Below are 72,089 nucleotides of genomic sequence, written 5' to 3'. Positions count from 1 at the left end.
GTACTCAAAAAAGAGATGTAACATGGTACATGGTGAGCTTGGTGTCTTGAAACTGGTGTCAATCTTCGCATCCAACTACCCAAATGTCAAACTATTCCTTTAAACCTGATTGACCAACCAATAGGTTAACCTCGTGTGGCAGGACATCGTTCAAATATCACCCAACTTAATTTTCTATTCTTGTGGAAATCCCTTACTTTCAAAAATAAGAAAATATCATACTCACATTTCGAGGAACTTCAAATTAATTGTAGCAAAAGACAGCTAGAAGATTTCTTTCTGCTGTGAAAGGTCATGACACTTTTGTCACCTTTGGGTTTTTCTTAATTTAAGTAGAAATATAAGAAACATTGTCTCTTAATACAAGTTTAAAAAAAACTCATATATAAAATATGTAGAGTAGAGCCACCAAAATGTTCAGAGACACTACAGAGGATGCGTCCTCAGCCGCACTTCTTACTGTTGGGTGATGTATCACTGCCCAATCTCTACTTTAATTAATCATCACTTTGAGACCTTTTATTTTCCCATTTCTGGTTAAGTGTGCATATTTCACTCGCCCACTGCGACTGCGGAATAGAAAATCTGCGGGAGCATTAATAAGCCTAATATAGAAACATATTTGAACCCTGCTCCTCCACTAAGTAGATTATAAACATTTATTATAGCATGTTATCATAATATCCTGCACAGCATATTGCAAAACTTCTGTGGGCCAGTTTTTCTCCCGGTGCAGAGGAAGATCATAGTTAATTCAGCAGCGTTATGGTAATGTAGAGGTCCCTATCGGTCCCGGCATCACACATACTAACAAGCTTAGGATAAGCCCAGCCTGGAATGGTATGAGGTTTGAATTTCTGGAACCAGCGCGGTCTCTGCAGCCAAATCTCACTTCAGCAGAAACCAGTGGGGTGATTCCTCTGCTTAAAAAATTAGTGCTAGTGCATATATATTTTTTGCAAGGAAAGGAGGTTTTGTACCTTTGCGAGGAGAAAAATGCACTGCATGTAAAAAAAGAAAAATATTTTAAGGATGGCAAAAATCGTCTTGAGAGGGCTAATCAGCTGGCAACTCTGAAAAGCCTGTAATGTGCATTAAGAGATTTATACACAGCGCAGAGGTAAAGCCTGGCAACATTGTTGACTCATTTAAAAATGCCAACATCTCAACTTTGTGCACTGTTAACAAACGCACACATGTTAAGTTGGTGTACTCTGCACTTCTCCTGTCTCTGTAAATCGCAGTGTATCTGCCATAAGCATGTTATGCCCCAGGGCTCATCAGCACCATGTGATCCCAGGAAGGGCTGCCACTGTGAGACAACATGATAAATCCTGTTTGTGAGACTCTGCGGCTCTCAGCTCTTAGCTCTAATCTAACCATCCTCCACCTCGAGCACAGGAGAAGAGCGTCTGTCGATCTGGGAGAAGGGAGAGGAAGAAAGGAGCCGGGGCCCGGGGCCGTACACATTACTGTACATACAGATTATCACCATCATTTCAGGAAAACAGGGTGTTTTGCAAATGAAAAGTGCAAAGGTAGTATGCTCCTCAGCAGCAGACGGGCAAACAGCAGAAGACTGGAGGTGGCCAGAAATATCTATTTGTATTGAGATGTGATAACATTTGAAATAGAGATTTGTAATGTAATACATGTCATTTGTAATACATGGCATGGTTACTGATCTTTATACTGACAACAAAGCAGAGAATGGATTTTATATAAATGAAAAAGTGACCATGAAGCTGATTTTGTGGTCTTAAAAAAAACATTATTGATGTCAGCCTTTTCCATACCAGTTTGCACAATGCTAACCAAGCCATCCTTAATAAGAGAAAGCTGTCTTTATTTTGCAGTATACTAAAATGATGGCTTCTGGTGTCTTGTACTCTGGAAGGAATGTGTCTTACAACAAACATCCAGTGCTAAAGGGGTGAGAAAGAGCGAGGGAGCAGCAGTTGGAAGTAGTGGATGATTCAGATATAAGAAACTGTGTGTTCAGATGAAGGATTAAAGTCAACAATTTGACGATGTGGACAAATACGGACTACAAGAGAATATTTGTTTGTCATTTGCATGCGTGTTTGAGTAGTAAATCTCACGGCCAGACGCAGGGAAACACTTGAACCTTACCTTGTATAACCCAAAAGTCCCATGTGGCCACTGTAGCGCTGCATTGGTTTGCCTTTGAGCATATTTGAACTATGGGGCGACTGTGGCTGCGAGGGAGTGCGGTCGTCTTTCGACCAGAAGGTTGTGGGTTCGATCCCAGCCCGTGCAGTCAACATGTCGATGTATCCTTGAGCAAGATACTTAACCCTGAGTTGCTCCCGATGGCATGGCCAACGGTGTGTGAATGTGTATGTATGTTAGTGCATGTCCTAACATACACTGCTCAGTATGAATGGGTGAACGACATGTAGTATGTAAAGCGCTTTGAGGGGTCTTAAAGACTGGATAAAGCGCTATATAAGTACAGTCCATTTACCATTTACTATGCTTATAATTGTAATGAGAGCTTTATGTCACCTTTTCTAGAATGAGAAAGCAACAATAACATTTCTTTATATAGCCATATTTTGAAACCAATAAAATAAGCAATTTTACACATTTGGGAGAATATTGCTTAATAGATTCTGTTGATCAACAAATCCTGGCACAGCAGAAATTGAAAACAGGTCATTTAAACCAAATTCAGCATTAAGTGGTGTAGAGAAGGGAGTAAACTGGAGATTGACTTTACACTAAAGTTAATCCTATCCGTGCAAAATAATGATTGCCTTTTTTCTGTACCTATCACAAAGTTTGCATTTTTATCAAAGACAACACACCATTCACTCACCATGTTAAAGTAAAGGAACATCGCACAACCAATAGACAAAGAAGAAGAAGAACTAAAGTTAATATTTTCAGTTTATCTTCATTTTATTCTCCTCTGTTACTGCTTCAGCATCCGTCTGTCTGTCTCTGTCTGTCTGTCTGTCTGCCTGCCTGCCTGTCTGTCTTCTCTTCCTCTCTAAATGATAATTCAGAACATCACAGATTTGGCACTTGTAGCAGGTCTCGGGGAAAAATTAATTAATGCAAACTCCAAGTGCTATCAAAATTATACATTTGGAGCGAGTGCAGATACAGATACAGAGAGAGAGAGAGAGAGAGAGAGAGAGAGAGAGAGAGAGAGAGAGAGAGAGAGAGAGAGAGAGAGAGAGAGAGAGAGAGAGATGTGAGGACGTTCTGGTCTCATTAAGAGAGCAGGCAGAGTGGAATTAGTCTGAATATAATGACAGGCCACACTATCTCATGTAAAAACAGCCCTGTTTTCCTCTCTCATTCATTGGCACTAGTAATTAGTTTTGGCCCTAAAACTGTCACCCTTTACTCTAGAAAAAGGCAGATGCGATTTGAGGTGCAATTTAATCTTGCTTTAATGAAGAACTAATGGACGCATTGCAAATTACTTTTTCCTCCCCTCCCCTTCAACCCTCTGTGTGATTGAACAGGGCTTGGGAAAAAAATCTATTTCCTGCTTTTGAAAAGATCAAGAGTATCTTTGATAATGGCGAGAGCGTCACCGGCAGCTTCATTGCATCGAGCCAACAAGCTCTTTTACCCGAATCACAATTCAGTGGAGAGGAGGCCACAATTAGTGACAAAGCAGAGAAAGCGCTGCGGGGCCGGGGCGAGCAGAAAGCCTCTCGGTGCTCCAGGCTCCTTGTTAGGAGCAGGCCCTGGAGGTGTCACATAGGAACAATGAAGCCTGATAAATTACCCCCTGAAAAAAAAAACTGAAAAGATGTACTACTAATTTTCAATTACACCTATAATGCATTCCCAATTGGAGAGAGAAATTGGACATGTGTGGAGGAGAAGCTAACAACCATAGGCTCAAAACAGCTCTCTGTTTGTCTAAGAGCCTATGATATCTAGAGTGTATTAGCAATAAATTACATGGTGTTTAATGTAACAGCTCGCTGCTGATTTAACAGAGAACAAGAAGGAATATTGATGCCAAATAATGTCTCCTTATTACATTAGATGTTTTTTGTTAGAGGATAATCACAGCCAACAATACCAAATTGCATTCTCATTTAATTTAGCCTAGTCCCAAAAAGAAATATGTTTATTTTGAAAAAGAACATTTGTGTTTTCTTTTTTTCAGGAGAGAGAGAGAAAAGAGGAGAGAGTTTGAAGTGTGTGTGTGGGAGCTGCCTGTCTGCAGCTCTCTAAACCACTTAAGAGACACTGTGTTTCAAACTGGCATCGCTAACGGATGATGTTGTAGAGAATATATCAAGGCCAAATAATAGTCCTTGAAACAGGTGAAAGGGGATGTGAGAACTGAGGAGGGTCAGACACGTGGAACATGTGTATCTGTCTTCCTGTGTGTGAATGCATTTGACTACAGCAGGAGCAAGGCAGAAAGCCTAATGGGAGTGGGCTTAACTCTTGCACACAACCTCGCTACATATCTGATTACTGGGACCAGTAATTTTCTTTCCTTAAATAAGGAAGAAATTGGATAGGATGAATGAAATGTGGCTGTCATATTGCAATGATGGTGCAGCAGGGAGATTATGTGTTTCACATAATCGTTCATCATTTCCCAACCAGTGTTCGGGCTTAGCATAATGGAATTGGTAAACTGGTTTAAATCAGGACGTGAGAACAGACTATCAGGCAGACTGGGTCTGTGGTAATGTCTTCAGACCAAGCAAGAATATTTTCAACACTGCTGCACACACACACTGAAATACCAAACACTACAGGGAGAGGCTGTCTGCATCTCTGTCTCTAAACATTGTCAGAATACATCTAAACATGCCTTAAAACACACTTGTTCTTCCGTGATTATTTTACCTTATTTCACCTTTTCTCTGCCTGGGATTTAAGCTTTTTTCATGCATGGACTTACATTTTGAAGAAGAGTGTGTCTCATCCTTAAATGATGAAGATAGATGATCAGACAAGCCAAAAAACATTTTAAATGTTGTTACATATCAACAATCTCCTTTCAGATATTAATAAAATACATCTAATCGATTCAAATAATAATATAATAATAATAAACCTTTCATGCACAAAGCAGCCCAAAGTGCTGATGATTAAACAATAAAGTACAATACAATGGGATTAATATTCATATTACAATATTTGTTATACATAATGGATACTTTTATATAGCCATTCGTCTGTCTTAGTTCAATCATTTTTTTACTTAAGCATTTTCCTCTGCACTGCATTTGAATGTGCCCAGAGTCTGATTTCACGGACTAAGTAATACGTTGTCGATGTCAACTCACTGTTTCTTACATGTGTGACCACTGTATGTCGATAATGCTTCTTTATAAGGTATGACACATGTTTTGTGTATACTTATATTGTATACAATTAAAGTTTTTCCTCTATACTATTAACAAAAAGTCTGAAATTAAACGTATCTATCATACCTGTTGAATGTATCTGGAAATGACTATGATTCCTTAGAAAGGGACACTCAATGGTATTTTACTATATTAATAATTAGTATTTTAATTGACATTACCGGAAAGAGTTTAGATGAAAAATAAGTATTTTATTTCAGTTGATCATAACAAAAAAGAAAATACTTTTTTATGGAAGCTGATGCTGAATAAAAAAATGTCCTGCAATAATCTGTGTACTTGTGATATGCTTCTTCACGAATTGTTATTATTTTATTTTTTGTATCCATTTCAAAACTTTTCCTAGGTTGATTCATTTTAAGTCATGCCAAGTGATGCCAAGTGAAGTCATGCCAAGTGATGCCAAGTGAAGTCATGCCAAGTGATCATCTTGATGTTATGTGATCATCTTGATGTTATGTCCACGCAGAAGTCAGAAGTCAGAAGCCTTTCAGAATTGGAAGTTACTTAAAATGTATAACACAATTTGACAGTTTACATTTATGAGCCCAGCACTGATCAAATCCAACATTTCTCAAATTATTATTGTGATACATTTCAAATAAGAGATTATTGTCTTTATTTGATACAAATATTTTTCCCATTGAAGTTTTTGTACCCTTGAGCTTTGTATTGAATCTCATGTGGAGTCTCATGTAGCCAGATCAGAATGAATATGTGATTTAGAGGAATAACAGTTCCCAGGAGGTTATCTGTTGGCCACTAGGTGGCACAGTGGTTATTTCTAAAAGACACGTTGCCGCCTGCTCTCTGTTTGAAGACCCTCAAAGTAAGTCTAATGTTTCTTTGTCTTAAATGAGCCAATCATTTATGAATGTATAATATTAGCATTAGCATCAAATTATCCTTAACTGCATTGTTGATAGATAAAGGTTTGAATGATGCATTTTATAGATTTCACTGTATGTTTCCTCTGTGAAAGATAAGTGGAGGTCATCTAAAATGATTATGTTAAACATGATATTTGATTTTATAAATGTGTAAGTAAAAGCCCTATAGCAATAGAAAAAATATCAATACAGCATAGTGTTGAGTCAAGGGTCATTGAAAATAGGTGTGACTATCACTGTAGATAAACTTCAGCACAGTGATTCTTTGATATATTGTATACCTCTTCCAGATCTACAGCACATGTCAGTCACACAATTACTGGGACATTAACATTAAACGTCTCAATAAGGATTTTTATAGAACAAATGTAGTGTTCTGATGAAGGTTGTCTTCCTGTAAACTGCTTAAAAAAGCTCTCGTATTAAGAAGATTCAGGTCTCATCATGACATAAATTGTATTGTATGATTTTTTTAAATCCCAGTGGCCTTGCAGGGGTTTACGGGACCTAATCCATACCTGAAGTATAACAGAGCACAGAAACCACAACTCTTCATATTTGTAAGGTGGTCGTTCTTGAGCAGAACACAAGACGTCTGTTTTACCAGATAAGGATGAATGATGATTTAAGCAAGTGATTTTAGTTAGAAATTCTTCTAATCCAAAAATACGTGGCAAAAAGATGTATTACTTTGTGATTCCTTAACTGATTAATACTAAGTGGAGAAACCAAGGTTTTTATTGGACAACATGTGATTTAACACAAGACAAAAAGGTTGCCTTTGGGGGACATTTTCTAAATGACAGTTTGTAGGACACTTATGGCCACTCCATGGCATTTATAGGCTAAGCAGACTAATGATTTTACTATCCCTCTAATGTAAATAAATAGACTGTTGACTGCTTTAGTCAGTATTTAAACTTTATCATGAACAGATTTTTGTTATGATAGTCCCTGTTGTATTATCATATTATTTGACTTTTGTGAATGATGCATGTAAACATAATTGTAATATTGCAAATAGGAGAGAGTGAGCTCATTTATACTGTAGGGTAGATTGAGAGCATCATCATTGAACATACTGAACTTCCTCTTTCTTTTATTTCTGAATGACCACCTGAAGCAACTTCCACAATCGTGGTGCACATTTTCACTGGAGAACCTTCTTCCTACTTGCCGTACATCTTTCTTCCAACTGCCCAATGCTGACACGCATTATTGTCATGTAAATGTATTAATATTAATACTGCCCAAATTCTATCTACACCTGGCTATGTGAGGCTCCGCATAACACACTTCTACGTTTCTATTTTGTAACATTTTGTATCACAAATACACTTTTTAATTTATTTAACAGTTTTATTTAAATCAATATAACTTTACACTATAGTGTTTAATCTGCAATTTGCACCTCCCTTTGTTCTTGATGTACATGTTTTTATAGTTGTACTTTTTACTTTACTATGGATGTTTGCCAGTGGCGTTTTTATATGTACAAAAACTTAGATGTCTATAAGCTTCTGCAGTGAGGTTCATGGCTGGTGAGGCACTGGCACTGACTCTTCAGGTTTACAAATATTATATTTTGACCTAAATCAAAATATAATATTATTTTCAAAAGCTTTTTTTGTCTGATGCTTCAATTAATTTTAAACAGACAGTTCAACAGAAGAATACCCACAAAATGTAATTTTATCATTTAAATATTGAATTATTCTCTCTTAGTAAGATCCCATTTTCAATAAAATTGCAGTCTTACCTTGACTTGAAGATGAAGTCCATTTGCCTATCCTTCTGGACAAAAATCTCTATTACTTTTTTGTAAAAGTCCTCATGTTCTTGTAGTTTCAAAAGTCTATCATAAATCTAATCTAATCAATAGATTTATGATTCGAAAATTATAAAAGTAGGGTAGACATGTGGATATTATCCGGCTGAACAAAACGTGCATTTATCTAACAGGTTTGTTTCCCACAGATCTTATTTGGAGCTATTTTCTAAAATTCTATGGAGAAATCTCATTGCTTTTTTGTCGAGGGAAGCCATGCGCAGCTTACTTCCGGGTTTTAGGATGCGTCACTGCAGCTCTCTCGTCTCCTCTTCACACACACCAAACTTTTCGCGGCACACGTACTTACAGCCAATCAACTCTGAATTATGTGAGATGACGTATGGTGGGGATGGCAGCACTCAGAGCAAAACTACAACTCCCAGTAGAGGAGTGCCATAGAGCATGTTGCGAAACACAAGAGGCTTCTCAATTCTTACATTTCCCCTCCTCGACTCCCCTCCTCGAGACTTAGTCCCGCCCACAGGAGATGCGAGCGGAGGACCGAGGAGGGGAACCGAGGAGAGAGGAGGGGAAGCATCAGACGTTTAAAGAAATGAGAACTCCTCTCCTCTGAGCGGTCATATTAAAGCGACGTCCGTTCATTATTACGTGGCAACAGCTGCATCAGCTGTCGAGTGTTTTGTCATAGAGCCAGGGCCGGACTGGGACAATAAGTCAGGCCGGGAATTATACACCCAGCCAGGCCACTACCAGCCAGCCATTCTGCTGGATTTATTTGTAAATATTTACAGCGTAGCTGCCCATAGTGATAGCTCTATAGTTGAAATCTACCCAATAATAAACATATGGACAGGGGTTACTATTTAAAAAAAATTGCAAATGTATTTGGGAACCTATCCATGTGAACATATTTTAAGTGGGGGTGGACCTCAAATCCTCTAGGGGGGTCTGGGGGCATGCCCCCCCCCCGGTAAGATTTATTTTAAAATGTTGGAGTTTAATGCATCAACCTGGTGCATTTTGAGGGGGAAATAAAGAGACTACACCTGGAACACCCATATGAAACAGAACTGTATACATTTCAATAATCATAAAATCATGGCCATAACCAATAACATATGAAAAACACTGAAAGTTGTTTATTTATTTTTGGTTCATTTATAGTTGTGAGTGTGTTTGTGCTCCTGAATCAGCCTCCCCTGTCTCCCTCCTCTCCTCCCTGCTCCTCTTTGAGGCAGCAGCAAAGACTAGTTTTAGCTCTCAACAAGTTTTACAAGTGTATCTTACCTTCTTTCTTTTTATTCATGCATATTTTACTAATCACTCCCCCCTCAAATGGAAATATGGGTTTACATAAATGGTGACCAAACAGTTTGAGCCTCGCAACCGTGCCGCGCCACACTATGCGCCGCATAGCTAAGCGCATAGGTGCGCCGTATTTGCGGCTCCCTCCGTGAGATGAGGCTCCCTCCGTGAGATGAGGCTCCCTCCGCGAGGTGAGACTCCCTCCGCGAGGTGAGACTCCGGCCCAATCCCAAACCACTCCCTCGACCCTACCCCTCCGTGATGGAGTGAACTCCGTCTGTAGCCACACTCGCAGCTCAACGAGGCTCCTCCTGTCAGATGGATGGAGTAAACACAGCAGCAAGCTTTGGGACGGCCTCCCCTCTCCGGCACAAACAGGAAGTGCCGTAACTGTATGTAACAACGGTTTCAAATCAGCATCTCTTTGACAAAAAGTTTAAATGAATAACTCAAATAAAACTCCAAACATCTTTCATTGTGTTTCAAAGCTCTTTTAGTTTTAAACCTGATGTTTATAAGCTTCTTAGTTTTTGCAACGGTCTGTAAATATACACAACTTTATAATAAAATGCACACATTTACCTTTTTCTAGACTAAACACAGGTTTGATCCTCAGTTAAAAATATATGAGGTCATCATGAGGTTGCTAACATCGCAGTTTATCAGTGGATATTTGCTGGAACTACTTGTAAACAGCGTGTTTCCTGAGGACACACACAGCGTGACTCCGGTCAGGTAGAGACCGGTCTCAAGTCAGCACCGCTGCAGACTCGCTGTTTGAGGGCTCGATAGCCCACTCCCCCTCCACACTCGTTGGTTTGGAACAGCCCTCAATATGGCGGACCCTCCGCGTGAACGCGCAAACGGAGGGGTAGGGTGTAGGGGGCGGTTTGGGAATGGGCCTCCCTCCGCGAGGTGAGGCCCCCTCCGCGAGGTGAGGCCCCACGCAGTGTGTGTGATCAGCCTGTAGGGAGGGACAGCCCTGTCGGCAGGCCACATCATGTGGGGACAGACAGCACCCTGTGTGAGGCAGACCCACATTTGCGCAGCGTTGCGTTCACAATACATTAAAAAAAAGGAAAATCGCCAGGCCAGCAGGCCACTTAACAGGCCAGGCCATCGGGAAACCTCCCGGTCCTCCCGATGGCCAGTCCGGGCCTGCATAGAGCTGTATTATAATCTCTGTTAGATCAGCTGAACATTGTTCCCCCACATATTTACTTTGAATTAATTGAGAGTGCGGTATAATGAGACAATAACAGGCTACAGATGCGGAGACACACACACAAATATATTTATATAAATAGATACAATTTAAAGTATGAGAGCACTCTCATAATAACGTAACACAATCAGAGACTGGATATATCCCCCCCTCTCTCTGGTCGCTGAAATAGGGAATTGAAATTACGGGCCAAAAGTTGTATTTCCAAGTATTAAAAGTAAGGACACCAAACCAACTGAGACCCGTCTATCCGCCGCATCTACGCACACACTGTACCACGCAAACACCTACACACTGTACCACACACACCTACAGCTCCTAAAGCATATAATCAGGCTACAGCCGTTGTGTATTTTATTATGTGAAGCACTAAATGGTTTTAGAAAAATATTGACTCTTTGTTTGTAGATATCTACTAAACTAAAGCAAATAAAGAGAGTAGGCCTGTTATACTGAGTGATATACATTCTACACACTGCTCTGCTCTCTGCACGGACCTCACAGTTGAAATATCACGACGCGATGAAAGCAGTTTCTAAAATAATATCCAGGGGATGCATGCAGAGCTGTCATTGGCTGAGATAAGTCCGGCCGTGCGTCACGCCTCCACCGTTCCCGGAAATGCATCCGCGGAGGAGCCGTGGAGGAACCATCAGTCTATCCTCGGTTACAGCATCAAACATCATCATCGACGGCTTCCCCATACCATTCGCTGCCCATGTGAAAAGCCTCGGTGTCATTCTGGACGGCTCCCTCTCATTCACACCACACATAAAAAACATCACCCGCACCGCTTTCTTTCATCTTCGGAACATTTCCAGACTCCGCTCATCTCTGTCCCAACCCAGCACTGAAATCCTGGTCCACTCATTCGTCACATCCCGGATTGATTACTGCAATGCACTTCTGACTGGCCTTCCCATCAAGCTCCTCAATAGACTGGAAATAATCCAGAACTCTGCTGCCCGGATCATCACCCGCACCAACTCATCCGACCACATCACCCCCATTCTCACTCAGCTACACTGGCTTCCTGTACACTACCGTATTGACTACAAAAACATTCTACTCATATACAAAGATGTCCATAACCTTGCCCCCATCTACATCTCTGACCTCCTTCAGGAGTACACCCCCTCCCGCACCCTCCGCTCTTCGTCCGTAGGACTTCTCACCGTCCCAAGCTATCGCCTCAAAACCATGGGTGCTCGAGCTTTCAGCTGCTCGGCTCCCAGACTCTGGAACACCCTGCCACTACACATCCGACAGTCTGATTCCATAACAACATTCAAAACCCAACTCAAAACCCACCTGTTCAAACTGGCATTTTCTCTATAATATAATGTCCTTTTGTATCCTTTTGTAGTCAATTTCCTGTTGTTTGTCTCGTTTTACCCCGGCTGATACTTCACTAAATCCACTGTTTTAATTTGTAAGGTAAAATTGTAAATGTAAATTGTAAATCTGTAACCCTGTAAGGTGTCCTTGGGTGTTTTGAAAGGCGCCCCCCAAAATAAATGTATTATTATTATTATTATTATTATTATTATTATTATTATTATTATAGCTCCTCCAGAGAGCCTCCTCGATGCTCGATCCTCGGTGTGCATTTAGAGAAATGAGACGTCCTTCAAAATGGTGCGCTGAAATTCATTTCCGGGTCACTACGGGAGGACCGAGGAGTCGAGGAGTCGAGGAGGGGAAATTTGAGTATTGAGAAGCCTCTTGTGTTCCCCCACATATTTACTTTTAATTAATTGAGAGTGCGGTATAATGAGACAATAACAGGCTACAGATACGGACACACACACACAAATATATTTATATAAATATATACAATTTAAAGTATGAGAGCACTCTCATAATAAAGTAACACAATCAGAGACTGGATATATCCCCCCCTCTCCCTGGTCGCTGAAATGGGGAATTGAAATTACGGGCCAAAAGTTGTATTTACTAGTATTAAAAGTAAGCAGAGGACACCAAACCAACTGAGACCCGTCTGTCCGCCGCATCTACGCACTGTACAACACACATCTACGCACTGTAACACACAACTACATACTGTACCACACACACACACATACACACTGTACAGCTCCTAAAGCATAATCAGGCTACAGCCGTTGTGTATTTTATTATGTGAAGCCCTAAATGGTCGTAGAAAAATATCGACTCTTTATTTGTAGATAAACTACAGCAAATAAAGAGAGTAATGTAGGCCTGTTATACTGAGTGATATATATTGTACACTGCTCTGCTTTCTGCACGGACCTCACAGCAGGGCTGCAGTCGGATAGTTTAAAAATCAGCTCCTAAGTTCTAACCCTATCGTCTATTCCTTGACCTCTGAGTGAAACGTCACGGGGTTAAGGGATAGTGGATAGGAGAATTCAAAAGGACTTAGGAGAAGAGACTGCGGTACTTTAGAGAATCCGAATGCACTTTCACTATCCGACGTGTTTATGATGCGCCAGCGGACGTCATTGTGTGCGTCTGCTGCTGTGGGGAAACTATGGAAACCACAGTTTTCTATACAGCGGACTACAACATGGATGTTTAATAAGAACGAGGGACTACTGTGAACTCATCTAGAGACTCTGCACCGTGCTCTGATGCTGCTGCTTTAGGCTTTATGAACGTGGACAACAGAGAAACATATTCTTCATGACCAAAGTTGGAATTGAAATAAAAAAGGAAAGTGAAACTTATGCTCGTCACCCTCTCCCTCCGGTCCACATTAATACAAATGATCCCAATACGTATGATTGTATGAACTAAAGATCTTAAAATCAATACAGATGTATTTATTATAAACGTTAGTCCTTAACATCTATCACTGTGTATATCACCATTCAAACATCTTTTAAAAGTTGAACAAACTCCACACAGCTCAGTAAAGACTGAAATGTTGACTTTATTTGATAATTTCAGTGAAAACTAACGTTCATATTTCTCTTTTTGAGTATAATACTGATGAACGTTCAAAACAAAGCACTTTGGCAACTTACCACCTATGTTTTAAAAAGCTTTCATAACTTTCATGATATCATTTCTCGGTCATAATCGGTTGTTTCCGTGAACGGCCGACTGTTGAGTGACGGCAAATTCTGCGGCTGCAAGGCATTGTGGGGCAGCATTTTCGCTTCTCCTGTCGGTTAGGGAGGTCCAGTGGTTCCTAAGCTAAAGGAGGTTATAAAGGAAGTTTGAAACCTCCTTTCCTATCATTCTCATCATTCTAGAGAATTCGAACGGCACTTATCATGGCTGCCACTGAGGGACTTCCGGGTCATTTCACTCCTTTAGGAAGGTGCATCAGACAGAAGTTGAACAATGTTCAACTTCTGTCGCCTGAGACGCCGGAGTAGCCAGCGCCAGCCAATCAAATCCCGTTTCCCAAAATCTGACAGCTGAAGCCGTAGCCAATCAAACCGCGTCTAAGCTGGGAGAGATATCCCGCCGTTCATTTCTATATTTCAAAAAAAGTCGGAGGAGAAACTAACTATCGCCGTAGCAAATCACCCGGTTTTGTATGACCAGACCCTCTTCACCTACCGGGATACAAACCGGAGGAACCAGGCATGGAGGGAGGTGGCAGAGACAGTGGGTGAAACTGGTAGGTCTTCGCCTGTTTGGGGAGTTTATATATATATATTGCTCCCATACAATCCCCGGGTTTTTTTGCTTTGTATGTCGGGGGCGGGAGATTCATGTGATTGGTTGTTGGCCGTGTTGCTTGAATAAAATCCCCAAGCTCCAGACACGCCCAGCTCCAAGCTATTTTTGAAGCTGTAGTGTGGACGCTCCGTTACGTCGAGGCGTGCAGGAAACTAAACCCACCTCCCCTGAACATGGGTCGACTGTTATGCCTGCCTACAAGCAGTAGTGCCTATAAACACACTTTATAAAGTCAGGCAACACTAACCAGGCTTCGTGTGATTCTGTTTATTTGTACCTTACTTTGACCATCCGTTCACTGTTATCGATCATTGTGGAGAGAGGCAGACGTGTTGTTTTGTATTATTGCAGCTATCGGATGCAAGTAGTCAGTTTAGCTTCGGTTGCTATGCTAACATCACCCGTTTTATACCAGAGAAACTTTCATAACAGCGTTGTGATACCAAACAGTGTCAATTCAACATTCAACATTCAACTGACACACATTCACTTAGGCTAAGGGGAACTGGGGATATGCATCAGCTGCTTGTGTGAGTCGGACAGTGAATACTTTAGAGCGGCCGCTGCAGTGTGAGCTAGCCGGGAGCTAACGGGAGAATAAACTCCCGTGGAAGAGCAGCCAATACTGCAGCGGTCGGTAAATGCTGCAGAAACACATTAATAAACAATGAACCACGGCACTCTGGAGCAAAGCATAAGGTTGGAGAAGTCGTTATTCAATTTATTCTGGCTTCGTGTGATTAAAAGCAACACGATCATCGACCCGACGCTGCTGTTGTTGTTGTTGTGAGCGCCGTAATGGGTGCCGTTGGGGAGCAAATCAGCGATGTAAACGGTGACGTCATGACGCAGCAGGGGCAGCTCTGGGGCGCCAGTGGGCGGTGTGAACAGAGCGGGAGCTGAAAAGGGAAACCGGAGCTGAACCAGAAAAGCTCCCGCTCGGAGCTAGAAACTGAAAAGCGCTGGTGTGAAAGCCGCATAAGAGGGAGGGGCAGGATCGGGTTTTGTCCATAGAGGTTTTGTCCCACATGGCTCTCAACAGCTCAATAGGCACACACTGTAGACACTAATTAGAAGAACACAGACTAAAACAGCAATGTGCAGACGAATCAGATGATTAAACATGATCTTAAAATATATTTAATATATCTTTTGCATTTTTTGGTAATCATTATTTGTAATACTTTCTGCTGACACTAGGTGGGGCTGTGCCCCACCTGCCCCTAATGACCAGTCGCCACTGGTGTTTGCACACAATTTGGCATCCATTTGGAATAGCTATGCAAAGTAACTCTTAACTAATGATGTAAAAATAAAAGTAGAGGAGTAAAAATTACAATATTGGCATCCAAAATGTATTGCAGTATTGTGAGAATACTACCTCAAACATGTTGCCTACAGTACTTTAGTAAATGTAATCAGTTACTTTCCACCATTGCCTTTACTCTCTTAAAGGGCCATGACAACCAAAATACAGCAGGAAGATGTCAGTTGGAGCTCAGCTGTAGTTTTGTTTTTTAATGTATAGCCGTTAAGAAACAGAATCGGGCTTTTTTTGCATAGTTTCTATCGAGGTGTAACAGTAAACATAGCAGTCTACCATGGAGTCACCTCTCCTGCCTCCACACGTCTCCCCCGGTGCCTCAAGGAGCACCTGTCGTCCCGACATCCTTTGCGTGTCCAATATGGAAGAACTGGTGGTGGAGGTCCGTGGCTCCAACGGGGCTTATTACAAGGTAAATACCGGCTTATCAGTTTAGCGTCAAACACGACATCATCGTTGAACGATACAATATTTAAGTTTGATTCTCACGGTCCAGGCCAACGGTTTCCAACTTGCTCTGAACCCAATAGCAGCTTGCTATTAGCTTGTACTAGCAATGCTAGCCAAAATTAGCTGGCTAAGCTAGCACCGTTCACTTGTTTTTGCTAACTGACACTTTTTAACGACCTTTCTTTATACTTAAAATGGACGAAACAAGTTTTTATCTTAAGTTATTGAAATACATATCCCATAAATGCTTTTATTCAGTGTTTTTGACGAGCGTTTACAGCTTCACCGAGCTAAAAGTTAGCTTACTGTTGACGTCAAAATATGTGGCTCAACTTAATTGTGTTTAGACGCTGCGTTGAAAAATATGTGCTGCTGATAGTAGCTGTATATCATTTATTCGTTTAGTGGAGTTATATAACTGATATCAGGGCTACTGATTATATATATTAATGTTATTAAAGTATGTGATGTTTAGGAGGCACCGTGGCTAGTTATAACAGGGATTCTGAAAGGCACCAACTCAACGGCTGTCTATTACTTGATACTTCATCACGTCGAAGCTATTTTTTGTATGTGTATGTGTTTGCCAGCTGTTCCTTGTCAATCCTGACCAGCTGGCATGCCAGGAGAGGGTCACTGATACCGCAGACTACAAAGCTATTTGCAGACCTACTGGCTGTCTCTTTGCCTCCCATCTCATCTCCTCCGTTTCCTCTCGCCTTCTCTGGTCTCCTCTGCTCCACGAGCTCTTTCCTTTTATCCTTTCTGGCCTCAACTCCTCACATGACTTGTTTCTGAGTTCCCCAGCTTGGTTACATGACTCATTATGACTCTTGAACTTTTTTTATGGCTCTTATTCTATGTTTCTATAAAAATGCAATGTGATTGACACCCTACCTACACACCTTTAACTTTGGAACTGTCTTAACTTCCTGAACACTAAGGACATTTTTGGTGTGTGTTTACATCCAGTCAAAACACTTCTTTTACAGTTAACAGTCTTGATGTGTATGATCTGCAAAAAATACTGGAAAACTATTTTTACACTTCAACTAATGCTTTTTACAATCATAGATTCATTTGTATTTTTATGTTTTGATCAATCATTCTCCCTCTACACAATATAACATGGCCATTACAACTCCTACAATACCTTCAAATTGTATGTTAATGGTTTTGAATTGAGTTTTGTTACAGTTTGATTCCTACCAGCATTACAAAGTAACATGAAGTGTCTGTTACTCTTAATAACCAGAAGCACTTGCTGTGAATAGTCTTGTTGGTAATTACTTATATATGTTTTTATCACAACCCAACAAACAATGTAGTTGTTTTTAGGCCAAGTCTCTGGGTTATATGTTCCTTACATTGCATTTGTCCAACTTTTGTTGAGCTCCTGTAAATGAATACCAAATGCCTGTAATGCATAATTTTCTAATATTGTTTATTTCCATAAGTCAAAGTCAACATTCTCTTTCTTGTACTTAAAATAGGTGGCACCTAATTTGAGTCAGCAGTCATGTTCTTATGTGTTTACCCCGGTCTGTGTGTCCTGCAGGGCGTTGTCAAAGATATCCACGATGACTCTCTCACCATTGCCTTTGAGAACAAGTGAGTGGCTCTTTTCCCTCTGTTCTAGCTGTTATTTGTCAAACATGACAACATGTAGTACACATGTAGTACACTGCCATGTATTAGCAAGGTAATACATATATGTTATTTTCAGTTGGCAGCCAGAGCGCCAGGTTCCCTTCCATGATGTCAGGATGCCACCGCACGCTGACTGCAAGAAGGAGATTGGAGAGGGCGAGGAGGTGGAGGTCAGGAGGTCACACACATGTATAAATATATTTGAATTCCCTTCATTATGCCTATTGTACTTGTGTCTTACTCTGTTGGGGTTTTAATCTCCCGTCAGATCCTCTCCAGAGCCAATGATCAAGAGCCTTGTGGTTGGTGGCTGGCTAAAGTCTGCATGATGAAGGGAGATGTGAGTATTGTTATGAAAGCAGTATCCACACACTCCATATTAATACTGATACTAATACAGATACATTTTTTAGTGGTGCTCTGTTGTAGCCTTATTGTCATTCACTAGCAGAGCATTGATCGAAGTATGTAGCTAATATAGTTTTTATGTTGTCTTTTATTAAAGTGTTATTTGAAAAAGCTTGTTTTCCACTTTATATAGTAAAATCAATTCATCAGAATCATAGTATGTTATCGTAGTGGACATTTGTTTTTTCATCAGTTGCTTCATTTTAGAATGCAATAAAATAAATAAAGAATACGATAAAAGTATATATATTTAAACATAAGAAGTTAAAGTAAGGATGTGCAAAAAATCTAATTGAATACATATATTTACATAAACATTAGAAGTAAAGTAGTATAGTTTAAGTAGTTAGGTTTTCAGAGGTTAAAGTAAAAATGTGCACATTGTTCTACAAGTATATTAGAAAATGTTGTTGCGGAATGCGACAGTTTAAAGGGATCGCTTTAAAATGTTGGTGTTTATTATTTATTCCCACTGAGCATGTCTCTCTTCTCAGTTTTACGTGATAGAGTATGCAGCCTGCGACGCCACCTACAATGAGATCGTGACCTTTGAGCGTCTGCGTCCGATCAACGCTAACAAGGCCATCACCAAGAACTCCTTTATCAAGTGCACTGTCCCTGTTCCTCAGGATCTACAAGAAGCGTATGTTCATTATCTTACCACTGACAACTTCAGGAGGGACACATCTGAAATCCATGTACTAAATAATGCAATGATAGTAATGAAAAATAACGACTATTTATATAGAAGATTGTTTATTGTAGGTGTTGCATTTATCTTTATATATCTCCAATACTGTTGGATATAGTATTTGTTTACATAAAGGATTAGGAAATATTAACTAAAACATTTTTCTCATGTACCAGGTGCCAGAATGATGGCGCCCATAAGGAGTTTAAGAAAGCCGTGGGAGCCTGTCGCATCACATACTGCCCTGAGACCAGCGAACTCGTGATTGTGGTAACAGGCTTTGGACATTTTGATATTCATTTGAGCATCCACACTATCACACGATATGTTCCGACTTCTTCTTGCTCATGTTCAGACAATGGTTGACTCACTTACGATTATAGTTGTCGTCAACAAGGGAGCAGCCCAACATATTTTATTTCTTTCTTTACATTTTATGCCCTGTGGTTGTATGTGTAGTCTACCAATGAGGCGACAGTGAAGCGTGTGTCCTTGCTGAGCGACATGCACCTGCGCAGCATCAGGACCAAGCTGCTGCTGATGTCACGCAACCACGAGGCCACAAAACACCTGGAGGTCAGTGGGTTTAGTCGCTCTTGTGAACACATGAGGTCACACATGAAGCTTTAGCGCTATATTATATGAATTACATCTGGAGAATCAGGTCGGCACATTAGCCAGGGTTTCCCTTTTTGCACATATTGGGCGAAACCGGAGATTGTCTTTTTCGGTATCTGACATTGGTGTTCTCAAAAAAAGAGATAATGTCTAGACAACTTCATGTGTAAAGGGGGAACCATTTGTAACCTCAATCTGATAATTGTTGAGTAGTTTTACACCTAATAATTCTGATAATGAGTGTTAAATCAGAAATGAAACAATTTGAGATATGTAAACCCAAAATTAGATGTTTTTTATCTTTTGATATTCATTTAATTTCAAACCTTTATTTAACCAGATTGGTCCCATTGAGATCATAGATCTCTGTTTCAAGGGAGACCTGCAGCAAATAGGTTCCACATGAAACATAAAACAACATAAAACAATAAAGGACATCAAACAACATATTTACAGGCTACATTTACAAATACCCATAGTTTCAAAGAGCATTTCATTTAGCCTAGCTTTAAAAACATGCAGAGGAACAAAATTGCTCAGTTTCAATTCTAGCTGCAGACTGCTCCAAGCAAGTGGAGCTGCGCACATAAAAGCTGTCTTACCTAAGACAGTCCTTGCTCTTGGCACATCTAACAAGACTACATCATGTGATCTCAGACAATAGCTGCTTGCAACTCTCTGTGTTATCAGAGAGCAGATATAATACGGGAGTTTACCCAACATGACTTTATAAATAAACGTGTACCAATGACTGAGCGTCTGTACAGTTAGTGAAGGCAAACCTGCCCTGGCATACAGGGTACAGTGATGAGTAAGTGCTTTACAATTAGTGACAAATCTCAGTGCGCTGTGATAGGCGGCATCTAACTTGAGCAGGTAATGGGCAGGTGCATTCATATAGACCAGATCACCATAGTCCAGCACAGGTAAAAAGGTCACAGAGATTAGCCTTTTCCTGGCCTCAAGCGAGAAACAGGACTTGTTTCTGAAAAAGAAACCTAGCCTAACCCTCAGCTTTTTAAGCAGGTTATTGACCTGAAGTTTAAAAGTGAAACAATCATCAAGCCAGATACCAAGGTATTTGTAACAGGCAACCACTTCAAGTTGTATTCCTTGCACAGTAACAATATCCAAAGCAGTCTCTGGTGTCTTTTTAGCTTTTGAAAATAACTTTACCTTAGTTTTTATCAACATTTAAAAGAAGCTTTAGTTCAGAGAGCTGAGTCTGAATAATGTTAAAAACAGCCTGTAATTTAACACCAGCCTCCTTAATGGAGGGACCTGCACAGTACATCACGGTATCGTCCGCATACAAATATAAAGTTGCTCCATCGACATTTTCACCTAAACTGTTGATGTAGATGGAGAATAAAAGTGGACCTAAAACAGAACCTTGTGGTACACCATTTGTAATGTTTAACCACTCGGAAGACAGCCCATCAAATTGAACACATTGGGACCTTTCAGAGAGGTAGTTCACAAACCACCCCACTGCATGGCTGGATATGCCAATACTGAGTAGCCTCTGCTTCAAGATGCGATGATCGACGGTATCAAACACTTTGGAAAGGTCAATAAATAGAGCTGCACAACTCTGCTTATTATCTAAAATACTCGCAATATCATTCACAACTTTCATTGTGGCAGTGATGGTGCTATGTTGCTTTCTGAAGCCTGACTGATGTTTAGACAGGATGTCATTTGTACTGTACATAAAAACTCCTTTACCTGCTCACTCACTAGGCGTTCAAGAACCTTAGCCAGAACTGACAACTTAGAGATGGGCCTATAATTATTTAAAATAGTTGCCTCACCTCCTTTTAGTAAAGGCAGGACATATGCTGACTTCCATACTTTTGGAATTGTGTTTGTGCTGAGGGAGAGGTTAAAAAGAGAAGTAAGAGGTGGAGCAATAAAATCTGCAGCTATCTTTAAAAAGAAAGGTTCTACGTTGTCCGGGCCAGCCGGTTTCTTAGGATCTAACTTGGATAATGCTTCATGAACAACATTAATAGTAAAAGGAGTAAAACTGAAAGGGTTTTCCAGATCACATTGTTCAGAGTCACATACTGTAGTGTGTATATATATATAAAATATATTTTACTGCCTGTCCACTTGGGCTGGAAAAATAAAGTTCAAGGATGGTGAATCATTTATAACTAATATATTAACTGATAGCATATGAAACTTGTGCAGACCTCCAGGCAGCTGGTGTCGTCCTTCCAGGAGGAGTTCATGGTCAGAACGGATCTGATGGGCCTGGCCATCGGCAGCCACGGCAGCAACATCCAGCAGGCGCGCAAAGTTCCAGGAGTCTCTGCCATCGACCTGGATGAGGAGACTGGAACTTTCAGGATTTATGGAGAGGTAGGTTGTCATGTGCACAAGTCTTGTTGGAGGCATCATTTGAGTGATGGGGAATCTTTAAAGCAACAAATGTTGAACTTTGTGGGACAGAATGTACATGTTTCATTCTTACCGTGGTTGTTTGTTGATTTTTCATTGGATTTATCCCTTATTTTGTTATAATAAAGCAACTGTGTGCATGTGTTCTGAAGATATAACAGAAAAAGTAACCCTGTGTTGCCTTTCAGACAGCGGAGGCTGTGAAGAAAGCCAGGAACTACCTGGAGTTTCTGGAGGACTTTGTCGAGGTGCCCAGGGCCCTTGTTGGTATGTAGACACATTTACACCCTAAGCTACAAATTAAAAAATCTTTTGCTAGGGGAAGACGGCTATGAGATCCTCAATGCGTTAAGAGTAGTGCCACATTAGAGACAATTGTTATCTGATTTGTATTACAATATATGTGCAACTCCTTATTTACCATAGTTATTCACTCCTTTAAAATATGCATTTTGTCGGTCCATCATCTCTTTGACTTGCCGCTCATATTTTCCCTGCTCTCTGTCCCCAGGCAAAGTGATCGGTAAGAACGGGAAGGTCATCCAGGAGATTGTGGACAAGTCGGGTGTGGTGAGGGTTAGGATAGAAGGAGACAAGGACAACAAGCAGCCCCGACCGGAAGTAAGCCTGCTACTGCCTTTCTTCACTTCCTGCTCAAAGAGTATAGCTGAAAGCCGTCACCAGTTTTGCTAACTCTATACAAATAATGTGCTCACTCTTTCCATTTACTCAGTCCCATACTAACATAAGCCCTATGTTTTTTTGTGTTTTGACGACACAGGGAATGGTGCCATTCACATTTGTCGGAACTAAGGAAAGTATCGGCAACGTTCAGGTCTTGCTGGAGTACCACATCTCTTATCTCAATGTAAGGAAACGTGTGTGTGTGTGTGTGTGTGTGTGTGTGTGTGTGTGTGTGTGTGTGTGTGTGTGTGTGTGTGTGTGTGTGTGTGTGTGTGTGTGTGTGTGTGTGTGTGTGTGTGTGTGTGTGTGTGTGTGTGTGTGTGTGTGTGTGTGTGTGTGTGTGTGTGTGTGTGTGTGTGTGTGTGTGTGTGTGTGGCCGGCCTAACAGGCATTGACTTAGCCACAAGCGTGTATATAGAGCTTCATCAGCTTTGCTAAAGTGTAAATAGTATCACTGCATTCATTTTGCACTGTGCCGATAGCCAAACAAAGTGATGTCAAAATGATATACTCTAATGGTGCGTTCACACCGGAGTGTATTCTGCGGTGTAATTGAAGGGGGCCGCCACAAACACTCGAGTTCAATTTTTTCAACTTGAGCGTTATGTTCGCATGAAGCGATCTCGCGGAAGCCAATCAGTGGTGAGGGTCACAGCCTGCCGTTACTGACGTTCAACCAGAAAACATCAGCCGTTAGCTGTTAGCAGTTAACAGTTAGCACTCACATATCTGTTCAGAAACTGGACAAAAGTTAAACAAGTACAAACCACAGACGGTCTGTGTCATGACGAATACAGTCGCTGCTTTATTAATGTCTGTAGGCCGTTGTTATGAGTGTGGCCGGTCAGAACATATACAACGTTAGTTTAGCCTGGTCGATCCGATCTTCATTCAGAAAATAAGCATTTTAAAAGGTTTTTCGCCTGCCGTCTTGTCTGCAGACTTGTCAAGCATTAATTCATGGTTTAGCTCCCGAGCCAGCGAGTCTTGTTTGAATGATATAAACACAGCTGACAGCCGCAGTGAAACCTTTATATATACAGTCTATGGGTGAAACTCGAGCGTTTAGTGCAGGGGTGCTCAACCTTTTTTGAACCGAGAGCTACTTTTAAAGTTGCCAGTCTGCCGAGATCTACCAGTCCAAATAGAGAGGCGTAGCCATTACTGACAGCCTACTACCAGGTAAATACACACTTCTACTTGAACGATGAATACTTCATAAAATACTGCAGATCCTTTATCTTACCACTTTCTAATCTACACACATACAAGTATTTAACTGAAGTTACACAACAGTGTTGTTGATACAGAGTTGGAGTTTATCCACACGTCACATACTACAGTGGGTAATGTTTTCAAGAAATATTGAACAGTGCTGCCACATATGACACAGGAAAAAAAGAAAAGACTCTGAACACTTTCTTTGCCATTATATAAAAATAGTGTTGCTACAAAACAAACGAAAACTTACAGCTGATTAATAACGGTATCTAACTTGAGTTTTTATTATATCAAAAACCTGTTGAAATGCTACTGTTATTTTTACTGTCTCCAAAAAGCGCTCCAGGAATGCTTCTTTCACAACTTCGCCGTCTTTGAAAGACTTAATGTGTTTCGCAAGAACGTGACTGACACGATAAGATGCTATGGTATAGGGGTGTTGAAAATAATCGTTTCTACGATGCATTGCGATGCGGACGTGGACGATTCGGTATCGATGCAGTGACGGAAGATAATCGATTATAGCGTAGTAACGTTGCTTCCTGATTTTCCGGCCGCGGCTTTACTATAACTTTTTTTTTTCTGTCACTTTAATATCAAATCGGTTGGTGACGTGACAGCGGCACAGCAACACCAAACACGGAGTCTGCTTTATCCACCAACACAAGAACACCAGTCCAGAACCAACAGCAGAAGGACCCGCTCTGAATCACTCCGTGTCGCTGCGGCTCAGAGACACAGGGATTTATGTTTTTCAAAAATAATCGCGTTACAATCATGTCAGGTTTTTGGTGGATTTAATTAAGTCTTGGATTGCAGAGTATGAATGTCCTCTAGCAATTTTCAGACGATATATACGTGTGTAAAGTTTGTGAAGGCAGGAGGAAAAAAGCTTCCGCGATCACCGTCTCCTCTCCGTTCCTCCAAACCCCGCCCCCTCCCTGAAAATAATGAGTGACAGGCTGATAGTGACCCGATAGAAACTTTATTATTCACTTAATCACTGAGATATAATGAAGCTAACTTAATCTCATACATTCATGGGATTTATGTAACAGTAAGACAGCGAATGTAAGTGTGCACCCACATGCAGTATTTTAGTTGTTATATGCTGTTAAATACTCCTGTTGTCTGCTGTGTTCAGACTCAAGTCCTGTGTGTGATGCCACATTCAGGACATTCAGTGTCCTTTTTTTAACAGCAGACTGTTGCTAGAAGCTGCAGCTAGACTGCAGAAGCATTATTTGTTTTGTTTTTGAGGATGGAACAATTTCACACACAGATATAGGGAGGCTAGACCTATACAATTCATTTATACAAGACATTTATGTTATTGATTTCTGAAGCACTTTCTAAATAATAAAAAGAGAGTTCATATGTATTTACTGCATGTATGCATGAAAAATAAGCCATGTGCAGTAATATAGAAAATTGAGGATGCAACGCATTGGTATGAATCGTGATGCATCGGGATATCGAATTGAATCGAATCGTTGACAGGATAATCGTAATCGAATTGAATCGTGAGACCAGTGAAGATGCACAGCCCTACTATGGTAGCTAGCATTGCTCTTGTTGTTGGGCCTGGTGAAAATGGACTGCTGTGCATTTAGCTGTCCTTTCAGGCCCCTCCCCTTTTGGGAGCGTAGGGCAGAATTAGGAGGGAATTCCATCTCGTAGTGTTTGTGCACTGTTTTGAAATGCCGCTCCTAAATGACCCTTCTTCGATAAAGCCACGCTCGCATTGCAGATGAGACAGATGGACTTTGAATTGGAATAGATACAAAAATAATCATCCTCCCACTCGGAGTGAAAATTATATATTTTGGGCTTTTTTGCTTCTGCCATAATTGCGGTCTTGTGTGTGTGCGGACTGTGACTCCTGTTGACACGGACAACGTCAGCGATATAGTGCCCACTGCCCGACACATGGGGTCACGCCGGCCAATCACAAAGCTTTGATGCGTTCAAGTGCATTATTCTGGCACAGGAAGATTATGTTACAGGACATTAACGATACAACAGAATATTGTTGTTCTATTTTTAGACACATCTCGCGATCGACTGGGAATCTCCCCGCGATCGACTGGTTGGGCACCCCTAGTTTAGAGCGAAGCGAATATTCGCATCGCGTCCGGTTTGAACGCAGCATTAGGATGTCAAAATGTAAAATACTTAGTTCAGCCATACAGTAGTTTTTTAATGTTAAAGACTGCCTCCGCTGACAACAGAAAGATTTTACTCACATTATATGACACTTTTAGAAGAAGAGCAGAAGCCATATACTTTGTGGGATAATCGGCCTGAAACTAATTCATATTTTTGTTATCTATTTTTTCCGCAATGAATTATCTGTGAAAGAAAATAACATTTGAAGATAATAACCAGCTAGACATTAATTTGAATATCCAAATATTAACGAGCACAAATTATATTTGTTGTTATTATATTTCACCATCTTGTAAATAACTGGGAAACCTCAATATATTTTTTAAAATAACTTTTCCGTCTACACTGTTAATATTAAATGCCATACAAATGTGTGATCATGTCCTGTGGTGTGAATTTCACTGTACGTGTGTCCTGTTTTGCGCATGTGTTGTGCGCTGTTGGTGCTCGACGTTTGTTTGTTTTGCACGGTGTGTGTGTGTGTGTAGGACATGGCGGAGCTTCTTGCAGAGGGACAGCAGCTAGGGGAAGAGCTGAGGAGGCAGTTTGTGGATAATACACAGGGAAGCAGCCTAGTGAGACTCAGAATAAACAGCACGAGGCCCACTGGATGTGATGTGGATGTGTGTATGAAGATTAGGCATTTGTACTGAATGATGAGCCTTTATAGGAACAAGCACACTCTCAGAGATATTCTTGATTTCCTGAAATGTAATAAATACTGTTATACAGAGTGGCGTTTGCTTTCATTGTTCTCTTTAGTCTTACCATTTCTGCCTTCATTCCTCTGCTAGGAGGTGGAAGAGCTCCGTCTGGAGAGGATGCAGATTGATGAACAGTTGCGTCAGGTCACCCAGGGTCACCGCCCAGGTGACAGAGAGAGGGGGGAAAGAGGAGGAGGAGGAGGGTACAATACAGATGGCAGTGCCAACGCCTCCTCTTCCTCTTTACATGGCAGTCGCTCTTACAATGGTCAAGGGCGCGGGCGCAGAGGCCACGGCTACAGCACCGGATATGGTATGGAACTTACATTCAAAGTGATCAACTTATTTACTGTCAGACATTGTAGTGTTAACAATGTGTCATAACGGTACGTCCACACAGCAGCTTTAGAAGAATCTTCCACCGCTTCTCTGCCCATTGACTTTGAATGGGGATGACGTCACTTTGCCTCGCTTTTCACCGAACTGCATTGTGGGGGAGCGAAGCGAAGATTTCCAGGATTTCCAGGATTCCAAAGTTGAGCAATGTTCAACTTTTGAAGCTGAGCTGGAAGCGTCAGCCAATCAAACACGTTTATGCAAATCTGACAGTAGAAGCGCTAGCCAATCAAACCGCGTGTAAGCAGGGAGAACCAGACCGCAGTTCATTTCCTCATATTCCAAACGAGAAATTACGGTAGCAAATCACCCGGTTCTTTACGACCAGAGCTATTAACGGGATACAAACCGGAGGAACCAGGCATGGAGGGAGGTGGCAGAGACAGTGGGTGAAACTGGTAGATTTTCGCCTGTTTGGGGAGTTTATATATATATATATATATATATATATTGCTCGCATAAAATCCCCGGGGTTTTTTGCTTTGTATGTCGGAGGCGGGAGATTCATGTGATTGGTTGTTGGTCGCATCGCTCGCAAAAAATCCCCAAGCTGTCAGACACGCCCAGCTCCAAGATTTTCAAGATTTTTGAAAAGCTGCTGTGTGGACGTACCGTTAGTGTGAAAGAATCCAACTGTGCCACAGTATTACAATATCAGAGTGTGTTAGAAGGGCAGGGGCTCAAATTCATAAAAATAATGCTTTTTTTTGTTGCCAAGCCTTAAAGGCATACTCAAATGTATTATTTAAAAAAAAAAAACCCATGATGAAATTTAGATTTTGACTTTCCTGGGATCTGATGAATATTTATGCACTTGTTTTTATTTAGATTCAGATTAAAACCCAAAATCCTATCACCATGTTTGCTGCTCTTCCTCAAAACGTTCTGCACATTCAAAACATGTTTTAATGTTCTCTGGAATTTTGAGAATAAAGTGGTAGTATTTTTTGAAAAATAAAGGACACAAGTGATTCCCAGTATTTGACCATCAGTCCTAACCTGTCTGTGTGGCGGTCTCTCTGTCATCTGTTTGCTTTGCTCTTCCAGGCACCAACTCTGAGCAGTCCAACGCCTCTGAGACAGACTCAGAGCGCAGGGATGAGCTCAGCGACTGGTCCCTGGCTGCAGACGATCAGGACAGGCGAGTTTTTAATGTTTATTTTGTATAAAATCCACAAATGTACAAAATGTGAAGCTGTTTTTAGTGTTGGCTGTATCATCTCTACTGAAATGCAGCTACATGTTATATTGACTGACGGGTTGACTTACAGGGAGAGGGAGAGAGGCTCCCGGCCACAGAGAGACAGCCGCAGGAGGCCCGGACCCGGCAGAGGCAGAGGAGGGCCTGGAGGTCGGGGGAGAGGAGGAAGAGGAGGATACAGCAACAGCTCTGGTAAAAGTCACACTTGGAGGATTTGAAGAGTAGCACATACAATTGCCTTTCTCTCGTAAAAGTCTAGTTCGACTTACCTATAGAGTTGTGCAGGAATAAGTCCTTAACCCGGATATGAGTTTGCATTTAAACTTTCTTGAAGTACCTCATCGTTTTGGTTAGATGCATATATTATATAAAATATGTCTGTCATAAAAATGGCGGTTGCAAGCAAGGGACTAACTAAGCTTCATCACATCAAACTTTAGCCACCATAAGTCGTTTAGATTGTTTCCAGCTTTACGTTAGCTATTTACTTCTGTCGATTGCATTTGTGCTTCAACTGTTGAACATATTATAAGTATCATATTGATTCTTAGTGACAAATAAATCCATTGGCTTTCAGTGGCGAGAGCCCTTGCAAGCCTACAGATATGTCATCATTGCGTCACTCTATTACATCTGTGAATGTTGACCCTTCAGCCGGGCCTCGCGACCATGACGATAACAGTGCCTACAGAGTTGCGGAGGCAAACACTGAGACAGACCAGACTGCTGATACGGATGCAAGCGAGTCCAACTTGCCTGCAAACCGACGCAGGAGATCCCGAAGGCGCAGAACAGACGAGGAAACCACTCTGATGGACGGCATGAGCGAGTCAGACAACACCTCAATGAGCGAAAATGGAATAGGTAGGGAAGCCACTGCTTACCAGACTTATACTCCCAAACTCAAACAGTACAAACATCTCAAACACTGTTGTCAAAAGGTCTGTCATACATTTCCTAAAGCTACTAGTTCTGTTTCCAGCTGTGGGAGTTGTGCAGAATGTGCATCATTTCCCATTTGAAGTGTCAAAGGAGCCTGTGCAGTTTAAAGACAGGCCTCTGGTCCGAGAGGCATTTTAAGCCTCAAATCCCTCTCTTTGTGCTGGCCTAACACCCTTAGATGACTCAGAAGCTAAACCTCAGCGTCGTAACCGTAGTCGACGTCGCCGCGCCCGCCTGCCTGAGGAGAGGCAGCCAGGTAACCATGGCTACTGCCAGTATACTCCTCCCCTAAACAGTGCTCCTAATGGCTTGGCTAAAAGGTTGCACATATCACCAACAACATACTAAATCAAAGGGTTGTTGAAATGGTTTAGATCTTATTAATAATGATGTAATTGCTTGTTTTTGGATGTGGTTGATTTACTAGCCTAAACTGTTCACACTGGTTTGCCGTGCAATTTAGAAATATGCATCGTAATACTTGTTCACTAACCACTGTAATACAGCTTGTCTGTCTTCACGTTGTCAGGCTGTCAATGGCAGTCCTTGTTTGTGTGGTGTGTCATTGTAAGCCTAACCTCCAACCCTCTGTTCTGTGTTACATGTCAAGAATACATGGCCTCAAGTTAGGCTATTGTATTCTACATAGAGAAGTCCAAAAGTGCTGATAGGCTCCTTTCAGACAGGATCTATTGTAATGTTCTTCACATCACTACCAAAGTGTTGTGTGTGAAATTAATATGTTCTGATTGCGAGTGACAAATCTGCTCAGTTTCACAGCACTGAGAGAGAACTCCTGATTCAATGTCATGACTAGGTTTTTTCTTCTGTGCGTACAGTGTCAGTGGCTGACTACATATCCCGGGCTGATTCTCAGAGCAGAGAGATGACAACCACCAAGGACACCAATAAAAACAAAGATGTGGTTAGTATCTAAATGTTACGTCTTTATTCTGGATGGTTTCTATTTCTACCACTCAATTTAGAAGCTTTCTTTATGAAATATGTTATTCAACTTAAGGTTGAATGTGTTTCAATTTATGTTTTATTTTTATAAATTATATGGTCACAGGGCAAAGACAACCAAATCAAATACTGTTAAAACCTACTTACGTAAAATAACAATCCACAAATTGGAAAAAAGAGAAATTAATGATCAATATAATATGTAGGATATAGTTAACCGCTAACAAGTACATCATTATTCTCTTAGTACATTGTCAATGGTCACATCTAACTGGAGGGTCAATAGTAATGTTTTGTGCTCTAAACCTCAACCATTTTACCAATCGATCGTCAGATATAACAACTTATTTTCTCAGGTTTTCATTCCATATATTTAATCTACAAGATTCTTACATTTGGAGTTTATTAAGTTATCATTTTTTTAACCCCTTTCGTTGTAATTTGTTTAAATATTGCTACTCTTATTACTTCGAATAAGTAAGAATCTGTGTTATACTTTCTCAGTAGAAGGAGAAGTGGGTTTTTAATTTAGAGATGATTCCCAGAAGCCACTTCAAGCTTTACATGACCGAATACATCACTATGGTTATCTGTCGCCTCACCGCAGTCTCTCCAGCCTTTTGACTACATGTGTCTAACCCTCATTTCTGTCCAGGGTCAGGTGGATGCCATTGCTGAGGACAGCCCGCCGTCGGCCCCGGCAACTACCAACGGCTCTAACAACAATGCTGGAGACGGTGAGCGCAACAAGACTCCCGCCAAAGTCTCCTACCAAGGGGACTGCAACCCACAACCTGTCGCTAACGGGCTCTCCTAGTCAGACCTGGGCGAAGGAAATGGTTTCAAATATTTGAAATTCTTTGGCTGCACTCAATTGAATCTCCCTGTCTCTGGAGCAGCTTTGTAAGGAAAGCATTTAAAGCACTGTTCTCTTTTTTACAAGTATTTGAAACCTGTTCCGCAGTTTAAGAGGTCTGAACTCCCCTTTACACGTGTTCTGTCCAACTATTCATTTGAATCGTTTTTTTATTACGATAGTTCTTCCTGTATAAGCTTGCCAAAGATAGTCAAACACACACGGACATCTACTTAACTGTACTTCTCAGTCCACTCTTCACTGAATGCAGTATTTATAAAATGCAGACAGGGATTATTGGTAAAAAAACAATATCATAGCAGGATTTTAGAATGTGTCTGCCTTTTACCAGGTGGACTCACAACCTTTTTTCAGGATGTTTTGTGCATCTGAAGTAGTAAATAAAATATTCTGCATGAGCAGCACCACCGTACAGATAGGTTTGTTCGGAAACCCAAGTATGTCTGACATACATGTGATCATCTGTTGTGCCTTCAGAGTAGATTCAACATGTTGTTGCCTGGCTCTGCACAACATCTGAAATCTTTTCACTTATTTCCGTGCTGCATGGGTCCTTCTGGCACTGTAGGCAGGTGGAGGCCAACACTGAAAGAGTGTGAAAGGATTTCGGAGGCATATCTCTATAAAATCAGGTGTGTCTATTCTTAATGTTTGTGGAGAAAATGAGTCCAGTTATCCTTTATATATATATATATAAATATATCTGTTGAGGAGTTTGACATTAGCTGCTTTCTGTTTTTCAATATGCAACCACTTTGGTCATATAAGAATTGTTATAACTGCGTGTCTGGAAAAGAAACAAATAATTGAGTTGTTTTCTTCGCACTGAAACATAACCTTTTTTTCTCTTTAAAAAATTGATTGTAGTTGAGTCTGGAAACTGTCCTGTTAAGTGCTGGACAGAAATGTAGCCATCAGTGAAACATCGAATTAACATCAGGCACTTTGAATTTAGAGCAAGAGGGTTGATGAGTGCTGTTTTCTGCCATAACTCCAGCTAAATGAAGAGAATCAAAGCTCATTTAGAGCGTCTTAGGGGTTATTATACCCTTTGTATGCCCCTTATTGCAAAAGTCCTGTGTTGACAACCCTGGTGTGATGTTGCTAGAAAACAAAGCCCAGGTGACGATGATGTCATTTTCATGGTTCTTCCACAGACTGGCTAGCTGGAAACTGGTCACGACTGTTCCACTAAGAAAGGAGATTTATTTGGTTTATTTATTTTAAAATGTACAGTATTTAAAAAAAAAAAAAAAAAAAAGCAAAAAAAAGAGAAGCTCTCCTTTTTCTTGACACTAAAATATGCGTTACCTAGGTTTTTTTGAGACAAATGACAATTTGGACTACTGAGAGTTGTGACATCCCAAGTGTTTTTGTTGGGTCACCTACAGTATGTTTTGTTTTTTTAAAGGATCATTCTGGTTGGTTGATGTGCAATATGTTTTGTATGCAGGTAGTTCTTAAATAAACTCGATCTTCCATGTAGATCTAAAACTCAACTGTGTCTGACTCTTTGAAAAAAGCAATATGGGAAAAATATAATGCAAAATGTTGTTTGATTCAGTTTGGACCTGAAAGAGTGAATGTTATCGGATTTACATTTTAAGACCGTTCCATTTTTCTTGAAGAGCATGATGAGTTCCTGTTTATCCACTTTTTAGGATTTAGCCATGAAATTATATTTAAGTAGCTTCAAACCTAGGTATAGGATCAAGTACCATTTGTGGTAACTAATTATATTTGGCAATTTATTCTAGAAATAGAAGGTCACTTTAGGACGGACCATGTTTATTTTATTTTAATGATGAATAAAATATAGTTTAAGTCCCCGTTTGTGTAAAAGTATTCAAAGTAAATCTAAAATACAATGAAATATTTAAGTACAATTGCATTGATGATTTGTACAGTGTGATTTTATTTGAGAACAATCGGTTAGAAAAGTCTGGTAATTGCTCATGTGAGTCAGTGTGGATGAAAAGTATGACTTCATCTCCTCTACTTCTTTCCCGCGGCATCCAAAAAATCCTTTGCTTCGTTTATCTTAGCTGCTAGGTAGGGAGATCCTCCTGTGACACACACATTGAGATTCAAGAAAGCCCAAATGAATAATCTGAATCATTGCAAACATGCTGCATGCATACATTTACAAATAATGTAATTTTCAGAAAAACAAGCCGTTTCTCAACAAGAGGGGACAACTTATAATGCAGTGTACTGTGAGACATTAAAAGGAAAATACAGGAACCAATGAGAAACTTAAGTAAGCCTTGCTTACCTCTATCTGGATGGTTCAGGGTCATCAGTTTTCTATGTGCCTCTCTGACCTTTATCTTGTTGGCTGTGGGACTGCAAGGGGAACAAAGATACAACATATTATTATAACTAAATGAATGGTGGTGGTTAAGAGTTGATCTGCTGTAATAGTATCGATACCGCTCATCGATCCGGTCTTTTAACGGTACTCTTATCGGTACTCTTATCGGTTCTTTTGGAGAGAAAAATAAGGTAAACTAACTAAACAAATTGTGAACAAAATTAACATTGCTTTTTATGTAAATTAAATACATAATATTTCACATCAAAAGAAACAACAATGCAAATCGTATTAAATATTGTGATGACAGAACTGTAAACAGAATAGCTGAACTTTAACAAAATAAATAACTCAGTTACCTCATTAACCCATGTTTGTATAATTTAGTTAACTCCATGTGTTGCTGCTAGCATAACACCTGACTATAACCTGGGGTTATAGAGCTAGAAAGACAGTCAAAAACCATGTATTTCTCCGTCTGGATGTGGTGCACTTTTGCTAAATGTTTAGACAAATTGCTCGTGTTACCGCCCTTACATGCTAAACTCTTTTGGTAACAAGCATTGTCCACATCGAGACGGGTAAAGGTTAACCACACCTTTGAGCGCGTTCTCTCCGCCATCCCCGCCGTGTGTTGCTGCATGTAGCAGCCGCGTGTGTGTAAACTACCCCGCCCCCTCGCACACAGACGGGGGAGAGAGAGATCTCTGGATTGGAAAGATCGACGCATTTTGCAGTCTTTTTTCATAAAAAGGATTACAAACGGAGTTGGCGACACTAAAACTGCAATATAATGTTTGTGTAGCATAATATATGACATATTTTTTAGATGTCTCCAGTACCGATACAAAGACCAGTAGCGTGGCGTGGGGAAAAAATGAGGGGAAGCCAATAATACGTCCTTTCTTTTGGGTCGGGGGTGTGGTGGTCAATGTAATAACGTAACCAGATGAGTGATTACAGCACCCGGTATCATTTTACACACATTTGTATCATACAGATGCAAGACTTACACACGCCTGTTATCTAACGGACAAGTCCGCACGTACTCTCCAGCCCAAACTCTAATAAGCATTCATTCACAAACTAAATCAGGAGACCTTTAACGTTTTACGTCCGATTCGCTCCTTTTTTCCTCGCTGTACACAGCTCCAGTTTGGGCATCGGCCTGTCATCAGATTGTATTTGTTGTTGCTGCTGTAGCGGAAGTTTAGTACAATTATTTTTGATTAAATACTCCAAATCTCCACCCTCCATATTAATTGCACTTGCTTCAATTGCTTGCTACTTTCTAACGGCGGTGAGAGTGGTGCAGTGACGCTATCTATCTTCTATCGATTAGATTTATGATTCGAAAATTATAAAAGTAGGGTAGACATGTGGATATTATCCAGCTGAACAAAACGTGCATTTATCTAACGGGTTCGTTTTCCACTGACCTTATTTCGAGCTATTTTCCAAAATCCTATGGGGAACTCCCATTGCCTTTTTGTCGAGGGAAACCGAGCGCAGCTTACTTCCGGGTTTTAGGACGCGTCACTGCAACACTAAATTGATGCGATTTGATTGGATTGTGAGGCAAGGGAAGCCAGACGCCTCTGGCTTCCCTTGGCATGGCCCTGACTAATCACAGGTTGGCAGGGGCATGACGTGAGCCTTGTCTGATTGGTCAATCCCTCAATTTCTTTTCACCAAGGGAAGCCAATTTCTGCTAGCCTCCTCTCGCAACAGAGAGTGCAATCTACTGTTTCACCATAACATGTAGAGGGGCGCTGTTTCACTCTTTGTTAAATACTCAATGAGAATGGGGGAGAGACGGGCCGGCAGCAACACACAGCACAGAAAAATTACCGAAACCAAACGAAGTGTTTTTATTTATTTATTAAAATTATAACTACAATCCGAAAAAACAGGGGAAGCCTGGCTTCCCTTGGCCTCCAGGACAAAACGGCACTGACAAAGACCGATAACGTCGGAGCTTTACGGTACCACGGCCTTTAATAATCCAGCCCCGTGGGCCGTGTAATACCGGGGCTCGGTACCCATCCCTATGTAATAGGGAGTTCAATTACAGACGACGGCAAACAGGTTAACATGCAGCAGCCTTTAACCCATTTGACGTACTGTAACATAACTGAGTGTCCACAAACCTGACACCTAAAACCAGGGAAGCTTCTCTCTTGGACATCTTTGGATCAAATCCACCTTTATAGTACCCTCCTCCAAAAGCCTGAAAGAAAGAAAGAAAATGTACATTTCATATCACAACATGATGGGTCTGCCAACTTTACTTACAAACAAGCTAATTAGTCAAAGGTAATGCGAGTACAAGAGATAAACAGCACATGCAGTTATTTTATTTTGCAGATAAACTGATTCTGAGCATCTCCTTACTGTTTTTGGGAAGCTCTGAATAGCCATTTTCATCTGAGGCTCCATCTGCTTCATGGCCATCATGGCATAGCGACCTGAGACAAAGAAGAGGGAAGCATGCAGTATATTTATATCGTGTGATATTAATATTCGTGAGGTCTACTATTTTTAACACTAAAACAAAAAATAAACTGTCATTTTTGAAGTCAGGCTGGGTGTTTTTTTATTCCATATGACTATCACTGTATTGCAAACGTAACAAATGATTACTATTCAATTCTTATGCATTACATCAGGAAAACAAAGAAATAGACCAAACTTTACTCATGTTGTTAGTTTTAGAAAACGATCATAATCATATTTCTAATTGTGCATATGTCACTCCGGGTTTACTGTGAATGTTTAGGGATGTGATGTGACATCAGTGTCACAGCGATATTTCTCTCATTTGTTTCATATCAATTTGATCAAGAAATGTTTCTACAACAGGTTAAAAGTAATCAGAATCCCTTTATTCGTCCCACAGAGGGGACATTTACATTTGTTACAGCAGAAAAGAGCCAAAGACAGCTTAATGTTTAACAAAGGACATGTCATGTACTGTAAGCATTTTTTATTATTGTGTTTTACTTTTAGGCTGTCTGAAGGTATGGACAGCTATCATAGCTACTATACATCACATTAAGAACGATGTACAAATGAAAGTCGGACACAAATATATAATATAAAAGATTTATTTAAGTATGCAATGTTTTGAACAGGCATCCACACAGTCTCCTACTTTGTTCGATACCTCCCTGTAAGCGTCACAATATCGACCTCTCACCCACAACCTCACATACGAGTACTGAATGTGCATCAAAGTGATCCTATGTAGGCAGATATGGCAAAAGATGAATGTAAACGACAAACGAGGCAATCAAAATGTTTATTTCCTGGTAAGTCAACAATGGGTCCTCAATGTACGAAAATAATAGAATGCCGCCAGTTGTCATGACTCTAGTTATACTGTAACACCGTCTTGTCTGCACACTTATCAAAGCATTAATTCATGGTTTTTACTAACCGGTATCAGTATGTTGTCACTTCGGCATCATTTTGAAACGTGTATTACAATTAAATCACGGTAAAATATGTTCATTTTGTTGTAGTTGGTATTTACCATAGTATTTACATAGATATAAGCCCCGAATATTCGCATTGCTCTAATCGCTCGAGTCTCACCGCGGCTGTCAGAGGGGACGGGGCTTATATCCATGCAAATACTTTGGTAGATACGATACCAACTACAACAAAATGAACATATTTTACCGTGATTTAATTGTAATACACGTTTCAAAATGATGCCGAAGTAACAACATACTGATACCGGTTAGTAAAAACCATGAATGAATGCTTTGACAAGTCTGCAGACAAGACGGCAGGCGAAAAACCTTTTAAAATGCGTGTTTTCTGAATGGAGATCGGATCGATCAGGCTAAACTAACCGTCCACACTCACAACAACGGCATACAGACATAAATTAAGTAGCAACTGTATTCACCATGACATAGACAGTCTGTGGTTTGTACATGTTTAACTTTTGTCCAATATATGGCTTCGCCCTCTAAGGCTATCGCTATTGGGTTATCCCTCTGCGCCCCCGCGCAGCACTGAAACACTTGTAGTCCACGCCCACCCGCTAGGTGGGCCCCACCCTCGGGCCTCCTTCCGGTATAAATAGGAAGGTGGACCGGCAATCTGCTCCCTCTTTTCTTCAGCAAACAGCAGTTTACTGAAGCACGAGAAAAATCATAAGCAGCAACGATCATATCCGCATGTGTCCTTCGTGCAATACAGGATATATCATGAGCTATGATTTACACCCGATATGCGCATCCTGCCTGGGGCCAGAGCACGCGGACGCGGCTCTCAGCCAGCAGATCGCATGTCCTCACTGTGTGCGTCTCCCATCATCCGACAGGAGGCAAAGGGCGGACGCTCTAGCTGCTGCGGGTGAGGAGGACGACTGGCCCATCCAGAACAGGGACGACAACCTGTTCCTGGAGGCGAGTGGGGGGCAGGAGTCGGACGACTCCTCCCCCGCCTCCATCCAGGGCTCGCCATGCGGCTCTCCCCTTCCCCCTCTTCCCCAGACGGGGGAGACGGGGTCGGAGCGAGAGTCAGAGGTGGCGGTCGAGCACGTGGTCCCCTTCTCCGTGGCCACGGCGCTACCGGCATTGGGAGGCATTATGCTGGAGCTGCCGGAGATAATCGGCAAAGCAGCAGCATGCAGAGGCCTCCCCGTTCCACGAGTACGGGAGAGGGTGGCTCTGGACGACATGGCCGGAGTATTTTCCCGGGTTCAGACGGGCAGGAGTGATCCGATCTGGCCGCGCTTCCCCGCCATTAGGCGTTACCAGGAAGGGGCAGCGGCGAACCCGAGGACCTTAAGGGCTCCGGTGGCCACCTTTGTTCCCTTCACTAAGGTGGAGGGGTTCACGGACGAGGTTTTTCCAACCACACCCGCTCTGGAACCGAGCTTAACGGCGTTTTTCGGGGTTAGACAGGCCAACTTGGTCGCCGGACGGCGCCCTATGTTGACCACCCCCAAAGACCAGTATGTCGCCCGCCAGGCTGACCGGGCGCACCAGTGTGCGTTCCAGGCGTCGGCAGCAGCGAACAACATCGCGTTGCTGACCAACTCGGTGGTGACGTTGGTCGAACGGTCCACCACCGTAGCTCCAGAGGAGGCAGAGGAGATCGCTAAGGCGGCCAGCACAGCACTCACGCTGTGCGCAGCCGTGGCAGTCTCCCAGGCCAGAATCACGGCCTGGATGACTCAGATCCAGCGCCACCTTTGGTTGCAGCAGGCAGCGGTGACAGAGCCAGCCAGGAAGGTGCTGCTGGAAGCTCCGATCAGCTCGGACGGGCTGTTCGGACCCCAGTTCCTGGCCATGGTCGAGTCCATGAAGGCGGCATCGGAGCAAGCGGAGGACATCCGCCAGCACGTCAGCTGGCTCCAGCCAGCAGGGAAGCCGCAACGGCGCCAGCAGCAGCAGCCAACCCAGCCACAGCGGCAGACGGACAGACACGCGCAACAGCCGAGGCGTCAGAGTCGTCCGTCAGCGGCGGGGGCACCGTCCTGCGCCTCCGGCCCCCCACCAGAGAGGGGGGGCAAGAAGGGAGTGAGATACTCCTGTTCGGCGTCTGCTACACGAGAGCCGCCGAAGAAGCAAAGCCGGCCATGACGGTTTGGGGGGGTGTGTGAAGGAAATAAAAAACCATTATTTCCCAACATGCTGTCTGAGTCATCGGTTACAAATGTATTTCACATATCCCCCACCCTGGGTGAACCAGCTGCCTATGACCTATCGGTTAATAGCCAGCAGAGTTCGTTACAAAAGCCTGCACTATTTAATCTATCGATTAATAAGCGGCAGAGCACAGTAACTACGCCAGCTGCCTCCAATCTGTTGATTAGTAGGCAGCAGGATTCGCTGCAGAGGCCTGATGGTTATGACTTTTCGGTTATTAAACCACAGATCTCGCGGCATTCCTCTGTCCGAGATACGCCACCTACACACAGTCACAATAAGCCCATGAGCGCTGTGGTAACGCCTCATGTGGATATCACTGCACACACACCCATCCATCCTCTGAGCGTGTACGCGCGTCATTATGAGAAGCGGAGTGAAATGCAGCGTGTGGAGGTTTCCTCACAGCCCTTTCGCTCTAGGCCCACCTTGGGTTACCTCACGGGCAGCGGCGGCGAGGGCTTTGGCGTGGCTCGTCGTCATGACAACCACAACACATCTCGAGCATGTGCGCCCGCTCTCAGAGTGTTTCTCGGAGTGGCAGCGCGTGTTTCTGATGGACAGATGGATGAGCAGGCTGACCGGGCGCACCAATGTGCGTTCCAGGCGTCAGCAGCGGCAAACAACATCGCTTTGCTGACCAACTCGGTGGGGACGTTGGTCGAGCGATCCACCACCGTGGCTCCAGAGGAGTCGGAGGAGATCGCTAAAGCGGCCAGCACGGCGCTCAAAAAAGGAGGGCACCGTCCCGCACCGACGAAGGCTGCCTATGACCTGTCGGTTAATAGCCAGCCGGGTTCGGTACAAAAGCCTGCGCTATTTAATCTATCGATTAATAAGCGGCGGAGCACAATAATTACACCAACTGCCTCCAATCTGATGATTAGTAGGCGGCATGGTTCGCGACAGATTTCTGATGGTTATGACTCTTCGGTTATTAAACCACAGACCTCGCGGCATTCTTCTGTCCGAGATACGCCACCTATACACGGTCATAATAAGCCCATGAGAGCAGTGGTAAGGCCTCATGTGGATATTACTGCAGACACCTCCATCCATCCTCTGAGCGTGTACACGTCTCATGATGCGAGGCGGAGTGATACGCAGCGTGTGGAGGCCTCCGCACAGCCCTTGGGTTGTCTCGAGGGCTTGGGAGTGGCTCGTCGTCATGACAACCACAACACATCTCGAACAGGCGCGCCCGCTGTCAGAGTGTTTCTCGGCGTGGCAGCGCCTGTGTTTGATGGACGGATGGATGCACAGGCTGATCAGCAGAGGGTACACCCTGCAGTTCGCCTCCACCCCCCCACAGTTCAAAGGGATACAGGTGACATGCCTAACATCCCGAGAACAGTGTCTTGCGCTCCAAGCAGAGCTACGGGAACTCCTGTTGAAAGAGGCTATTTCTAGGGTTCCCCAGGAGGAAGAAAATCAGGGGTATTACTCCCGCTATTTCTTATCCCGAAAAAGACAGGGGGAATGAGACCCACTTACTTCCATGTGCCATCATTCCGAAACACAGGAAATTCCTGAGGTTTTCATTCCAGGGAATAGGCCGTCTGACGTTCGGCTATTCCCTGGCTCCTCGTACTTTTTCAAAGTGTGTAGAGACGGCGCTGCAGCCGCTACACAGAGGAGGAATGAGAGTACTTTTTACCTGGACGACCTGCTGCTGCTGGCTCGCTCCAGGGAGGAAGCGGCTTTACAGACGGTACAACTCATATCGCATCTGTCAAAGCGGGGTTTCATGATCAACTGGGAAAAGAGCTGTCCTGTTCCAGCCCAGAGTATTGTTTACCTGGGGGTGGAATTGAACTCAGCCGCATGAGAGCACGACTCTCACGGCAGAGAGTGGAAACGCTGACAGCTCTCCTTCAACGTGTCATACCACGCAGCGTGGTGTCGCGGGAAAAGTCCCCACGTCCTGTCAGAGGGGGTTCCCCCGGGCAGAGTTACGTCACACATCTCGGTGTTCACAGACGCATCTCTCTCAGGGTGGGGAGGAACGTGCATGTCACATGTTTTCCACATAAATGTGCTGGAATTGATCTCCGTACGGAGAATAATTCAGCACTTTGCCCCGTTGCTGCGGAATCCGCATGTGTTGATTCGCACAGACAACAAAGCCGCGGCGGCCTACAGGGCAGGACACACACTGCCACTCATCCCCTGAGCGTGTACACGCCTCATGATGACAGCCGGAGTGAAACGCAGCGTGTGGAGGCTTCTTCGCAGCCCTTTCGCCTCACGGGAGGCTGAGTGCCCCAGCGGCAGCGCCCGCAGCGCCACGGCGTCAGGGCTCGCTGCAGAATTCTGCTAGTTTGAACCTATCGGTTAATAAACTGCAGAGCTCGCAGCATTCCTCTGTCCGAGATACGCCTCGTACACACGGCCTTAATAAACACGGCCTTAATAAACACATGAACGCCGTTATAACGCCTCGTGTGGACAGCATACACATACCTCTCATCCTCTGGGCATGTACATGATGCGCATGATGAGACGGAGTGAAATGCAGCGTGTGGAAACTCCCTCGCAGCCCTTTGCCTAAAAGTGTGAGGGGTGTCGCAGGCGTATGTCTCGGTAGAGCCCCGGAGAACATGCGCACTCCACCAGAGGAATTCCTCCTCCGCGGCTTTGCACGGAGGAATGTCAGTGGAAGATATTTGCACGGCTGCATCTTGGTCTTCCCCCTGTTCATTTATTCAATTATATTTGAGGGATGTTTCCCTTTCCTCGGACGCACCCCGTACTGGGTGTCCTGTCAGAGTGAGTGACGTCAGGGAGCCAGCTGAGCGCCTCTCTCCTGCCTCTCGGGCACACAGAGAGCGGCCTTTTCCCCTCGTAGGAGAGGGATGTTCCCCTTACTCTGATACACTTCATACGAAGTGTCTGGTTAGAGTGAGTAACGTCAGGGATCCAGCTGAGCGCTCTCCTACCTGGCTGGTGCGGAGAGAGCGGCTGTTCCCCCTCTATGATCGCAGGATAAGGTGGGACCTTCGTCTCTACTTCTCACAGCGGTCGGTATGTATTGTCCCAGCCTTCACCCCATCAGGAAAACAGGTATGTTTGCTATGTTCCAGGGACGGTGATGCGCCATTACGCATGGCACAACAGGCAGGGATGTGTTATTGAGGGTGTGTCTGTGCTTCTAGTGCTGGACGGACCCAGTGGGGCGCAGACTACATCATGCTTCGCCCTTAACCCAATAGTGATAGCCTTAGAGGGCGAAGCCATATACGAAATAGACCTGGGGTTACCTACTGTAACCCAGCTTCTATGAGTAATGGCGCAGCCCTCTAAGCGCTGGGCCCCACTGGCTCTACGAATAGCTGAAGAAAAGTTATATTGTATGGGAGCAGATTGCCGGGCCACCTTCCTATTTATACCGGAAGGAGGCCCGACGGTGGGGCCCACCTAGCGGGTGGGCGTGGACTACAAGTGTTTCAGTGCTGCGCGGGGGCGCAGAGGGATAACCCAATAGCGATAGCCTTAGAGGGCTGCGCCATTACTCATAGAAGCTGGGTTACAGTAGGTAACCTCAGTTCTCTGGCTGGCTCTGTCCAATCACAAACAAGAAGTGTTCTCCCTAAAGGAATACCCTTTCCGTATAAGTTGAAATGCTGTAGTGTTTTATGAAATGTCGTTGCGTTTTGTGAAATGTTGAAGCGTTTTCTGAAATGCTGTAGTGTTTTGTGAAATGTTGTTTTGAATTGCACTTCAGGGCCACCGCAGGTAACTAATCAAACTATAACTCTGTAATATATCCACTGTGGAACGATCTGCCCCTGTCGGCTGCCACACTGCCTGCTTTTAAATCGCTTCTTAAAACCCACCTCTTCTCCTTAGCGTATAAACATCTTTTAGAGAGTTGCTTTTAAATTGTCTATTGTTTTTACTTGTACTTGTTTTATGGTGTGTGAGCTGAGCTGAGTTACTTTTTGTATGTTTTGTTTTGTTTATTTGCCTGTACAGCACTTTGGTCTGGAGGTTTAAAATGCTATATAAATACAACTGTATTGTATTGCATTGTATATGTTACTACTGAATTAAAGCCAACTCAAAAAATGCTGCATTTTGAGAAACTGTTTATCTGGAACTTATTGTCTTCATTTCATGTTTTAAAATGATAACCTCTGTTTATCTTTTCACCAAGCTTCTATTCTAAGTGAAGCATTTACCATTACCGTTACATTATCTGTATGTTTGTCAACTTTGAATTAGTCGTTGTCTCAAGGTGAACTAATTCTAAGTTTAACTTTTCCACATTCTCTGTCAAGGTGAGTCATATACAGTATTTATCAACATGGTCTCACCTGCATATCCAGCTGCTGCCAGAGCCAGTCCCACAGCCACCATGGAACTGGCCTGGAGATAGTAGAGAAGAGTCAGAAATACATTAGCCTATGTTATTAAATTATAAGGACACACAGTACTTCTATTCACAAGCTGTCATTCCGTCGCAATATAAACAATGCCACATGACCAAGGTAACGCATGTGTCGAAGCCTATGCAGTTAACGTTCGCTACGTTTATCTTAAAATCACAATGTATTATCTCTTGCCATGCTAATGTTGTAAGCTGGTTAATCAAAGCGTTATATCAGACGTGAGCTGGGTTTGGTCACGTTGTGTTTGGTAATGCAAGTGCAAGGAAGGCTAACGTTAGCTTAGCCCTTCAGAACAAACGTTAGTTTTCTTCCGGCAGAGTCGTTATCATGCAGTTGCTTACTGACGTTCTCCCCAGTTCGTAAATAACAAGTCCAACTTACCATGTTTGTGTGTTACGTCTCGTCTCTGTTAAAGATTACGATCATAACTTTTGACCTCTCATGTTTTCGTTGCTGCATGTGTTTGTGACGGAAATAGCGGAGAACTGTCGCAAAGCGTTGACATCCGCTGTTTGCTCTCTGTCAATCCTCCCCTGGTATTCTGTCAACAATTTGAATATCCGGCCCCGCCCACGACACTATTTAATCTCCCACACCTGCACTCCAACGTTTGATAGCAAATTCTCCTTCTGAATGCAGGTTCAAGATTGGAGTTTACTTTTTTGGAGGTAATGACAACCTTATTTTATTTTTCAATGTTGTTACCTTGACAGATAGCTAAGACAGCAGTATATTTCTATGAGATTCAGCTAAAATGTGGGCACATGTTCTAATGTTAGCTAATGTTATCCTGCATGCAAACATTCACCTTTCCTCTAAAAGCTTGTGTTTTAAAATAACTGCAAACATTTGAAAGGCTACCTATCATTTGGCATACCCATGTTCTTGATATTAACATACATTGCAATGTGTCATTAAGAGGATATAAAGTTGGGGAACGTAGGACCCACCTTATTGATAATGGTATTTGTGGCTAGTTAGCTTTACCTTACTGCACTGCTAATGCTGCAACCTTCCACAAAATATTGTAAATGCTGTTATTTTACCTAAATGGCTTATGTGAGTATTTAAACTGCACCAATGCAATGCAGGCGGAGAGTTGAAATAAATAGGAAACTAATGCATGCAAATTTATTTAGCTATGTAACTTTTGTCCAACAATGTGGTCACCATTGACTTTTTAAAGGATATAGTATATAAATGCTTTAATGCATGTAGCACATTGAACAAACATACTAATAGTTAAGCTTGTGCTAACACTAGCCAAAGGCTCATTGCAGTAGCTAGCTCACAGCAGCCCATTGCTTCGGCTTGAGGATGTCTACTTTATTACAGTATTACAGTAGCAACATCTTAAAGGTCACCTATTATACATAATCCACGTTTTCACGTCTTTTATACATATATATGTGTCCCCTCTGTGTAAAGAGTTTCTGAAAGTTTCAGGAAAAAAGATTTGCTCAGTTTTTGTCCTGATCCATTTATATAAAAACCTGTCTGAAAATGAGCTGATCAGATTTTTGCCACTTTATGATGTCTTCATGTTTTTTTTACGGTGGCCGGGAGGTGCAAACGCGGAACAACGGCCCAAAACGCATACATAAGCAGGAAACACCTGCAAATAATGAAATGAAAAACAAACAAACCCTGAAAACAAATACAACAGAAAAACGCTGAATTTACAGAAATGATGCAAAGTAAATACAACACACAAACCCCGAAAACAAACGCAACAAAAAAAACGCTGCAAATACCAACAGGATATGCAAAGTCCAAAGCACGTACAAATCCCAAAACACATAAAAAAAAAAAACATTCCGGAAGTGCTCCAGGCCTCTAGGGAGCGCGTTACGTGGAACAGATTTATGTATGACCAGACATAGAGAGAACGAACAAGAGTGATGGAAATCGGGAGGAAAGAAAGTTCATTTAAGTGGAGAAAGATATAAGAAGGTAAGTTTTGTTTTTATACATAGAGCATCATATTTATATAGCTAGCGTTAGCGTGCCTAACTACCACACCAGCTGAGGAGAGCTTCACGTGAAGAGAAGATAAAGTGAGGGAAGAACATTGTTAAAAGAGATGAAAAATCAAGTGCCGGCAAATAACACGGCCATAGTGAGTACCGCGGAAAAAGGACATTTGAATTCTTAGCAGTTTGTTTATATGTATATGTATTTGTGTATAGATGTTTCAACCATACAGAGCTTTAGCAATTGCCTGTAACTATGGTCATGCTAATAAAGCTATTGAATTGAGAGAGAAAGAGAAGTGACAACATGTGAAGAGGGCAAAGTAATGACAGGAGAGTAGTGTGCATTAGACATGCTCAAGAACAAATATAGAGAAGACATTCAAGGAGAGAGAGAGAGACAAAACACAGATTCAATGGTAAACATGATGTATCTTTCTATTTATTTAGCTAACCACTATTTAGACTGTGTGTTTTTGATTGACTTGATTAAATGGATTTACTACATCAATGTATGTCTTTTAAGGCTGCCATGTTTTGTCCTTTCTGTGGCCAACATCTGGGGACAGTTCAAGTGTTCTGTGGCTCCTGTGGCAAAAATGTACAGTTTTTGGCAGAAGTTGAACACAACAGTAAGTTCACTTTTTTTATTGTATCAGTTTCAAATGCAAGAAATAACGATTTAACACACTACTCTGTTTAGAATACTAATTGCAGATGCATACACTAGTTATCAGCATGAAGGACACCTTTTTTCATTGTCTGTTTATGTGAAATATGTAGAAGCCATCATTAAATTGTAGACCAATGCATGATTAAATACACAAAACAGCTTATGTTCATTACATTCATAATTGTGTATTAGTTCTATCTTTATAGAGAACATTATACATTTAGAATCAGATTTTGAGACTGTGAGCGGCTGGGAAAGTCACACCGCCATGGGGCACACACAGTTGCTGACGTGTTTTCTTCGCATTCTCAGGCATTCCATAAGGAGGGTCAGGAACTCACGCTTGGGACCACCAGTGTCCCCTCCATCCTCAGTTTGTCCCTCATCATCAGTGAACTTAACTGATGTCGAATGAGAGGGGTCAAATGAGGCACATTTGAAGCCGCGGATTGCTCCATCCCATACATTGGCTCTATTAATATTGAACCTGCTGCAAGATATATTTGTTATTTTTGCAGAGAGTTCTGCAACAATGTCCTCCACAGTCAGGTATTCTGTGCTGGGAAAGACAAAGTGATGTATTGTAATATTAAATGATGAAGTAATAAGATTTACAGATAAAACAATTAAGTGGTAATAGTAACAATTAATACCTTTCCCCTGCAGTTTGCTCCATTTTGTCTTCTGGCTCAGACTGGTTATCAATAATGATAGGTGCATACACATTTGTGTAGTTGCTGCAGTGAGAAGACAGTTGAATAATTATTTTCAAATACTTAATATATGCATGACAGTCATATTTACAAAAGGATGTCAATCCTCTTCCTGTTTTTTTAATACATTGGCTTCTAAACTGACAACAGCACTTTTGTCATACTCCTGCACAATCCTTGTAAACATTTGAAATGGATGCAAGAAACAATATCTGATCTTTGAAAAATATTTGTGGGTGTTTTTTGTATCGTCTTCACTAAGATGTCAGATGTTGTGGGTGTCATTTGGAAATGTATGAAAGTATAATTGTTCTGCTTCCTGGCAATGTTACCCACTGTGATTGGAGGCTATACAAACAAACAAATGTACAAATAAAGATACACACCACACAACTGTGTCACGATGCAACTGTCAACATCGTTTTTTAGGGTGAGGGCTACTTTCAAAAAATAAAACAAGTCGAGGGCTACTTTTACTATTACTATTACATGTCATTTGTTAGACGCTTTTATCCAAAGCGACTTACATACATTGAATACTGTGGACAATCCCCACAGGAACAATTTGGGGTGAAGTGTCTTGTCCAGGGACACAACGACATGCTGACTGCAGTGGGACTCGAACTTGCTACCCCCTGATTCGAAGTCCAGCACTCTAGCCACTGAGCCACAGCTGCTCCTCTTTTTTTTGTTTTTTGCAGTGTATATATTTAGCACATTTTAACATTATTATATGCTGACCTTTAACCTTTGTGTGCCGTTTGGGTCTGTGGGACCCGTTTGCAGTGTTTACTAAAAGAAAATGTTTGCAATTTAATTAATTTAACCTGCTTTATTTGGGGGTGGATCTCACCTCCTCTAGGGGGGTCCTCACCGCCTCATGAGCATGCATGGAAGATTTTTTTTTTAAATGTTGAAGTGAAATGCATCAATCTGGTGCACTTTGAGCACAACATGAATTGATGGATACAGCTCTCAACACTCACATGAAAGGGAGCTGTATTTTCAATAATCCATACATCTTTAGAATATGATCACAACCAATAACAAATCATTTAAACTTGTTTATTCTTATCTTATGTTACCTATTAGCATTCTAACTTTTTCTTTATGCATATTTTACTAACCACTCCCCTTTTAAACTGTTTTTTTACTGTCCTATAGTACACATTGGAATTATTTCTTACTTTATCTATATTAAATAGATAAAGGTGTGCTCTCCCTAGCTCGATTCTCTCCGTCTCTCTGTCTCTGTCTCTCTCTCTCTCTCTCTCTCTCTCTCTCTCTCTCTCTCACTCCCTCCCTAGCTCGCTCACTCTCTCTCTCTCTGTCTCGCTCGCTCACAAAGGCTGTGTGCTCCTCCGTGGCGATGACGGATTGCGTTAAAAAATAATAATAAACATATTTGTAAAGTGGGGACACAAAGGTGATTTCGAAAAGTGCGGGGGACATGTCCCCAGTGGAAATTACGCCATGCGTGTGTGTGCGTCAAGTGCAATAAATATATAAGTTACAACACACGAGTAAAACTCTGCCCCTCATGTGTTGTATAGGCTCGCATGATAGGCTGTGTTCAATGGGGCTGATGTGTAGTGTAGATTCTGCCAGAAGGAAAATCAGCGGGGAGGTGACAAATTGGTTTTCTTCCCGACTGCAACGCTGGTCCCGCAAATCAAGCAAGAACGTGATTGGTCGATATTCATTGTGGGGGAGGGGTGTTATAGAGTTGTAGTAAGTAGATAGAGTTCGCTACGATTTAGGTTTCGTTTATGCATAGGGTAGATTCTTTTAATTACATTTCCTTTTTTGTTTTGTGTATTTTATACATTTTGGATTTGCTTGGAGCTATTTTTAGAACATGCACGGCGGGCGACTCACGTTGCCCCTGCGGGCGACTAAGTGCCCGCGGGCACCGTGTTGGCTACCCCTGCTATAGAAGTTCTTCTGACCCGGGGCAGACTGGACCTCTTCCTGGAATGGGGTTGGTTCTCCATCCTATTTTTATCTAGGAAATAAGTGCACACAAAGGTATTTATTGATTTCATGTTCACAAATTCAAACCTACATGGTATAATTACATTTTTAATTAGTCTTACCCGATCAGACGCTGGTTGTGGGTGCCTGAGAGGTCTGATAAAGGTAAACAACAAATATATTCAAACTACTGTACTGTTAAAACATTATGCTTCTTTTGGCACCAAATAATATGTTGACAATGTTTTATTTTACCCTGGCAAACTGTTGTCCATTCGTGGAGTGCTCACTTTTGGAACATTTGGAATGTCCCACACCTGCATACACACAAATGACTGACTGAAATAAAATAAATTCACTTTAATTAAGAATAGGGCTGTCAGTCGATTAAAATATTTGATCGCGATTAATCGCATGATTGTCCATAGTTAATCGCGATTAATCGCAAATTAATCGCACATTTTTTATCTGTTCTAAATGTACCTTAGAGGAATATTTTTCAAGTTTTTAATACTCTTATCAACATATGAGTGGACAAATATGCTTTATGCTAATGTTTATTATCATTTGAACAATGACAAATATTCTCATGAATATTAAACACAACAACCTGGAACCTCTCATACAATAATACAATACAAATGGTGTGTGTGTGCGCGTGTGTGTGTGCGCGTGTGTGTGTGTGTTGGATCGTTGGAGCTATGTGCAACTCAAGGCATATGCTCGAACGGGAGCTGCCTGGACGCTGCAATCATGTTGCTGCAATCATGAGTGTGCTGACTTCGCCTACAATGTCCCACTGTCTGGCTTCCTGCATCAAGTCAAGTGCTCGGTGCAGTTGTGTGGATAGAGCGCTCCTCTGTTTTCATTTAAACAGCTCCTTATATCCGTTAGCGCAGCTAGCTAGCACCAGATGCTAACAACAATGCAGTAAGGTCTCTCTCTCGCTCGCTCGGGCCACACGCACGCACGCACGCACGCACACACACACACACACACACACACACACACACACACACAGACACACACACACACACACACACACACACACACACACACACACACACACACACACACACACACACACACACACACACACACACACACACACACACACACACACACACACACACACACACACACACACACACACACACACACACACACACAATGGCCAGTCGGTGCCTGCCACAAGCGGGCGGCAGGAGCGGGGCTGTCAGCATCAGCTTGTAGATGGTATTTTAAACTCGATGCGCTCTGAAACTACGGGGCGGCCGAGGACAAAAAATGCACATGCGTTAATCGCGTTAAAATAATTAGTGGCGTTAATTTTTTTTTTGCGTTAACGCGTTATTAACGCGTTATTAACGCGTTAACTTGACAGCCCTAATTAAGAATAAATGCCACGATAAATCCAAACTGACCAAGGTACAGTATATTGTTGATCGTCCTATAACTCTCACATTAGGATTTACATTGGGGCACAATAAACCAACTCCTCTCTGCACCTAATATATCTATATGATGTCAAGAGTTACATTTAGGTGCACAATGCTGTCTCTTGACTTGCAAACTCTTTTACCAAACAAGCTAACGCTAGCTGGGTAAATATGACACTCTTTGTATCAAAACAAAACTTACCTTTTTATATATCGACATTTTCCACTTCGATCAACTTTGTTTCCTCCGGCTTCAATTTGCAGCACTCTTGTTCGTTCTCTCTACAGTGGGGCAAAAAAGTATTTAGTCAGCCACCAATTGTGCAAGTTCTTCCACTTAAAAAGATGAGAGAGGCCTGTAATTTTCATCCTAGGATTTGTACGTGCTTTGGACTTTGCATATCGTTTTGGTATTTGCAGCGGGGTTTTTTTGCGTTTGTTTTCGGGGTTTGAGTGTTGTATTTAGTTTGCATCATTTCTGTAAATGCAGCGTTTTTTGGTTGTTTGTTTTTCATTTCAGGATTTGCAGCTGTTTCCTGCTAATGTATGTGGCTGTTGTTCCGCGTTTGCACCTGCCGGCCACCGTATTTTTTGGGTTGTGTAACCATTAGCCAAAAACCAACCAAGGTAACACCCGCCCACCTTATCATCTGAATCTCCTCCTAGAGCACCAATAGCCGCTTTCACACCAAGTACTTTGCCGTACTTAGTTCCCTGCACTTAGTTCCCTGCACTTAGTTCCCAGCACTTAGTACCCAGCACTTAGTACCCCCATGGAACTAAAGAGCCAATCGCGTTCACACCGGAATAAGTTCCCTGAGGGAAGATTACGCAAATGAAGCCTCTGACGTCACTTCTTCTTCTTCTGCTTTGGGTTTACTGGCAGGCCGCAAACTACTTCACGGAGTATACTGCCACCCGAAGTCCCCGGCCGGAAGTCCCCGGAGTTGGGGACTGGCTTCAGTAGAAACCCAGCAGCTTCTACTGAAGCCTTCCGAGTAAATCGCCAGAACGCCGACACCTCCTCATCACTCCACCGCTCCAATGTTTTTTTTTGTGTTGCCATAAGTTATTCTCTCTCCGTTGGTGCGCACAGCTAATGCTAATGCTAATGTGAGCAAATACAATGGCAGCTTAAAAAAACTTTTAAGCCGCATGTGGCCCCCGGACCGCCATTTGCCCATCCCTGATCTAAAGTAACAGACAGAGAATCAGCACTTTTGAAACAGGGCTGAAACAAAGGGGTTTATCGGATGCTACAATTTGGTATTTGGAGCCAAACACTTCAGAGACATGTTTTGCATATATCTGAGACCTATACTAAAGTGATGAAAAACAGTATAATAGAGCAGGGGTTCCCAATGTGGGGCTCGCGAGATGATTACAAAATATAAAAAAATAATAAAAAATGTTTAATAATTTTTTTTATTATTAATAATAACGTGTGCATAGACATTTTTCAGGGGCGGACTAGCCATCTGTATGATTTCCCCGCAGCGAGGCTCCCCCTTTGACAATCCACTAGCGCAGTGTTTCTCAAACTTTTTCATACCAAGGACCACTTAACCAATAAAAAAACACTCACGGACCACCTGACTCCACAAATATCCCAAAACAATAGGCCTGCTTACCACTCCAACAGTATATAACAAATTACAGCCTAATAATGACAGCTTAACCTTCTCTATATCGCCTCGTTCACACATGAAATCAACAATACAACTACATATTATATAAGCATTTGGTTCAAATGCGATTTAAAATGCTCTCAGGTTTTACACCTCTTATGAAATGTAGACTACATTTATTACGGAGTTTATGTCCGAGCCAAAAGACTCACAGATCATTGTCTACTGAGAGATATGCAAAATACACCGCATGTAGTACGACACAAACCTACGCTGTGGATTTTCAAAACAAAATACAGTAAAACTATGGTCGCAGGCCCAAGTTTAACTTTCTGAGGCCTGCATGGTCTGCCTTCAAAACAAAAATAAAAACACTTTATGCAGCCCCAACAACAGCCTCTGATCTTCAACAGACTTCATGCAATGCTTCATCGGATGCATATATTAGATAATAATCTCTATCTCACTAACCAGGGACGTGCACAGACATTTGGAGGGGCTATTGCTCTAAACTGGAAAAAGGGCCTCCCCCCCGGTAAAAAACACAAGACCTTTTGAAAATTGTAACTTTTTTTTTTTTTTTATACTTTTTTTTATTGAGTCAGGCACAATGAGTTTACATTTATACAGTCAATATTTTTATTTATTTTTCCCCTTTCCCTCCCTCCCGGTCCTAGCTAGTAAAATAAATAACTAACTAAATAAATAAGATAGATAACTGTATAGGTAAAAGTAAAGTAATATAGAAGATAATATTAAAAGAAAATGTATAGATAAGGGAATAAAGAATAGTAACAGTAATACTTGTACCCATTTTCAGTAGTCACGTGATGGTTGTGACGTCATCCATGCGTTCAATTTGTCAACACACGGAAACATGGCGGAGTATTTGAGTTCGGACTCGTCAGCAGAGGAAGACGTTTTGACCAATGTGAAGAGATTGGATGGGGGAATTCAGCCATACATATCAGTATGACAATACGACATCCTCTGTCCTAAGACCCTCACATCGTACAAGGAAAAACTTCCGAAGAAAACCCACAGTTTAAAGGGAAGTAGAGAGCAGCAGAGGAGGGATCCCTCTCCCAGGACGGACAGACGTGCAATAGATGCCGTGTGTACATTGAAAAGATAATACATGTGCAACATAGGTAGTCCAAATGTTTGGAAATGCATGTGTGTATAATAGGAAGATGATATAAGATACTATATGTATGCATGTAGTACCACCCTTGCTAGCGATTCCCTCTCTAGTTTAGCATACTCAGCTTCGTTGTCCCTGGCCATAGAATCACGATTTTATGGGGCCGGAAAAAACTGGGGGAAAATACACACTAGCCGGTACTACGCTATATGGAAAGGCCACCAAAAACTGTCCTGGCCTGGACGCTAAAGGACGTTAAAACGGGGCTAGCCGCTGCAATGGAAATGCGCTATAACATACCTTATTCTTACTCCGAGCACTACTTCTGCTCCTCCGTCGCTTCACACTTGCAGAGGGCGATTTCTCAACTGGCCGAACTGGTGTCCTGGTCGGTGATGACACCAGAAAGACCGATGGTACTGCATCTCCATTAAGTAATGGTTGTTCCATAAATCCCATGTTATGTTTTATCATACTCTCAGAGTAGTCGTCCGGATATTTGAAATGTTTGCTGCATACATGAGCCTGTAAATCTCTCGGTTCGGGCCGGCCACATTTCGCTAGCCACTGCCTCCGAATGTACTTCTTACGCTTACCTTTTGGCAACAGATGGAACCGAGCATTCCGTGGATTGTTCCTATCAGAATTGTGGCAATATTTCGCGATACAGTGAGGCATATTTGAAGAGAGAAACTACAGTAAATAACATGGAGATCAACGTGTCTTCGAAAACCAAACGCATGGTTTACGTCACGTCCGGAAAATGGCGGCGCCCACAGTGTTGATGTTATTTCGGTATATAATCAGTTTAAAATCAATGATAATGTCGTCGGATTAAAAAAAAAAAAAAAGACTGGCAGAGACTGGTCTGTTTTATCGGATGATAATTATTTAAAAATGAGTGTCATGAGCATACCATTCCTTTAATGTAGTGTCTTAAGTTCAGCTATGTAGGCTATCATAGAGCCCCAGACAGATTCAAATAGTTTTGAGGAGCCCCTCAGGTTATATTTAATCTTCTCCAAGTTTAGGTACAACATTAGGTCTTTAAGCCATTGAGATGCTTTAGGTGGTATAGAAGATCTCCATTCTAGGAGTATTCTTCTTCGTGCTAAAAGATATGCAAAGGCTATACTGTCCTTAGTTTTCCTCTTCAACATTCGGTGGCCAGGTATTACTCCAAAAATGGCAGTTTCTGCACATGGTGTCAATACCACGTCCAAGGCCTCAGTAAGGTGATTGAAAATGCTTGTCCAGTATCCTTGTAGGCGAGGACAAGACCAAAACATATGAGTCATGTTTGCTGGTGACATGTGGCATCTGTTACAGGTGTCCGTAACATTTGGATATATTTGGAGAGTTTAGAGTTGGTGTAATAGATACGGTGGACAACTTTTAGTTGTATAAGATTGAGCCTGGCACAGGACGTACTACTGTTCACTCTCGCTAATGCGCCATCCCAGACCTCATCATCTATGGCTTGGACTAGTTCCTCTTCCCAATGTTGTTTGATTTTACCAAGCGATGTTTCTGTGAGACGGGAGACGGAATTGTAAATTCTTGAAATCAGACCTTTTTCGATTGTTAAAGTGTCCAGAATTGAGTCAATTATTGAATCCGGAGGGATATTGGGGAATGAAGGGTTGTTTAGTTTAACCCAGTTTCGGACCTGGAAGTAGCGAAATAGATGAGTGCTTGGAAGGCAACATTTGTCAGAGAGTTGGCTAAAGCTACCGATAACATTGTTAATGTAAAGGTCCCTTACTCTTATAAGACCTACTCTCTGCCACATAGAGAAGGCCCCATCAGTGTAAGGGGGGAGAAAGAGATGGTTGTTGCGAATGGGACTATGTATAGAGGAACCACAGAGTCCATGAGCCTTTCTGAATTGGGACCAAATTCTTAGGGTGGAAACAACAATCGGGTTATTCGAATATTGAGTTGGCCGGCTGGGTAATTTAGATGTAAGCAAAGCCAAGAGTGAGGTATTAGGACAGGATTTGGCTTCAAGCTCACACCAACTCAATGTTGGTTCCTTAGTCCATAGAATTATTTTGTGGATATTGGCTGCCCAATAGTAGTGTCTTATATTTGGAAGTGCTAATCCTCCTGTAGATCTATGCCTTTGTAAAAGCTCTTTCCTAATTCTAGGTGTCTTCCCTTGCCATAAAAAAGAGGAGATTAGTTTGTCTATTTTACGAAAAAGTGATTTTGGTAGGAAGACTGGCAGACATTGAAAGAGGTACAGAAAGCGAGGGAGGACGTTCATTTTGATACAGTTTACCCTCCCAGCAATAGTTAAATGTAAATTATTCCACCTTTCCAAATCATATTTGAGCTTGTCAATTAGTGGTGGGAAGTTATCTTTGTAAAGGTCTGAGAGTTTTCCACTTATATTCACGCCTAAATACTTAAAATTACTCCTAGACATCTTGAAGGTGAAGAGTCTATCGGGGATCTGAAGGGCCAGGTCATTTACGGGGAAACACTCACTCTTGGAAAAGTTTAGCTTGTACCCTGAGAAGGTTCCGAATCGGGTTAACAGATCTATTATCTGAGGAATGGTAGATATAGGGTTAGAAATGAACAATAGTAAATCGTCAGCGTATAACGAGAGTATGTGTTCAGAGCCATATCTGGTAATTCCTTGTGTAAAGCTGGACGATTTAAGCGCAATTGATAGTGGTTCGATTGCCATAGCGAATAGTAACGGGCTTAGAGGGCAACCCTGGCGAGTACCTCTACCTAGTGTAAAATATTGAGAACTTATCCCGTTAGTACTCACTGAAGCCTTGGGTGAAGAGTATAACAATGCTATCCATGAGACAAATTTGGATCCAAGGCTGAACCTCTTAAGGACCTCAAATAGAAAGCCCCACTCCACCCTGTCAAACGCTTTCTCTGCATCCAATGAGACCACCACCTCTGGTGTCTCCTTGGATGCAGGAGAGAGGAGGATGTTGAGAAGGCGACGGATGTTGGAGAAGGAGTATCGGCCTTTCATAAACCCAGTTTGGTCTAATGATATGATGTTTGGCGTGACTGATTCAAGGCGTATGGCTAGTATTTTAGCCAGGATCTTATAGTCCACATTCAGAAGGGAGATGGGGCGATAGGAGCTACATTCAGAATTATCCTTGCCTGGTTTTAATAATACAATTACTACCGCCTCAGTCAGAGTTTGTGGCAACTTTCCACGGTCCAGAGAGTCTTCAAACATTCTCAAAAGAAGGGGGGTCAATTTATCAATAAATGTTTTATAAAACTCAATTGGATAACCGTCTGGGCCCGGGGACTTGCCACTCTGGATCAACCTGATCGAGTCAGCTATTTCACTAGGCTTTAGAGGTTGATCCAACTCACCCTCCTGAGCTGGTGTTATGGACGGAAATTCCAGATCATCCAAGAATTTAGTTCTGTCCGCATTTTCGACAGGGGCTTGTGAGGCGTATAGTCCGGAGTAAAAGGTTTTAAAGGTGTCGTTGATAACAGATGGGATTGTTGTGAGTTCACGAGTAGGGGTCCGTATTTGTTTAATTTGTTGAGAAACCGACTGGCTCTTAATTTGGTGTGCTAGGAGGCGACCCGCCTTCTCCCCATGTTCATACTGAAATCCACGCGATCTTAAGAGCAATTTCTCAGTCTCTTGCGTTGAAAGTAAATTGTAGTCCATCTGAAGATTTTGCCTTTCTTTATCTAGTTCAGGGGATGGACATGTTGAGAGTTGGCTATCTAGTTTAGCTATACTGCCTAAAAGTTCTAACTGTTTTTGCTTTTTCATTTTGTTTTGCCTTGCAGAGTAAGATCTAATCTCTCCTCGGATCACAGCTTTTAACGTCTCCCACAAAAGAGATGGTGATATCCCATCAGACATATTGGTTATAAGGAAATCATCAATAGCTTTAGAGATTGTTTCACAGAATCGATCATCGTTTAATAGTGTACAATTCAGTCGCCAGGGGGGACGTGTCTTTTGTAACAGTGTGAATGAGAGGTCAAGTAACAATGGGGCGTGGTCGGATATCACTATGGGTGAGTAATCTATGTTTTTTACAGCGGGAAGAAAATAGTTATCGATAAAAAAATAATCGATTCTCGAGAATGTTTTGTGAACCAAGGAGTAGAAAGAAAACTGTTTCGCTTTGGGGTGGAGAGAACGCCATGGGTCCACACAACCTGTTTGACTCATAAATAGTGAGATGGCTTTAGCCATTTTAGAGGGGGAGTCCCGTTTTGGGCTAGATTTGTCTAAAAGCGGGTCCATTGTACAGTTGAGATCACCGCCCAAAATCAAATGGCGGGAGCTTAGGTCTGGTAATAATGATATCACTTTTCCCATGAATGCTTCATCATCCCAGTTGGGCGCATATAGATTGGCGAGAACAACATTGACATTATTGAGGGAATCACAAAGCGGCCTTGAGGATCCGCTATAACCTCAGTCGGGCTGAACTGTATTTTTTTATGCATCACAATAGCTGCGCCTCTTGCTCTACTACTGAAATTGGAATGAAAGGTTTGGCCAACCCATGATGCCTTTAACCTATGGTGGTCCTTAGTGGTCAGATGAGTTTCCTGTAGAAAGGCAATTTCCGTTTTAAGGTGTTTTAAGTGGGAAAAAATTCTGCCTCTTTTAACCGGGGCATTCATGCCCTTAACATTCCAGGAGACAAGTCTTAGACATGCTTCACCATTTCCTGTTAAATTAACCATCATCAAAATATGAGCCTGAAGTACATGAAGAGGTAGTATGCAGCCTATTTAATGGAAAGCAGGAGAAATGAACAACAAAAATACAAAAAAATAAAATAAACATATAGTAGGACCTAACACCCAAATTCTCCCCAAAAAAAGAAATGCTCTCAAAAAGGAGAGCCAAACACACATTCCCTTTCCTAAGCTTGTTCCTAAAACGAGAACGAGCAGCAGGACTCCTAACTCTACAATTGGTCTGACATGCAGAGTAAACAGTATAGTTTAGTTTATAGCCAATACAAAGTTAACCGCACAAACCTGAGATGGTTCCTAGCAAGGCTTGTTTCCCCCGGACCGTGCCCCTTTAACACCGCTACACCGGAAGTGGCCATAGTAAACATCACACAACAACAGAGAGAAGATAGTGCACATGCTGGATAACAACATCCATCCATACCTCACGGTGGATCCATATCAGGATATCTTAATACAAACATACTCAGGTTAAACATTTCAACTTCACCGTTTCCTGAGAAGTCCGTTTGTGAGTGTTTATTTGCCGTGCATTCAGTCCAGAGAAAGTCCGTGCTCCACAGCCTCCCACTACTCCGGCGGGACAATGCGTTGGATGTAGAAGTCCTGGGCTTTTTGCGGACAGTCAAAGTAGTAGTCGTCATTTCTGAAGGAAACATGAAGACGAGCTGGGTGCAACAGGCGGAATTTTATTCCTTTCTGGTAAAGAGAATTCTTGATGGGGATGAACGCAGCTCGCTTTTTGGCTAGGACGGAGCTGATATCAGGATAAACTCTCAACTCGGTGCCGCCGTAGTCCAGCTTATGTTGTCTGGCCCATCTTAAGACTGCTTCTTCGTTTTAAATGGGGTCATTCTGAACCCATTTAAAACCACTGCCAGGTCCCCTAAGGGCACCAGCGACCTGGAGACAGGGAGGAGCCTGCGAGCTCCCTTCATAAAACGGCAAACCAAAGGATGTTGGCTAGCCGTCTTACCCTCAAAGCCCACATGGCATGCAGCAATAGCAGCCAGGTACACCTTGATCGTGGAGAAAGCTCTGTGTTTATCGATCAAGTCCTGTAGGAATGATAAAATCACCCCGACAGGACATTGAAAAGAGATGTGTCCTTCTTGAAGGCACCACTCCTCAAACACCCTCCACTTACAGTCATAGAGAGACCTGGTGGAGGAAGCTCTCGCACTCTGAATAGTGTTTATCACCTTCTGAGGGAGTCCCACTGTATTCAGATTGTACCACTCACGGGTCAGGCCCATAGTGCCCCGTGCTCTGGGCGTGGGTGAAGGATCGCCCCCCCCCCGCCTGAGACAATCTGTCCCTGCGTGGTGGGGGCTGCCATGGCTGCCCGCACAACAGCTGATATATCTCCGCCAGCCCGTACGTTGCGGGCTAGGGCGGAAACATCAGAGTAAGTGTGTGGCGTTGCTCCTTCACTCTGGCCAGAGTTGGGGGTAACAGAGCCAGGGGTGGGAACGCGTACAGAGGACGCGGAGATCAATCGTGTACGAGTGCGTCCCCGCCTAACAGTGCGTTTAAATCGTGCATTAAAGAGAACAGCTGTCATTGAGCATTTTTTCTTTATGCGAACAGATTTAACGCGGCTCCGCCGTAACGCACCCACAGCGGACTCACGATCCTTGGATGTGGAGTCCAGTCTGTATAGAGTGGTGCACCTCTGGACAGTAGTTATGTCCCGAGGTGCATCACTCCCGGTACCTGTGTCGCTCTCAGAGAGAGGAGACGTCTGCCGCTCCAAGGGATCAGTTTGTGTGCCAGTGTGTGTGACTGGGGACCACGCAACCTCCCTTGGCGGTTCATACACGATATCGTGTTGTCTGTCCTCACGAGGACATGGTGTCCTCTGAGAGAAGGCAGGAAGTGTTTTAGGGTGGGGAACTGTTATGCTGGATTCGTTATTCTCGCGTCCAGGTAAGAAGCTTAAAAAGGAGACTAAATGGAGTCTCTGAGAAGGTTCAAAATTGGTACTTTAATTAATAAAAGGCGCGGTAATGTTACAAGCAGGATATTGTTCAGTCAGGAGAGAAAGTCTGCAGCATTCCTCTCCCTGTGATGGCCGTGCAGAAGAGACCCCAAGTATTCGTCCTTCCCGCTTGCTGGCTGTTCGCTCCTCCTCTCTGGGAGCTGTAGTGACGCAGGGGACTTCGCCTGTGTCCGATATCGCGTTAAACAGAGGATTTCGACATTTTACATTCATTGCTTACTTCCACATGCCGTTTCTCCTCCTTATCTCTTTCATAACATTATATGTAATACATGTTAACGGCGTCAATAGCCACTTTAATGATACTAATGGGCGGTAGTCCCGGATGTCGTCATGACGGATTTTCAGAATAAAAGCTTGGTATTGAGAACTTCCGGGTTTTTCCAGAATAAAATAGCATTTAAACTGACGGTATGTTTAAGGTACATTATGCCATAAAACATTGATTTTAATTTCTAACAGTCCCTCCTTACACACCTAAAAGGTGTGTATAATACTGAAATCAATGAGTTCTTCATCTGAACTCTGCATAGTACATAACTCATATTAAAAACATACAATCAAAATGGAATGGTTCAATAGCCTCAACTTTACAAAAAATACTTTGACTGTGCTTAAACATAAAAGTGTTCCCTTGTGCATAACTTCTCGTGTTAACATTCAATATCATTCTTCAAAATGGCAGCAATGGCTTGGTATTAGAACATTTCTTCCTCCCTCCTTTCACAGAAACCTTTCCCACACCACGCTCAGTGTTAAGGCACTTGTTTTTACAAAGTGAAAAGAAACAAACCATTTTAAAATAGCAATGATTTATAAAACATGAGCTCTATCATATTAGAATAGTTAAAAAATAATAAAGAATAAATAAACTATCTTGGAATAAATAGATTCACTCCATTTTAGCATTTTAGTTTGCTCACTTCTTCACATGATTTCATAATTTAAAGTATCACATCAGCTGGACATTCATTGAACAATCTCATCAATATCTGTATATGGGTCGTCTTGTTCTGCTAGCATTTGTAACCGTCTCCTCATGAGAAATGTACCCTCCCTCCTTTCATACCATTTAAGGTATGAAAGTAATATGTTCTCTAGAATAGGCCGTCGTGATCAATCGGTACGTTAGGACATGGAAATGCAACATCTAGGCCTTTCCTAGGCCCCCCTATGTTATCCTTGTGCACTGTGGAGCCTAAACTCCCCCTGGGACTGGTCTCTTAGCCCTACTGGCTTTGGGGGGTTTCGCCATGTTGATTAACTGCATAAAAAACATCACTTGGCTGTGCTAGTGCACAGGTCCCAGTCCAATCCTGTGGCAAGACTGAGTACAAGGTTTTAGTTCCATGATACCACCAAACACCTACTCTGGGGTACGGCATTCTAGACAGTCATTTCTGGGAGAAGATTTTGGTCAGTTACAACAGTTGTAGAGTTTCATCACTTGAAAGTTCCCACTTCAGTAGCTTTGGGTGGTCTGTTCTAATGATGTGATAAAATCCCTGAAATGGTGTGAAAACCAGTGGAATATCACCAACGCATTATACTAATTTATCTTCAATTCTGGTCTCCTTGAAGAACCATGCTAACCCTTTTAACAGTGTGTGGAACCTTGGGTGCCCGAGCATGAGATAATTACTCCCTCCTTTAACAAGGACTTTAAAAACAGAAGTGGTTTCATGGCTTGTAGTTCAATTCAGGTATGTTCACTCATGGCAGATATATTTCTCCTTTTAAATAACGTCTCTAAATGTCAGGTCAACACTGATTAATGGATGAGCATTAGGAGGTGGTGGCACTTGTCTTTTAAAACTCATACTCTGGTGCCGTGCGCTCCCTCTGAAGGGGCAAGTAAGATTTAAAACATCTGCAGGGTGGGTTGAGCGACCCCTTCTCCCTGAACATATTTGTTGTTGAAAATATGCACCATTAAAATGAGTGATCCAAGGCCCCGCATGCATTACTCCCAATTATACTAGTTTTTTAGAATTAAAATTTGCAATTGCTCTTTGCCTAGTGTCTTTTTAAAACTCTACATCTGGTTCGACAAACCTGATGTAATATCCATGCTACAATGGAGACATCAATACTCTAGATTGGAATACCTTCTTTGGCTTGGTTCTAGCTCGACCTTTAACATTTTCCATTCAAATAAAGATTTGTCTGCTTTCTATATTGTAACAAATTAAATCTTCCCCAAATTCTCACATGAATAAGAATCTCTATGAGAATAATTTGATTATATGATGAAAAGATTGAATAATATGTTCTACCCTCAGTGTGTTTTTAGGATTCTTTTCTAATAAGTGTGTTTATGTGTAAACTCACTCACTCCTGTGTTCCTTCTCTCCCCCTCTGGTCGTCAAGCCACGACCCCCTCAGGTTCTGCTGGCCCATGTCAACTCCTCCGTCCTGTCCTCTCCTCCGTCCTGTCTCCTCAGTCCATCTGCTCTTGAATCCTCCCGCTGTAACTCTTTCCAGTGGGCCAACTGCTTTGCATTTCATCTCCTCCTTTTCAGTCTCGACGCTGTTGCATGGAGGGCGTATTCCGCTCTCATGTCCCACACTCTGCTCTTGTGCCAAATTTCGCAGCTCAGTTTGGAACTTCGTGTCCTGATTTAGGAACCGATGAGTTTGCCTCTTTGTCAGCATGCTGGTTTGGTTCTGGATGCCTCAGGCGGAGCTGGTTCTGGATGCCTCAGGTCGTTGTTGGTTCAGCTCGGGTTCTCTGTCTGTTCGATGGAGGAGGGGGAGGAGGAGTCTCCTGTGGTGAGGTCATTTGTCTGAAGATGGGGTCGTAGCAGTCTGACAGGCAGAGAGAGAGAGAGAGATCTCGGGACGCATTACCTATAACTAATTCTAACAAACTGAGGTAAAATATATCCAATCCTTTCCACCATTTTTCCTAATCTTACTATCTGTCTTAGATGTTAAATGCCATCTAAACCCAATTAATGTCTATCCCTAAACATTGTTTTCACCCACTGTAACATGGCTACTCCAAATAACTCTTTCAGGAAAACATTTTCTTCTATAAATTAAAAATACCTACATGTTTCAAGCACCACATATTTCACACACAATAAAATAACGTCCCCATATTTTAGTAACTCTTTACTGGACATATCTGCAATGTCGCCACAATCTGCTGGGGAATTTTGTTTATAGAGTTTGTACGTACAAAGCTGTACTTGTGGGTTAGTAGCCTGTTTCTACTGTAATCATTTTCAATAATTGTGCTCAGGTCACCGGTCGGTTGTCCATAAACTTAACAGGGGTGTTTCTGGTACAGACTAAAACATGGATCCAGTGTATTTGGAGATTCCCCTAATCTGTAAATCCCCATCACTTACATATCCCAATCACTTAAACCCATCTCATCATTTGATACATATTTGGGGGGTGAATCATCTTGATTGTAACCGCCTCACCTTTGGGACCGAGTATTCCTAACTCCTCTTCCTGTTGCTCAGCTGATCTTCTGGCTCTGGGGATAAGTGAAACTCTCTGAAACACAGCTGGAGTTTTGTTAGTGATGTGGTTATTATCTATGAGGGAACTAATGGATCCATGTCTTACTTGATATTGTACTCCCCATCCAACCAAAAAGGTGCCAAATGTAATGAGCACAATCAACAATGCTATTCTGACTCTTATCCCTAGGGGACTCCACAATTGATTTGGCTTTGTTCTTGTCATCTCTATTTTGTCCATGGTTGTGTCAGTTACAGAATTTAAATAATGAGTACTATAATAACGTATACGAAAATTGGACTCTTTTTCAGATGTAAAACAAAAATAGGTTTTCACTTTAGTGTACAATCTATAAAAATCTATAGACAATTTGTCTTTTGAGCTGTTTCTATCTTTATCTTATTTCTATTTATTGTTTTGTTCCAGCTCTGCCAAATCAGTCCTAACTCCCAATAATGTTCTGGAAGTTGCCGGTGAAGGGTGACAATGTGTGAGGTGGTGTCAATTTGCTCCTTTTTCTTTACCTTTAAACCGGAGCTTGTGTGAAGTTCATTACAACTTCTCACTGTTCCGTCCACCGGGATCAGCTCACTTTGTGAACTTTCACCCTCACCCAATCACCTGGCCGAACAGGAGTCTCTTCTGGAGTCTCGTCTGGTATCTCTGTAGCTTTCCAGCCTGTGTAGACAAAACTTGGATAATATTACTCAGAGTTCTGACATATTCATCACTTCTATTCATCTAATATCTAAAACTGGAATACTCCCTCCTTGGAGGAGGCCCAAGCTTCAGCATACCTTTTGTCGTTATGTGACCTATTATTAAATACATGTTATTATTCATTAACTACAACGTCACTGAAATCAACATATCTGTATAATCATGACACTCCCTCCTTTGAGCATAACATGCTCAATCAATATTGCAATGATTACCCTACTCTGAACAGGACATGTAAAACCCATAACGTTGCACAAAATAAATATAACTTCTCTGTGTACCCATAAGGTGTACAAAAAATATAGTCTCTGTCGCTCTGTCACTGTTCTCCCGCCAACAGTCACTCTCTAGTTCTGCTGGGTTCTTGTTGACTTCTTCACTGGTTTGAGACAAGCGACCCTATCGGACACCTCCCTTTGTAGCCAGACTTCACCACAGCAGAATCGAGTTTCTGTTTTTAGGTCTCAACAGCTCCACGTCTGGTGTATCGCCGCCCCTTGAACTGCAGTCGGTGTAAACAGGAGGTAAGGATCCTCCGTCTTGGGCGAGTACTAAGTTTCCGTTTTCATATTTTTGGGTGGAACCCCATCGTCTTGACCTCACTAGCTGTGTGGACACAATAGTTTTCTGTGTAGGGGAACAACATCACTCGTAATCTCTTTCCTTCTCATAATTACAAAAATAGTCTGCTAAATGTTCTACTATGTTTTATGCTTTATGTGTAAATGCAATATGCTACTCACTGTCATGTTTTACATTAAACCTCTCCCTTCTGTAGTGACAGATATGGCTCAATGTAGCTGATGATTTCAAAATACCCTTGTGCTGAAGATGCATCACCTGGTGGTCTGGTCCTCTGAGCTTCCTCATTGTTGTGGTTGATACCAGGGTGTCAGTGGCATTTGGGTCATGTTTGGCACCCCTGTTCGCCTTTGACATCTCTGGGACCCCCTGCCTCCGTCGTAAACCTCCCCGGGGTATCTGCATGGAGGGCCGTTGTTTGGTGCAATGTTCTGCGGACACTCTCTGGACCAATGTGTCAGCTGACCACATTTGTAGTAGCCGTCATCTGTTCTTCGTCTTGATCGTGGCTTTCCTCCTCTGCCACTTTGTCTTCCCTCCTCTGCCACTTTGTCTTCCTCGGAATTGTTGATTCTGCACCTGAATCTCTGGCACCTCCCGAGCTTGAATTGTTGGAGGTGTCTGACCTGCCTTCTCTGGTTCTATGGCCATCCCTGATGTAGCTGCCATTTGCTTTGCCGCTTTCTTGTTTTATTAGCTTCGGTATCTTTCTCAGCTATTTGCATCTTCAAGAGTCTCAGTTGTAGTGCTTCCATTTCTGTCTTTTGTGTTTGTCTTTCTTCTGTGATTTCTTCTAATCGTATGTTCTCTTCTATCAGGTGTTTTGATTGACTGGTTAGCACTCTTACTTCATACTCCAATTCTTTGAGATGTTTGTTCATGGAGACTCCATCCAACTGCAAGACTTCTCCTATAGAACCAACATTCGGGGAGGGAGGAGGGACTTCGGCCAGGCTTAGATACAGCTTCGGAGTTTGGATAACTGGAGCCTCTTTGGTTTTTTCTGCTATGTCTTCCCTCACTGGCAGGTCTGCTACTCGGACCACATTTATGCTGTGTGCCAATAGGCTGGCATATTCCAGATGGAGTATCAGACTTGTAATTCTTATAAATCTTTCTTCAGCTTCTCTCCATATAGTTAGCTGTTGTAGGCATTGTTCGTGCTCATAGTCGAGTACTGCTCTTCTATGGGCTTTTGTTGGTCCAGGTTGATCATTTGCTGGAACCAGTCCTCTTGTTTGCCACTGTTCCAACAGTTTCTGTATTTGGTTCCATGTCTTCTGTCTAAGTTTTGGAACTGTTGTAGCATCTGATCTGATTTTTACCCTTTCCATGATATCTGCAGTTGAGCCTGGCTCTGCTTTTGCTTTCGGTGACATGCTCTCTAACTATTCGAATGATCAAAGCACTAGTCCTCTGACTAGTACCTTTGTATTCCCTCAAAATATCCTACATCAGAATTGTTAAATCTGTTCTTTTTTTTTTATAAAGTTAATTAAAAGATACAAATTATGCAAATTTTAAAATCTGAAATGCTAAAAATAAAAATTGTACAGTGTATGGTTTTGACTATGAAATATGAAAATTAGAAATCTGGTGAAAATCTACTGTGTTTCACTTTTCAAAATGTTTGGAATTATGTAAATGTCATAACTTGTGTTAGCTTCAATACATTTGTTTGCTTATTTGAAAAAGTATTATATAAAGTGTCTTATCTTATAATTAGAAACTACTTGCAATTCTATCTCGGCAATGAAGCTTGTGTGTATTTATAACACTTAGAATTAGCAAAATGCTATTGAGTGTTTCCTCTATGTAATAATTCTGTACTACCAGCAGAGTGCGCTATTGTAATTTCCAGCTCAATCCACTAGGGATAGCTGTTGCAAAACTGACATCTTTTTAACAAGAAGTAGCTTTTTCCTTAAAAATGGGAAGAAAATTAGAATATGGTTAAACAACACAGCCCACAACCGCCAAAACACATTTGCAAACAAGAATATTCAAATGAAAAACGCCAATACACACTTGTAAACAAGAATATCTCAAATAAACCGAAGCAGAAATACTTCCAAAACCAGACTCCTACAAATACCAAACTTCCCACGGTAAGATAACCTGTCTATTTTATAGTTCCAACTCTGCCAAGAGATATGATTTGTCCTTCTCAATATGGAGTGCCTAGCATCATGTGAGTGTGACTGAGTGTGTAAAAATAAACAGAGTACTTTCAATTAGCATTTCACGAAATGGCGACTTCCGTGTGTCTTATTTTCAACATGAGGGCAAAACAAGATGGCCACTGATTTTCCAACCTTTAACCTGAAGAACAAAGGGATTTGATAACACACCTCCTGTCTCTCACAGGGGTGGTTTAAATAATGGCGGGGCAATCTTGTCAAGAAAATTCAACACAAAACAACACTGCAGTTTAAAATAACATTTCTATCTAGTTTACCATGAACAAATGGGCTTTATCTTATTGATATCATCACTTAAAGTTAGGAACCCTTTACGCTTAAGCCATAAACTTATCTGCGTAATATTTGACTTTATAGTCCACTACAGTCAACTGCTGCCATTTAGACACGCTAGGTGGATGTAGTATGGGAACCAATCAGTGACTATTAAATAACCGTCGTCAATTTAACGTAATGCTGTTGTAACCCCAAATACTGTATTCCACCCCCAATATCTTGGTTGAAAATAGAACAGTTATGACCACTGATAAAGGCTTACACCTTAAATCAAGCCTTTTCCTCAAAAAAGGCCTTTTTTAAAACAGTTGGTTCTCAACTGTTTTCGACTAGCACTGTCTTCAGTTACTCAACCCTAAGTTGACTCGCTATGCCCTGCTGGTTTTCAATTACTTGGCCCGTAACCAACTCGCTATGTCTCATAGATCTTAACAATAATCGTTAAATGGACATATATATCCTTACGTCATAGGCTAACTAACTACTAACGTAACAAGAGACACCTACATGAAAACGCAACAAGACACCTATCCAAAGTACAATGACCACACACATTTATAGTTAAAATACTAACACACACAAATTAGTAACATGCAGGGTTAAATGTAAGAAAAAGAAGAAATATGAACTCACCCTGCTTGCGACAAAGCAACGCCCCAAGGTATATAATTGTTATTGTTATAAATTTGGTTGTTTTAACATTAATTTAGGCAGTCTCTCAGGAGTCCAACTTACCAGACAGACACACACTCCTATTGTTCCCTATGTAATCTATTGAAGATTTTGAATAAACAGGTACTTCTTTACCTTTCTGTATTGGGCCCGAGTGTATGTCTGCCAGCATTGTTCAAACTCCTTTGAAAACTGCAACCGCTCTCCCGGTGTCACGAGATCACGTCGGGGTCATTCCAAATGTTATGCTGGATTCGTTATTCTCGCGTCCAGGTAAGAAGCTTAAAAAGGAGACTAAATGGAGTCTCTGAGAAGGTTCAAAATTGGTACTTTAATTAATAAAAGGCGCGGTAATGTTACAAGCAGGATATTGTTCAGTCAGGAGAGAAAGTCTGCAGCATTCCTCTCCCTGTGATGGCCGTGCAGAAGAGACCCCAAGCATTCGTCCTTCCCGCTTGCTGGCTGTTCGCTCCTCCTCTCTGGGAGCTGTAGTGACGCAGGGGACTTCCCCCCTCGTTCGCCTGTGTCCGATATCGCGTTAAACAGAGGATTTCGACATTTTACATTCATTGCTTACTTCCACATGCCGTTTCTCCTCCTTATCTCTTTCATAACATTATATGTAATACATGTTAACGGCGTCAATAGCCACTTTAATGATACTAATGGGCGGTAGTCCCGGATGTCGTCATGACGGATTTTCAGAATAAAAGCTTGGTATTGAGAACTTCCGGGTTTTTCCAGAATAAAATAGCATTTAAACTGACGGTATGTTTAAGGTACATTATGCCATAAAACATTGATTTTAATTTCTAACAGAACACCGCTAAAAGCTCCGGGTAATTTACGTGCGCCCGCTGGAGGTCTCTGCTCTAGAGACCTCTGACCGGGCGACCTTCGTAAATACCCTATGAGCCTGTCTGACCTGCGTCCGTGGTGACCTGCGTCCGTGGTGACCACCTTCCGTGAAAGGACAGCACCCGTAGGCGCGTCCCGCACTAGAAAAGTCGGATGTAGTGCCACTACGCATTACATAATAACCAATACTCAATACTTTAGTTTTATTATGAGCCTCATGTTGAGCGGGTGCTTTACGAGGACATTTGTCTGCGTAATCTGACTCTGCTCGGCGGGCATTATAGATAAAACCCTTCTTTCTAGGAGAGAGAGAACCTCTCTCTCCAGAATATGGGTTGACTCTCTCCCTTAGGGGCTTGTGAAAACAGATAAATTATAACTGTTTTGAGAAGCCCAGGCAGATGTCGTGAGTATCTCCTGCTGTATGCTCCTTAGAGCCAGCTGAGATGTCACGCTTACGGCTCCAGCCGGCACTGCGCATGCGCGTGACGGTGGTGCCCTTACAGCTCCAGCCGGCACTGCGCATGCGCGTGACGGTGGTGCCTTCACAGCTCCAGCCGGCACTGCGCATGTGCATGATGGTGGCGCCTTTACAGCTCCAGCCGGCACAGCGCATGCGTGTGACGGTGAAGCCCTTACGACCCCAGCCGGCACTGCGCATGCGTGTGACGGTGGTGCCCTTAAAGCCCCAGCCGGCACTGCACGTGCGCGTGGTGGTGGTGCCTTCACAGACCCGTCAATAATCCGCCTTTTGAGAGATGCCGTAGCTGCTCTCAAAAGGGGAAGAATTGGCGGGCTGTTTATTGGTTTTATTGATTTTCTTTTAATTTTTTTGAGCTGCGCCCTCGGCCTGAAACCTGGATGCGTCAGCGGAAAATGTTTTATGAGGAATCAATCAGCATGTGACATGTGTTTGTGCGGACTTGAGGATGGTGTTTAGGCATCTCTCGAGGCGGCGGGAACACATTCACGGAGGGGAGAAGGAGGGGCTGTCACACCGCTCGCTTCTTCTTCCTCGACGGCTGGCCGAAATTCTGGGTTGGCTGAGCCTGAGCTGCAGCCGGAACCGGAGATTTTCTCGGCCAACTTGCCCTTGTCTCCAGCCTGGGCTGGGGACTCGGGGTGGGCTGCGACCTCTGCGTCTTCGGTGTTTTAAACCGAGCAGAGTTCGAGGCAGCTTGGGCAGAGGACTGCTGCTGCGAGAGCAGCGGCTGGACCCTTCGAGGGAGGCAGAGGTGGAGTGCCTCGTCCTCCCTCTTCTTCGTCTCACACCTCCTTTGCATGGAGGCGAGAGCGGAGCCAAAAATCCCCTCGGGAACGATGGGCATATCCAGCACATCCTCCTTTTCCCGGTCTGGGAGAGTGGTGAGGTTGAGCCATCTCGCTCTTTCCTGCACCACCATGATCCCAAATGCCTTGCCCGTGTCACCCCTGTCACCAGTGGAAATTACGCCATGCGTGTGTGTGCGTCAAGTGGAATACATATATATGCAAGTTGCAACACACACAGTAAAACTCTGCCCCTCATGATAGGCTGTGTTCAATGGGGCTGATGTGTTGTGTAGATTCTGCCAGAAGGAAAATCAGCGGGGAGGTGCTACATTGCTTTTCTTCCCGACTGCAACGCTGGTTCCGCAAATCAAGCAAGAACGTGATTGGTCGATATTCATTGTGGGGGTGGGGGAGGAGGAGTGTTATATATAGAGTTGTAGTAAGTAGATATAGTTCGCTATGATTTAGGTTTCGTTTATGCATAGGGTATATTCTTTTAATTACATTTCCTTTTTTGGTTTGTGTATTTTATACATTTTGGATTTGCTTGGCGAGCTATTTTTAGAACATGCCCCGCGGGCGACTCACGTTGCCCCTGCGGGCGACTAAATGCCCGCGGGCACCGTGTTGGCTACCCCTGATCTAGTGTATTCATACTGTACCCCTCCTCACTGTTTATTCATCATTCAACCATTTACACCTTCCTTTTTTCCCATCAAGAGGTTGAAAAAGATTGAGTCCTATGTTTCCAATTGGTTCCCAAATCTGAACATTGACCAGTGGCATAACATCAGGAGCCGGGTAAATGAGAGACTGAGGAGCCCCCGAAAAACAGATCCCGAAATAGCTCGTCCTGCTTTCCGCAGCAGATAGGCCTACAGTATGCTGTCTGTTATGTCAGTTATTTTAAATAAAACGTTGAAAACTGAACTTGAAAATTGTTTCCTCTTTTTATTTTATTTATCATTTTCGGGACGGGGAGACGTGTGTGATTAAAAATTAATTTGCAGAAATGTAAAGTGATCTACCTAAGTTCTATTCATATTCTTGACGGGAAGAGCCGTGTAAATGGGTGGCCATATATGCATTTGAAAAGCAATATAAAGCACACAGTTATTATACAATAGGCTATAAAAGCACCATCGATAACCATTACCTTTATCCAATTCAAACTTTGGACGGGAAATAAGGAAGGTGTACATGGTTGGGCTATACTGTAGGCCTACTGTATACATACAAAGGCCATTCAAGCTAGAGTTCTTCTGGAAATGTTCACATCAGGCCTGCATCGGTCCTGCATCGGGTGACCCGCAAAAAAGGTGATTCGCGGGTGGTATTTTTTCAAACGCTTTTTTCCGGGTTCGGTTCTGGGTAAAACAAAGATGATGCGGGTCGGGTCGCGGGTATTGCATAATAAATATATTAAAATAATAATAATTTAGTTTAATGTTTAAATCCTCAGACTTCTCCCCCGCGGGACCGTGCATAATCATAACCTCTGCAGCGCATCAATCTGCTGCTGTGCGCGCCACATTTGAAATGGCTGAGGTGAAGCTCTCTAGTGGACAGGGCCGGATTAGTACCTGCAGGGGCCCCTGGGCACTGAGCGCTCATAGGCCCCCCCCCAACCCAACAAGTAACACCACGCCTACCCAATTCTACCAACATGACCAATATTTAGAATTTTCAGTCAATCTGGCATGTCAAATCGCACACCTATTTGTCAAAAGCAGGGACGCAGCCACATAGTTCAACCAAAGTAGGTTTAGCCTTTTGCCCTTTTAGTCAAACAGTGTGATGTTTTCAGTGAACACTTTATTCCATCGGTGGGTAGAAGCAGAGCAAAAAGCATAAAGTGCTTGAAGTATATCAAAAACTGGCTTGCTTCAAGACAACTCCTTTCAACACAGTTGACACCAACCAAATTCAAGGAGTGTGCTGCGCACGGAATGTAATGTATGAGTGGGTTGCTTTTCTTGAGATGAGCTTGCAGCCCATTATATTTTCCTGACATGTTGGATGCGTTGTCATAAGCCTGGCCACGGCAGTTTGAGAGATCCAGCCCCATATCAATGACCATCTTCATCACGCAGTCAGCCAGACTTGACCCAGTGTGACTGTGAATGGGTTCAAATCCAATAAATCTCTCAATAACTTTTCCTTTCTCACTCACAAACCGGAAAACGAAAGTTAATTGGTCGACGTGAGACATGTCAGGTGTAGAATCTACGATGACAGAGAAATACCTTGCTCGCTGTAGTTCTGTTGCTATTGCTTCCTTTGTTCTGTCACCCATCAAACCAATAAACTCCTCACAGATAGTTGATGACAAGTATGAAGTCCTACCACGTCCCTTCTGGCCAAACTTCTGCAAATGATCCTTTAAAAATGGATCAAACTGCGCG

The 72,089-nt window shown here is 42.4% G+C and overlaps 2 protein-coding genes across 3 annotated transcripts; one reads left to right on the top strand and one right to left on the bottom strand.

The window, feature by feature from the left end:
- The first annotated feature begins 15,725 nt into the window (after positions 1 to 15,725).
- fxr1 (FMR1 autosomal homolog 1) lies at positions 15,726 to 32,477 on the top strand. 2 transcript variants are annotated; one of them, XM_034080577.1, is made up of 18 exons: positions 15,726 to 16,007; positions 17,604 to 17,656; positions 17,772 to 17,865; positions 17,964 to 18,035; positions 18,598 to 18,746; positions 18,971 to 19,064; positions 19,254 to 19,370; positions 21,609 to 21,779; positions 22,007 to 22,085; positions 22,330 to 22,439; positions 22,600 to 22,686; positions 26,687 to 26,909; positions 28,040 to 28,133; positions 28,264 to 28,385; positions 28,848 to 29,057; positions 29,314 to 29,391; positions 29,975 to 30,060; positions 30,757 to 32,477. In XM_034080577.1, exons 1-18 carry the CDS (start codon positions 15,873 to 15,875, stop codon positions 30,916 to 30,918), a joined length of 2,136 nt encoding a protein of 711 aa, XP_033936468.1. In that variant the 5' UTR covers positions 15,726 to 15,872; the 3' UTR covers positions 30,919 to 32,477. The 2 variants fall into 2 exon arrangements, with proteins under 2 accessions (XP_033936468.1, XP_033936469.1); XM_034080578.1 differs by lacking the exon at positions 29,314 to 29,391.
- Positions 32,478 to 32,869: 392 nt separating this feature from the next.
- On the bottom strand, positions 32,870 to 43,859 carry dnajc19 (DnaJ (Hsp40) homolog, subfamily C, member 19). The gene is made up of 6 exons (XM_034080579.2): positions 43,734 to 43,859; positions 43,278 to 43,329; positions 35,687 to 35,760; positions 35,443 to 35,522; positions 33,254 to 33,324; positions 32,870 to 33,044 (listed from the first exon to the last, which is right to left on the bottom strand). The coding sequence occupies exons 1-6, from the start codon at positions 43,734 to 43,736 to the stop codon at positions 32,974 to 32,976; spliced, it is 351 nt and encodes a 116-aa protein (XP_033936470.1). The 5' UTR covers positions 43,737 to 43,859; the 3' UTR covers positions 32,870 to 32,973.
- Positions 43,860 to 72,089: the final 28,230 nt, after the last annotated feature.

This window comes from Pseudochaenichthys georgianus, chromosome 4 (genome assembly GCF_902827115.2).
Source record: "Pseudochaenichthys georgianus chromosome 4, fPseGeo1.2, whole genome shotgun sequence".
Lineage (NCBI taxonomy): Eukaryota > Metazoa > Chordata > Actinopteri > Perciformes > Channichthyidae > Pseudochaenichthys > Pseudochaenichthys georgianus.
This window is presented reverse-complemented; position numbering and strand designations above follow the sequence as displayed.

Excerpts from the sequence above, each read along its gene's own strand:
- dnajc19 (XM_034080579.2), bottom strand. Across the intron at positions 35,761-43,277 it reads GGCAGCAGCTGGATATGCAG|GTCGCTATGCCATGATGGCC; the intron begins GTGAGACCATGT and ends TCTTTGTCTCAG. Across the intron at positions 33,045-33,253 it reads CCTGAACCATCCAGATAGAG|GAGGATCTCCCTACCTAGCA; the intron begins GTAAGCAAGGCT and ends TGTGTGTCACAG.
- fxr1 (XM_034080577.1), top strand. The coding sequence starts at position 15,873 with ATGGAGTCACCTCTCCTGCCTCCACACGTCTCCCCCGGTGCCTCAAGG. Across the intron at positions 16,008-17,603 it reads CCAACGGGGCTTATTACAAG|GGCGTTGTCAAAGATATCCA; the intron begins GTAAATACCGGC and ends TGTGTCCTGCAG. Across the intron at positions 19,371-21,608 it reads AGGCCACAAAACACCTGGAG|ACCTCCAGGCAGCTGGTGTC; the intron begins GTCAGTGGGTTT and ends AAACTTGTGCAG.